The sequence below is a fragment of the Rhododendron vialii genome, chromosome 12a (genome assembly GCF_030253575.1).
Source record: "Rhododendron vialii isolate Sample 1 chromosome 12a, ASM3025357v1".
NCBI lineage: Eukaryota > Viridiplantae > Streptophyta > Magnoliopsida > Ericales > Ericaceae > Rhododendron > Rhododendron vialii.
This window is the reverse complement of record NC_080568.1, coordinates 12,854,535-12,926,623: the sequence shown is the minus strand read 5'-3', so window position 1 is coordinate 12,926,623 and position 72,089 is coordinate 12,854,535. Positions and strand designations below refer to the sequence as shown.

Below are 72,089 nucleotides of genomic sequence, written 5' to 3'. Positions count from 1 at the left end.
GAAAGGCATGACATTATAGCAGTACAACCTTCGTGGTGTAATGAATGAAGTCTTCTCCTGATCAGGCCCAAACATGGCAATTTGATGATATCCTCGATATGCGTCGAGAAAACTCATCCGTTCGTACCCAGCAGTTGCATCTACCAACTGGTCTATCCTTGGAAGAGGAAAGCTATCCTTTGGGCATGCTTTGTTCAAATCTGTGAAATCCACACAGACACGCCATTTCCCATTTTTCTTTTTCACAACCATGGTGTTGGATAGCCATTCTGGATAGTAAACTTCCCTTATTGCTTTGGCTTCCAACAAATGATCTACCTCCTCGATCACAGTATCAAGATGCTGTACGGCTGCCCTTCTCTTCTTCTGAATGACTGGCTTGTGTTGTGGATTAACGTTCAAGAGGTGGCAGATTATATTCACATCTACTCTAGGCATCTCTTCTGGTACCCATGCAAACATATCAACATGTTCCCTTAAAAAACTTACCAACTCCGCCTCTTCCTCTGCTGTTAACGACTTTCCAATCAGAAAATACCTATCGGGATCAGTCTCATTGATCCGTATTTTCTTTAGGCCTTCTACTACTTTCTCTATTGGATTTCTTCTGACATCCTCGATGGTCGGCTGATCTGGCACTTCTACTGTATGGACATCATGAGCCTTTGGAACTCGTTTGATGGTGGAAACCAAGCACTATTGTGCTATCTTCTGATTGCCTTTAATTTTTTCTACCCTGTTGGACCCGAGAAATTTTACCATCTGATGGTAAGTGGAAGAAACTGCCTTCATCTTGTGTAACCAAGTTCTTCCTATAATTGCGTTATAGGAAGACGGTACATCCACAACCAAGAAATCAGTCTTTAAGACTACTGATCCTACCCGAACATGAAGCTTTACTTTCCCAAGGGGCCGTACTGCTACTGCGCCGAACCCAACCAAGGGTGTTGTGGATTGCTCCAAATCTTTCTGGGCCAGACCCAACTTCTTGAACGCATCATAATACATCACCTCTGTGCAACTCCCTGAATCCACCAGGATTCTCTCAATATCATATTCCTTAATTCGTAGAGTTTTGACCAAAGCATCATTATGGGGCACTTGGACTTCCTCCAAGTCTTCATCTATAAAAACTATGCCCTCGCTGCTTTTGTCGTCTTCTCGTCCTCTTTTCTTTCCTAACTGCATAACATGCTGGTCATGTTTGATTTGCCTCTGAAGAAGCCTAACCTCATTTCTCGTATAAGGTGTGGCTAATCCATGTATCATATGGATTATCCCCTAAGGATTCTGTTCGTAATCCATCTCTAAGGCATTCCTTTTATCTTTTGGGTCCTCCTAGATAAATTCCTTAAGGTAGCCACGAGAAACTAAATCATCAAGATGCTTTTTATACATCTCACAGTCTTCAGTCATGTGGCCTCACTCCTTGTGATAGCTGCAGTGCTGATTCGTAGCACGTTTTGCATCTTTATTTCCACCTTGACTTGGAGGACACTTGAAGTAAGATTGATTCTTTATTCGATAAAGAATCCTATAGATGGATTCCTTTCAAATTGTATTTATTGAAAAGAAAGACTTCGGATTCGGAGCCTATTTGTCCTTGTACGGCTCTTTCTTTGCCTGCCCATAGTCCTTCCTCTCTCGGTAAGTTTTGGGTTCTAGCTTATCTGCTTTTTTCACAGGCCCCTTTACCTGCTCTGCCGCTACCTTACCATCCTCCCGGAGTATGTCATCCTCGTTTCTGGCGTGCTGCTCTATCCGCTCCATTAATTTTGCCAGTGTTTGTATTGGACTCATGTTCAGGGATTTACGCAGCTCCCCCCGAATAGGTAAACTGGTTTTGAACATTTTTATCGCATACTCCTCATTGCAACCTTCAATCCATTGAAAGTCTCCCAATACTTTTTTGCATAGCTCCTGATCGGCTCATCCTCTCCTTGATTCATAACAGAGAGGCTCTTAAAAGTCTTTGGGGCCCTTCTGCTAGTCAGGAACCGGGCAGTGAATTCTTCGGCCAACTGCACCCATCCTCGGATGGAGTGTGGACCCAACTTATGAAACCAAGATAAAGCCACCTTCCCCAAACTTGATGGGAACATCTTGCACATAATTTCATCATCCCTTTCATGCATAAACATTGCCTGCCTATAGTGCTGGATGTGTGCTGTAGGATCAGCATATGTCTCGTAGAGGACATATGTCCCGTGTTTTACCCTGCTCGGCAACCTAGCATCTTGTAGCTTCCTTGAAAAGGGGGAAGATGCAATATCGCTGAGTGCCTTCCATGCTGCCTCTCGTGCAGTCATGGTCTCGTCTTCTAGTCCCTTTGTTTTGTTGGGTCTATTCTTTTTCCAATCGGAATTAGGTCTCTCGTACCTGTCCTTGTGATGTTTTCTGGTCCCCTCCTCTTCAGGGATAGAACTTCGGCCCCTGCCCCTCCTTCTCCTTGAAGAAGCCCTTCGCCGTTCAGGTGTTCGGCTCCTCTCTTTTTGGGGAGAAACTCTATGTCGCCTTGGGGTGGGACTTCTGCTTCTGCTCTTTCTTCCTCGTGAAGGAGCCTTTCTGTATTTCACCATGGTATACTCATCTCCCCTGGAATTTCTCCATGAGAGTCCAGAGTCTTTTGGATGTTCTCGGATCCTTTCTAACTCCCGGATCTCGTGTTCTCGTTTTTTAATCAAACAAGCATAATCCTCGATTTCTTGCCTTTTTTTTATCGAGGACATCTTCGCCGCAACCTTTGGTGGGATTTACTCCTTCTCGTGGATCTTGAGGTTGTCCTTCCCTCTTTGCTCTTAGAATTGTCATGGACGGTAAGGGGGCGGCCCTTACTTGTGGTCCTTCTGTGTCCGCCTTCGGGTTTTCTCGGAGCCCCGGGTGGAGATTTATCTCCACCTCCATCTAATAGATTCTTTGGATTGTGTGGTGTTGCAAGATTTACTTCCACCATGGTCTTATTTAAAAGGGAACTCTCTCGTTTCCCACAGACAGCGCCAATTGTAAGGGGGTGAAAACAATTGGTACTTTAAAACAGCACTAGATTGCTATGGCTACTCGTGTCTCTTCACCGGAACCCTAGTACGTCGTCAGAACCCTAATCTGCAAAACAGACAAGGGATGAGCGCACCTTTGCCTCTTGTGGCAAAGGCCCTCCGATGCCTAAGTTAGTATCACGTACTAGCAGAAAAACCTAATTATCAGTAGGAAACTCGTATAATGTAAAGAATTGCGTATTGCGCACCTATTTCCCTCCAGGTTTACCTTGTATTTATAGATTCAGAGATGTTTGTTGCCCAAGCATCCATGTTGCCCTAGGATTCCTATCTCTTATAGGAAACCCATGATATATTGGATTATCGTTCCCTTATCAGTTCATTACCTTAGTCCTTTCAGGACTCTTTTTCGTAACTGGCCGAGCATCCCATTCCCGTTGGGTATCTTTCCCAGATCCTACATTCTCGGAATCTCATCTTTTAATGAAATACCACTGCTTTTGGACCCTTCCAGAGTGTTCCCTCTATTTCAGTACTTGATTGGAGTCATCTCTATTCTGCAACTTCATAGCTGAACAGATTTGTGTGGTTCGGTTACTTCACGTGCAACTGGTCCTCTATCTATTATTTGGGCTACTGTCTTCTCAGTCAGGAGCTCTCCCTCTGGTCGGCCCTTTTCTTTGCCAAATAAGGTTCTTTGGCCAACGACTTCGCACGCCACTGCTCTTATTATATTTATACCATGGTCCCTCGTACCACATTTCTGATTCTATCTGTTCGGGAATACCTCCCTACAAAATCCATAAGAAGATAGACGTTACCTCTAAGGACTTTGGAAATTTGGTACGGTCCTTCCCAAGTTGGAGACCACTTGCCATACCTTGAACTTTTTCCCCTAGAGGAAACATAGCCTTCCAAACCAAGTCACCTTCGAAAAAGCTCTTCTTTCTGACACGTTGTAGACACCCCATTCTGGACTGTCCAGATTATTTTGCTTACTGTTTTTGATTTCCCAATGATGATCACAGTCAAGAATGCTCCGAGGTCATTGGTGTGTTTGGGCTTTAAGTATCTCGAACCTCATTTAAACCTTTGTTAAGCCTTGCCCAGACCCTTCAAGCCAGAACCAAATGGCCTCAGTAAAACCATACTTGCTTACGCCAGTACCGTGCTAGCGTGCGCCGATCAACTGCCACGTGTCAGTCATCGACTATTGACTCAGTTATCACCAGCGCACGCAGGTATAATATCGGCGTACGCCAGTCAAAATTCGGTCAAATATCACTATTCAACCACGTGCTCGAGACTTTTGCGGCCACCCAGTACGATGAACAGCTCCCTGATGATTGCAAATCTGCAGAGTCGTTCCCCTTTCTCTCTTACAACACCCATCACCTAGTCCCATGCATTAAATGCATGAGGGACTCCCTCCTTAGCTCAACTAACCCTTAACCCCAACTGATCAGCCCCTCCTCAGTCCACTCTTAGGCTATATATACCCCCCTTGCATTCATGTGCAAGGGGTTAACCACCATTAAGGCTCTCCAAGTTTATTTCTCTCCTTTGGTTCTCTTGTTTTTCTCTTCCTACATCCATTGAAAGAGCAAGCAAGAGGCCTCACAATACACTTTTTATTCTCATACACCTTCATCCATCCATTAAACCTCAAGCTCAAAGCTCAAACCCATCATCAAACTCAATCCAAAAAAGGTATACCACCTTTTATTCTGCAACCAGTTCTGACCCCTGAGGGGTGTTAGCAGGGTCAGGGCTGGAAATCAATACCAGTCTTGACCCTAAAGCTGGCAGCATTTCAAAGATCGAGTGTGGTCATCAATGGCGCACGCCAGTAATAATCAGCCATACGCCAGTCATGGAGATACGTGCAGTACTAGCGTGGGGATCATTGATCGTCCATCTTTCTGCTTTCTTTTCACTTTATCACCTTTTAGCATGATAAGAACCAGTTTATTGCTTTCTGTATCTTAGAACTGTGTAGTTGCTTATCTGTTATTTCTATTTTAGAAGGCCTCTGGGATCCTTTTGGTCATGTTTCAGAGCCCAGATCATGCAAAGCCAAGCACTGACCCAGTAGTGTAACTGGCGTACGGGGTCTCTGGACTAGCGTACGACAATTTTAATGGGTCAGTGGCTAGCCCTTACATGGCAGTTAAGCCTTGACCTCTATTTATGTTCCCCACACTGTTTATGGGGCGTTCTGTTCATTTTATTGCTCTAAAAGCCATCTCTGCTGCTTGAAACTGTATATATCTTGCTGTATTAACTGCGTGGTTTGTCCTAGGTGTGCACTGGTCCTTCCAGAGCCCAGAGGGTTGAGAGCAAGGGTTGTAGTTTTAAGATTACTGGAGTACGCCGGTTTGGGTATGGCGTGCGCAGGTAAAGTCCGCATGCGGTGCCTAACCAGTGCAAGCAGATCTCCTCTTGCGCACGACACCCCAGGCCTGTGTGTTCCAGTCTGATCAAAACGCTTGCAAGCGCTTGTTCTCAATCTATTATACTTGTTTAGATCAATCATACACCACATTTTGTCTCATAAATGCAACTTGTTACAGTTTAATTCCCCTTTAACTGTTCCCCCGTCCTAATTGGCTAAAAAATGATTAATGAGAGAAAAATGCAAATGTTTTACAAAATGCCCGAGTAGAGATCGATCTCCGGATTGGGCGAGAGGGGTGCTATAAGACCCTTCCCCTCTCGTAACCTGGCTCCCGAACCTTAGATATCAAAGGTAATGACGGACCGGTCTACGCCTTTTCAAAATCAAACAACATAGCAAGCATTTCAAGTTCGGTTCCTTGGGTGTTTCACCGCAAAACTCGAGTGGCGACTCTGAATTGTAGGCATTTCGCTGCGCTTCCAGAAAAGGGCGCACCTGATTTTTATAGCAAAAATTGAAAATTTTGGGGCGTGTGCCCACACACATTTGTCATAAGATCTAGCAACTCTTATTTTCTGGACCAACATGTGGTCAAGGGTTGTGAGCCTGACTTCATCCAAGTCCTCAAGTTCAATAAGCATGGTTTGGGTATAATCAGCAGGAGTGAGGCCATGTTGATATGCTATCCTTGCTGACTTTACTGCTACCTCCATTGGTAGGACTGGATCGTGTCCATACACCAACATATAAGGAGTTATATTGGTAGCTTCCTTTTTTGAAGTTTTGTAGGCCCATAAGGCCTTGGAAACAATGATTGTTCTCCACCATTTTCTCTATAATATTGACCAAAGTCCTATTGGTGGACTCGGGCTGGCCATTCCCTTATGCATAATAAGGAGTAGAATTGGAAACAATGATGTTTTGCTGTGCAGGGAAATTAACCACTTGTTCTCCCATGAATATTGTACCCCTATCTGCAACTAAATGCTCAGGCAATCCAAACCTATGGATGATTCTTTCCTTGATCACCTTGATTACTTCTTGTTGATCTATAGACCTTAATGGCACAGCTTCTGCCCTTTTAGTAAAATAGTCCGTGGCTACCAAGATGTAAGTATGATTTCCAGAAGAAAGAGGATAAATTTTTCCAATTATGTCAAGGGCCCAGCCTCTAAATGGCCAAGGTTTGACCACGGCATGATAATCAGCTGCAGGAACATGCTGAATTGGGCCATGGGCTTGACAGGGCTGACATCCTTTGGAAAAATGAATACAATCCTCTAAAATGGTTGGCCAATAGTATCCATACCTTCTAATTAGCCATCTCATTTTTTTCCCCGATTGATGGGCTCCACAGACTCCTTCATGAACTTCACTCATGACCCTCATGGCCTCGGGGTGCCCTAAACACCTTAAAAGTAAGTCATCTTCAGGGCTTTTCTTGTATAATTCATCACCTACAAGAATATAACTCATGGCTCTTCTCCTTACCTTCCTAGAGGCCCTATGATGGGGTCTCTTTAGGAAGGAAATAATAGGTGTACGCCAATCGTTCTCAGGTTCGTCATCTGATTCTTCTCCTGTGAAGTCAGAGGTAAATACCTCCAGTCCTAGACCCCTTCTCCTAACATAAGGTAACAATCTCTTTTGGACTGTGATGATCTTGTGAATAGTTTCTAGAGCTAACTTCAGGCTTGTTGAGGCCTGAGCCAAGCTGTTGGCTTCAGTATTCATACTCCTTGAAACGTGTTTGACAGTGACATTGTCAAAATCCTTAATTAATTGCATGGCTACCATATAATAAGGGGCTAAGTCCTCACTATAGCATTTGAATGTCCCTGCTAAGTGGTTGATTACAAGGTTTGAATCCCCAATAACTTTTACTTCTTTGGCCTCTAGATCCCTAAGGATTTCAAGGCCTATAACAACTGCTTCATATTCAGCTTAATTGTTAGTACATGGGAAATCAAATTGAAAAGACAATTCAGTCCTCAGGCCTTGGGGAGAAATGGTAATTACTCCACAGCTTGAGACCTCTTGAGTCCTTGATCCATCAAAAAGCAGCGTCCAATGAGTGAGTGATATTTCAAGAGCGCTCAGTCCTATTTCAGACCCATCGCCGATATCCACACATGGATGATCCGCAAGAAAGTCTGCTAAGGCCTGGTCCTTCATAGCTTTTTGAGGAATGTATTGAAAACTGAATTCCATTAGAGCTAAAGACCAATTGCCAATTCAGCCTCTCATGATTGGCTGAGAAAGCAAGTATTTAACTAGGTCTGTTTTACTCATAATGTAAACAAAAACATGAAGCATGTGGTGCCTCAACTTTATTGTTGAAAAGTACAAGGCAAGATAGATATTTTCAATAGGAGTGTATCTCCTTTCACAAGGAGTCAATAACCTACTTAAATAATAAACCGCCTGTTTCTTTCCTTGAGCGTTGTCTTGAGCTAAAAGGACTCCAATAGAGCCTTTAGCTGCTGAGATGTAGAGTTTCAACGGCTGGTTCTTGATGGGAGGCATAAGGACTGGAGTCGTTGCTAAATAGCTTTTGATTTTATCCAAGGCCTTCTGATGGTTTGCCTCCCAAACAAAAGTATCATGATCTTTCAGCTTCAAGAGTTCGGAAAAAACCTGAACTCTCCCAGCTAGGTTTGAGATGAACCTTCTCAAGAAGTTAAATGAACCCAGGAGCTTCTGCAACTCTTTCTTGGTGGTAGGAGGCTTTACTTCCATAATTGCTTTGGCCTTGTTTTTGTCAACCTCAATTCCTTTCTTATGGACCAAAAATCCAAGGAACTTGCTTGCGGAAACTCCGAAGGCACACTTTAAGGGGTTTACTTTCAAATCAAACTATTGCATCCTCAAGAATGACCTCCTCAAGTGTTCCAAATGTTCATCATAGGACTGAGACTTGACCATGATATCATCGATGTAGATCTCCATAAAACGGCCAATGAAATCATGAAATATGGCGTTCATTGCTCGTTGAAATAAAGCACCTGCATTCTTTAGGCCAAAGGGCATTACGACCCACTCAAAGGTTCCTAGGGCTCCAGGACACCTAAAAGTAGTCTTAGCCGTATCGGCCTCGTCGATGAAGATCTGATTGTAGCCAGAATGTCCATCCATGAAGGACGAAATCTAGTGACCAGAAGCTCCATCTACTAACTGATCTACAACTGGCATTGGGTACTCGTCCTTTGGGTATGCCAAATTCAAGTTTCTGAAATCCACACATACTTTAACCTTGCCGTTCTTCTTAAGGATTGACACAATATTAGAGAGCCAAGTAACATACCTGGCTGTGCGTATGAACCCAGCATTGAAGAGTCCTTCGATCTCATCTTTGACCTACAAATAGACCTCATTGGACATCCTCCTTAGCGGTTGCTTTAAAGGTCTGAATTCTGGTTGAATGGGCAGCTTGTGCTCTACTAGATCTCTGGATAGACCTGGAAGCTCCTCATAAGTCCAAGCAAAATAGGACTTGAACTCCCTTAAGAGCTGGATGAACTTTTCTTTCACATCCTCTAGGAGAAGTTGGCTAATATATACAGGTCTGGGATTCTTTGAGTCTCCCAGATTAACCTCTTCTAAGGGATCTTGCACGCCAGTCTTTAGATCATCCAACTTGGCTGGGGCCACTTCAAGGTCTTCCAATCGGATTTCATCCAGATCTTCAATCAGGTTTTCATCCTCGTTGATTACTTCGACCGCACAGGCCGAATGATCTTCCTCTAACTCTTGATTTTCCATTAGCCTCCTTTCTAGTAAATAAGCTTCAAATTTTGATAATGTGGTTTGAAGGGCAACATGTTTCTCTGTTTCAGAAGGGCTTACTGACATTGAGAAGGGTGTTTGAATGAAGCTGTAATCGGCCTACTTGACTCCGTGATCATTGGACCGATTAACTCTTGAAAAAGTGTCTTCACTTCTTTTGCTAACTTGTTGTTATGAATAAGAGCTATTTTGTGGCAGCCATACTTATCAAGACCTGCCACTTTCATTGGACCAACCCCTTCATCATATAAATGGGCCTCAACATGATTAGTAGCGGCCTGGAAAGGTTTGCGGTCAGCCCATATCACCTTCACATCGTTTTGATTCTAGAAGATAAGACATTGGTGAAGGGTTGAGAGAACTGCTAAATAGGAGTGAATCCAATCTCTCCCCAATAGAACATTGAAGGAAGAGTGTGAATTAACAATAAAGAAAGGTGTTGTTAAGGTCTTGGATCCTTGTGGGCACACGCCCCGAAATTTTCAATTTCCGTCTAAGAAAATCGGGTGCGCCCTTTTTTGGGAAGCACGGCGAAACGCTTACAATTCAGAGTCGCCACTCGGGTTTTGCGGTGAAACACCCAAGGAACCGAACTTGAAACGCTTGCCACGTTGTTTGATTTTGAAAAGGCGTAGTTTGGTCCGTCGCCACCTTTGATATCTGAGGTTCGGGAGCCAGGTTACGAGAGAGGAAGGGTTTTATGGCACCCCTCTCGCCCAATCCGAGGATCGGTATCTACTCAGGCATTTTGTAAAACATTTGTGTTTTTCTCTCATTAATCATTTTCGGCCAATTAGGGCGGGGGAACAGTCAAAGGGGGATTAAAACTGTGACAAGTTACAGTTATGTGACAACATGTGATGGATGCTTGATCTAAACAGGTATAATAGATTGAGAACAAACACCTGTGAGCATTTTAAACAAACTAGAACACGCTGTCCCAGAACGAGGCACGCAAGAGGAAGCTGTATGCACTGGCCAGGCCACTGCATGCAGAGACGACTTGCATGCGCCACCGGTATACTGGCGTGCGCCGGTAAATCTAAACTCACAACTCCTGTTTCTTAACCCTCTGGGTTCTGAAAGGACCAGTGCACACCCAGGACTAACCACGCAGTCAATATAGCAGAATAAATACAGTTACAGACAGCAGAGATGACTTTAGAGCAGTAAAATAAGCAGAACGCCCCATAAACAGTGTGGGGAACATAAACGGAGGCCATGGCTCGAATGTCATGCAAGGGCTAGCCACTGGACCTATCAAAACTGTTGTACGTCGGTCAAAAGACCCTGTACGCTAGTTACACGACTTGGTCAGTGCTTGGCTTTGCATGATCTGGGTTCTGGAACACGACCAGAAGGATCCCAGAGGCCCTCTAAAATAGAAATAACAAATAAGCAACTACACAGTTCTAAGATACAGAAAAATAGTAAACTGGTTCTTAGCATGCATAAAGGTGATAAGATGGAAGAAAACGGAAAGATTGATGGTCAATTATCCCCACGCCAATGGTGCACATACAGCCATTACTGGCGTACGGCCTGTTAGTACTGGCGCGCGCCACTGCTCATCTCATACGGCAGTTAATATTTTGCCGGCTTGAGGCCAGGATTGGTATTGATTACCAACCTGGACCTCACTAGCTCCCATCAGGGCTCAGAACAGAAAGGATCACAAAGGTGGTATACCTTTGGTTTGAGTTAACAATGGGTTTGAGCTTGGAACTTGAGGCTTGATGGATGGATGGTGAATGTTTAAGAGTGAGGGATGAGGGAAGGACTTTCTTGCTTGCTCTTCCCAAAAAGGTGGAGAAAAGAAAGCAAGAAAGCCAAAAGGGATAGAAAGAAGTTTGGAGAGTCTTAATGTGTGTAACCCTTTGCAAATGAATGCAAAGGAGTGCATTTATAGCCAAAGGGGTGACTGAGAGAGGAGTAATCAGTTGGGTTAGGGGGCTGGTTGAGTTAGGAAGGGAGCCTCCCATGCATTAAATGCATGGGACTAGGTGATGGGAGATGTAGGAGAGAGAGGAGAACGCCTCTGCAGAGTATAATCATCAGGGGACTGTAGACTACGTTAGGGTGGCCACAAAAGTCCCGAGCATGTGGTTAAATAGTGATGTTTGACCAACTTTTGATTGGCGTGCGCCGATATTGTACATGCGTGCGCCGGTAACGGTTAAGTCAACGGCCGATGATTGACACGTGGCAGTTGACCGACGCATGCCAGCAGAATACTGGCGTAAGCAATTATGGTTTTGCTGAGGCCATTTGGTTCTGTCTTGAAGGGTCTTGGACAAGGCTCGACATAGGCTTGAATGAGGTTCAGGACGCTCAAAGCTCAAACACACCATTAGGCTCAGAGTGTTTTTGACCGTAATCATCATTGGGGAATCAAAATCCGTAAGTAAAACCGGTCTGGACAGTCCAAAATGGGGTGTCTACAATCCTACTATTAGGTTCATAATTAGAATACCTTGACAAGCTGTCTCCTTTCCAGTGAAATCAGTCAAGGTTGAAGTGCATGAGACTAGGTCTTGATCAGTTTTCTTAAGTTTCTGCATCATAAACCTAGGAATGAGATTGGTTGCTGATCCATTATCCACTAGGAGATTGTAGAGACCCGTATTTTCAACAAAAAAAAAATCGTTTAAAGGTTTTATTAATGTTAGACTATCGAGTAAATGTGAAATTTGTTGAATTTATTTGATTTGGGGTCAATGTGATAGGTTAAAAATGGAGGGAGTGCAAGTGTGGTTGGTGTGTGTGTCCTAGTATATATATGTGTGTGTGTGAGGGTGTAGAGGAAAAAAATCCCCAACTCTCTTTCTCTCCTCCCGATCTCTCTCTCTCGGCTTCTCTCGTTCTCTCTCTCTCTCACACTCGAACACCCCAAAATACCTCGAACCCACCTCAATCCGCCGCAAAGTTCTCGCATTCAAGTGTTCTAGAGCTTGGAAATTCGTGGGTTTGAGCTCGGAGAGGAGTATTCGGATGATTCGAAGTTTTCGGAGCTAGGGCTTGCTTGGTTGGGCTTGGATTTCGTTCTTCGACTTCGAGGTAGGGATTTCTCACAACTATTATATGTTTATGTGTTGATTTGGTGTTTGAATCGCACCCTAGATCATTGGTTTTGTTGTTGGAATTGTTCTGGTGAAATCTGAAAATCGTGCACTGAAAACCCAAGTCCTACCGGTAGGAGTTTTGGCCCTACCGGTAGAAACGCTGTCCAGCAGAGTCATTTTCGTGAAATTGTGGTCTCCTACCGGTAGGAAAATATATCCTACCGGTAGGAAATGAAAAATTCAGCATTTTGGCAAAACTTCGGAAGGGCATAACTTTTTCATCCGAACTTCGTTTTGGGTAAATTTTATACCGAAATTCATGTGCCGGAAGTCTACTTTCCAATGGTGGTGGTCTCACATCCTAATTCTTAACCAATAAGATTTGGTAGCCAAAATAAGATAGATATGTTCGTAGATGTTGGAAAATCCTTTTCCTTAGAATCGTTTGGGTGAGACATGGATATTCTTAGGTTCTCCTAAGTACTTAATTGAGTGTTTTGACGAGGCTAGTGGTATACTAGGCTTTATGGTGGTCGTTGGGTTCCGTATGAGTCTTATGACACCGAAACGAGGGTTTAGAGAATATAAGGAATATAGGTGGGCGAAGGTTATATGTGTTGACATACGATGTGAAAAACGAACACGTAGAACACTCTTTTGAGTTAAACAACGCTAGGCATGGACACGTGAGACATTTCTTTGTGTTTGATATGTGGTATACCTCTTGCGTAACTTATACGATTTTACGAGTTGCAAGGTGAAAATCTATGAATCGTTGTGAGAGAATATCCTTTGATATGTGAATGCTTATATGAAGAATGAATGGTGTAATGATTATGAGTTGAATGAAGTCGGATTATCCTTATTACTATTACAACTACTACCTCTTGTGAATAAGTCTTCGTTGTGAAATCATTACATGTGATTGAGATGAATGGTTGAGTGGTGAGGTGTGTTGGAGGAATTGTGGTACGGTGACTTATGCTACGTGATGTGATTTAGTTCCTTTAGTGAGGAAGGTATTTGTAGGGAGTAGCGGGACTCCATAAATAGCCCGGAAGGAGCACTTGTTTACGCCATGTGATGTGGGATTGCAACGGTGATATATATATGAGTAAACGTAAGGGTTTATTTGATGAATATACGAGAGAAGTGATTGGTTGCTGAGACAACACCATAGAGTCATGTATCAACAGGTCTTTTTCTTTAAACATGTGACGTTATGACTAAAGCGAAGTCGAGGAGCGGATAGAGTATTCGGAATAGGGTGTTATGGTTAGCCTATAGTCTTGATGTATAGTCACGGAACTTCATTTATGTCGTCGATATTGGGACAATCACTAATCATGTTTTGTTTCTACTTTGAGATACCTTACCTTGTCTCCGTTATTCATTCTACCTGTCATCCCATTTGCATATAATGGTTGTGTAGATTTCTCTGCTGGGCTAGTGTAGCTCAACCTATCATTTTTCAGGTATGAACCCGGAGCAGTAACATAGAGCGAAGTGCATGCATTCAAGTGATATTCTCGAAAGAGGTGGTAAAAGAGACCTATGGACATTTTGATAAAATGCATTTTTTTGGGAATGTAATGGAACCTTTTTTTTTTTTATGATGTAATATATTCAAACTCTTGGAGTTGGATCTGTAATTTAATGATTAGGACATGGTGAAATCTTTTGGTGTATTATGTAAGATATCGTGAGGAGTTTTATTTACAAAAAAACTATCTTTATTTATGTTAAAAATCGAGGGCATGACAACTTGGTATCAGAGCATAATTTTAGAATACCTTGAGACCGTGGGGAGACTTTGAGTCTCATGGGTTCAAAAAAAAAATTTATTGCATTTTGACATGACTTGTGTGCTACTGAGTGATTGACATGCATCCAAGTAGGTGGCATTGCAATTATATTACCGTATATTGGCATAGAGTTATTAGACTGGATTGGTGGAGTTTGAGATTCGAAGTTTATCCGTTTGTTGATGATCTTTTCATTATTTCTTTGTAGTGAGATGCCTCCGAGACCTGAGAATAGACGAGGTAGGATTGGGAATTCGAGAATGGGGGCAGGACAAAATCAACTTGCTAGGGATATTGTAGCGGCACTTGCGGCAGCTAATCTTTTGCAACCACCTCCTAGGGATAACGCGGACAGTCGGGCCATAGTAGCCATGAGAGAATTTAGCCGTAGAAATCCACCTCAGTTTGATGGGGAGAGTAGCGATCCCCTTGTGGCCGACCATTGGCTTTCACAAATTCGTAAGATCTTCAATGCCCTTAAGATTACGGAGGACGACCTACGGGTGAGTATAGTAGCTTGTCAACTTATCGGTGAGGCGAACGAGTGGTGGGAATCTGTTTTAGGAGTAAGGAGAGATGCTAGGAGGGCGGCTGGAGTTGCAAATCAGGAAATTGAGCCGGTTGAGGAAAGTTTGACATGGGCTAAATTTGAGACACTTTTTGAAAACCAATATTTTCCAGAGTCGTATCGCGAACAGCTTAGAAACCAATTCGAAAGGTTAGATCAAGGTGACATGACCGTTTCAGAATATGCCACTAGGTTCCAAAACTTGTCCCGTTTTGCGCCAGAGTTAGTTGCAACCGATGGTAGGAAATGTAGGCGTTTTGAGAAAGGGTTATGTCTGTCTATCAAGAAGTTTGTGGTAGGTCAACGAATTGAAAGGTTTTCTGACATTATCGAGTGTGCTAGAAGCATTGAGTATACGGAGGAAATACCAGAGGAGGCGAAAGTGCGGGAGTCGAGGAAACAAACCATTAGCAAGAACATATCTATAGAAACATCTGGGAGCCAAGGCAGGAAGAGACAAAGAGATCAATTTTGGTCCACCTCGGGCCAGCATAGTTCAGAACCACCTAATCTTTCCAGAACGTCAGGAGTTCCGTCGGGATCAACAATTGTGTGTTATCGATGCCGCCAGTCGGGCCATCGTGCAGTAGACTGTCCTCAGGAGAAGGAATATCATGGTCAGAGACCACCTCGGGTTTGCTATCGGTGTCGTCATCCGGGGCACTTAGAGGTAGATTGTCCACAATCGACAAGCAGAGGGAGCGTACAAAGACCCACGGGGTCGGGTCATGCGTTTTATACCGCGTTGCAAGGTAAAGTGAATTTATATGTTATGTTGAGATTACTTATGCATATACAAAGTGCTTATTTGCCAAATGATTGTTATTATGAAGTGTAAGGTCTATTCTAGTGTTGGATAGCATTGCGGAGTTGTCTCTATGAACTTGTCTGATAAAATCTAAGTGTTATGACAACTAGACTAGTGGGATGAAAATACTCAAGATTGATAAAATGAATAGAAATCGTGTAAGGTCTTGTGGGATTGAAATGAACTAAATTACTATTGGGCCTCGTAGAGCCACGAGTTATGAAGTATTGGGCACTATGTGAGCCCGTGGTTGTGTAGGGTACTATATGAACTCGTGGTGAGATAGGGCACTGTGTGAGCCTGTGGTATCTGGGCACTCTGTGAACTCGTAGTGTATAGGGCACTGTGTGAGCCCGTGGTTGTATTGGGTACTATGTGAACCCGTGATGGTATTGGGCACTGTGTGAGCCTGTGGTATTTTGGGCACTATGTGAGCCTATTGTCGTGTAGGGCACTGTGTGAGCCCGTAGTGTGTTGGGTACTATGTGAGCCCGTACTATATTGGGTACTGTGTGAACCCATTGTATTGGGCACTATGTGAGCCCGTGGTCGTATTGGGTACTGTGTGAGCCCGTTGATGCGTAGATGTGTTCGATGATGTGTAAACCATTAATTCGTACAGTGGGTTTGCAACTGGTTAGTCTATTATGGTAATTGTATATGAAATCGGTTGCTGTTTAGTTTTAATCTACATGCTTGACTTGTAATGTAAGCTTAGCGTGTGGAATTTGCTTTTGGAACACGATACTGGATAGATGATGATGTGCGTATAGGTACTTGCTACGTGTTAAATAGATGATCGATAGGAAGTGTTTGAATGGGGTGACCCAAAGCTCGTAGTTAGATGTAACGTTACGTGATGCTTGAAATCTCTAATCTTAACTCCTTATTTTGTTATACCTTATGATTTGATGATTTTTTTTGCATGCCTTTCACTTTATAGATTATGGTCTTATTGAGATTTTCAATAGCCTAATTAATCCTTCGTGAGATATTGAATAAGTAAGACTACATGGATGTTGTGGACATATGCCGAACATGAATTGAATTCTTTACTTGGAGCGCCGCGTAAATATAGTGAAATGTGTGGAGTGGTGGGTCTTGGTTTAGAAAGTTGTTACACTTACGGATGTACATATTTTGAACTCAAAAATTTTCGGAAAGGGATAATGCTTGGTGAAAATTGAATCTTTGCATAGTTCATTTTCAAAATTATAACGGTATAGATCATTTTCAAAAATGATAACGGTATAGACTTGGAGTCGGCTACATCATAGTCCATTTCCATGTTGACAAAATTGTCATTATTTTCAAATGACCAAGTGCGCTGTTCGTAATAAATTGTTGATAATGTCGTTCCGAAATGAACATTTCCTTTCAAATTCTATAGAATTTTGTCACACATGGGCATGTTTCAATGGTTTGGCAACTACTTGAACAAGAGTTTTCAAGGAGGGGGCAAAATTTTCATCAAAACTAACACTTCACCATGGCTTTGGAAAATATAAGTTGGAAATTCATGATCATTTTTAGTTTAGACTTCATCGTGTTGGACACTTTAACAACTACTCGGCATTTGTCTTTTGAGGGAATTTGTCTTGAGTTAGTATTAAGAACTATTAGAGTTCTACTTGTGCGAGTCTTAATAATTTGAGTAAGTCGGGGAGTAAAGAAATGAGGTGAAAGGAGAAATGTATGAAAGTTGATTTCCCTGTAAGCGTGCGCGAAGAATCTAGTAAATCTTGGGATGGATGAGTTAATCTTAGAACTTTTCGATTACGTATTGCTTGACAAGATTGTTGAATTACAACGTTATGAAATTCTCCTTTGTGTTTGGACACGGTCCATGGAACCAAAATTGGTTAGTCGGAAGTAATGAGAATGGATATGGTTTGTGAGACTGGAATTAGTTGGTAACATGACTATGATTTGTATGAATACGACAACTTCGTGATTTGACGTGTATGAACATCGGAACTTGGCAATTGTTTAGTAAGAAGCTAAGCTAGTTAGTTGTGGCATTATAGAGTTTTCTACTTTTCTTGCATTTTGGACACGGAAGTGGCGGATACGAAGCGTTGTGTGATGAACACGGCCCTTAGGACAAGAAATCCATTGATGGTGTGCTTTCATTTATTCTATGCAAATTTCGGGACGAAATTTCTTTAAGGAGGGTAGGATGTAGAGACCCGTATTTTCAACAAAAAAAAAATCGTTTAAAGGTTTTATTAATGTTAGACTATCGAGTAAATGTGAAATTTGTTGAATTTATTTGATTTGGGGTCAATGTGATAGGTTAAAAATGGAGGGAGTGCAAGTGTGGTTGGTGTGTGTGTCCTAGTATATATATGTGTGTGTGTGAGGGTGTAGAGGAAAAAAATCCCCAACTCTCTTTCTCTCCTCCCGATCTCTCTCTCTCGGCTTCTCTCGTTCTCTCTCTCTCTCACACTCGAACACCCCAAAATACCTCGAACCCACCTCAATCCGCCGCAAAGTTCTCGCATTCAAGTGTTCTAGAGCTTGGAAATTCGTGGGTTTGAGCTCGGAGAGGAGTATTCGGATGATTCGAAGTTTTCGGAGCTAGGGCTTGCTTGGTTGGGCTTGGATTTCGTTCTTCGACTTCGAGGTAGGGATTTCTCACAACTATTATATGTTTATGTGTTGATTTGGTGTTTGAATCGCACCCTAGATCATTGGTTTTGTTGTTGGAATTGTTCTGGTGAAATCTGAAAATCGTGCACTGAAAACCCAAGTCCTACCGGTAGGAGTTTTGGCCCTACCGGTAGAAACGCTGTCCAGCAGAGTCATTTTCGTGAAATTGTGGTCTCCTACCGGTAGGAAAATATATCCTACCGGTAGGAAATGAAAAATTCAGCATTTTGGCAAAACTTCGGAAGGGCATAACTTTTTCATCCGAACTTCGTTTTGGGTAAATTTTATACCGAAATTCATGTGCCGGAAGTCTACTTTCCAATGGTGGTGGTCTCACATCCTAATTCTTAACCAATAAGATTTGGTAGCCAAAATAAGATAGATATGTTCGTAGATGTTGGAAAATCCTTTTCCTTAGAATCGTTTGGGTGAGACATGGATATTCTTAGGTTCTCCTAAGTACTTAATTGAGTGTTTTGACGAGGCTAGTGGTATACTAGGCTTTATGGTGGTCGTTGGGTTCCGTATGAGTCTTATGACACCGAAACGAGGGTTTAGAGAATATAAGGAATATAGGTGGGCGAAGGTTATATGTGTTGACATACGATGTGAAAAACGAACACGTAGAACACTCTTTTGAGTTAAACAACGCTAGGCATGGACACGTGAGACATTTCTTTGTGTTTGATATGTGGTATACCTCTTGCGTAACTTATACGATTTTACGAGTTGCAAGGTGAAAATCTATGAATCGTTGTGAGAGAATATCCTTTGATATGTGAATGCTTATATGAAGAATGAATGGTGTAATGATTATGAGTTGAATGAAGTCGGATTATCCTTATTACTATTACAACTACTACCTCTTGTGAATAAGTCTTCGTTGTGAAATCATTACATGTGATTGAGATGAATGGTTGAGTGGTGAGGTGTGTTGGAGGAATTGTGGTACGGTGACTTATGCTACGTGATGTGATTTAGTTCCTTTAGTGAGGAAGGTATTTGTAGGGAGTAGCGGGACTCCATAAATAGCCCGGAAGGAGCACTTGTTTACGCCATGTGATGTGGGATTGCAACGGTGATATATATATGAGTAAACGTAAGGGTTTATTTGATGAATATACGAGAGAAGTGATTGGTTGCTGAGACAACACCATAGAGTCATGTATCAACAGGTCTTTTTCTTTAAACATGTGACGTTATGACTAAAGCGAAGTCGAGGAGCGGATAGAGTATTCGGAATAGGGTGTTATGGTTAGCCTATAGTCTTGATGTATAGTCACGGAACTTCATTTATGTCGTCGATATTGGGACAATCACTAATCATGTTTTGTTTCTACTTTGAGATACCTTACCTTGTCTCCGTTATTCATTCTACCTGTCATCCCATTTGCATATAATGGTTGTGTAGATTTCTCTGCTGGGCTAGTGTAGCTCAACCTATCATTTTTCAGGTATGAACCCGGAGCAGTAACATAGAGCGAAGTGCATGCATTCAAGTGATATTCTCGAAAGAGGTGGTAAAAGAGACCTATGGACATTTTGATAAAATGCATTTTTTTGGGAATGTAATGGAACCTTTTTTTTTTTTATGATGTAATATATTCAAACTCTTGGAGTTGGATCTGTAATTTAATGATTAGGACATGGTGAAATCTTTTGGTGTATTATGTAAGATATCGTGAGGAGTTTTATTTACAAAAAAACTATCTTTATTTATGTTAAAAATCGAGGGCATGACAGAGATGGTTGATTGGCATCCCATCAAGACAACCCATGATGTACAAGGGCTTGATGTGTTTATTCATCGTGGGACTTGGCCTCTCAAAGATCACGCTGGCTGTCCGATCCTCAGGCTTTCCTTCTGTCTCATCCTTTAGCACAATCACTGAAGGTCCATGCAGTCCTACAGCGAAGGACTCGTTTAGAATTTCAGCTGTCTACCTCATCTCCACAACATCCCCCTCCATGGCTGTTGGAGTGTTGTCTTTGGCTTCTAGATCTGCTGGTAAGATCACAACTACGTTGCATTGCATATTAGGACCATGTCCAGGCCTGAACTCCTTGGCCTGTGGATTCAGATTTGACTTGCCCCCTGAGTCTGGCTTTCTTGGTTCAAGGACTGTTCTCTGAAGCAAAGTGACTTGCCTTAGTGGAGGCTGAATTCTAGCCTCCTTAAGAGTTCTTTCCAAGAGAGGTTATTTCATGGGCACAACAGCTTGCTTTGGAGGTGGTAGGGTAACAGCTTTCTTGTATGTCTTCCCCAAAAGGACTTGCTTCTTAGGTAAAGTCCTTGGAGGAGGCTCAACGATAGCCTCTTCCACAGTACTTTCCAAGGGCTTGTATACTCTTTTAGCCTTAGGTTTTTTGACCATAGGCTTTTCAACTGGGACTTCCATTTTCATCTTCCCCTTGGGATCATCTTCAATCATTGGGTAGTCAAATAGATCTGCCTCTTCCTCAGCCCTTCTAGCTGCCTATTAAAAGTGTTCTGGAATGGCTGTTTTATGGGCTCCATCTTCACAAAGGCCTTGCAAATGTATGGCTTTTTGTTGATGATTTTAGCCACTGCCACGTCTGGGTCTGCCTCTGTTTCCACTGCATCAAGCTCGTAATTAGGGTCATGGTAATACGTTCCTTTGGATGCTGTCTTCCTGTCATGCTCCTTTGCCAAGAACTTTTCATAATGAGAGGCCTTAGAGGATAATTCAAACAAGTCTCTGAATTCTATCCCATAGAACTTCTTCTTTATTTCAAAGCCCAAGCCGTTTAATGCTATACGCACGTACTCGGCCTCTGGAAGGACTATCTTACATTTGAATCAAGTAGTCTTGAAACGTAAGAGATAAGGACTCCACAGATTCTAGATGGGTTTGACGATAGCATGACAGGTCTGCCAACGTCACTTCTGGTTCTACCCTGAAGAACTGCTGGTGGAACATCTCCTCCAACTGTGCTCAGGTCTGCACTGAATTAGGTGGCAAGTTAATGTACCAAGTAAAGGTTGTCCCAGTAAGAGAATTGGGAAAGAGCCTTAACTTTAGAGCATCAATGGTTCCAGCCTCTCCACATTGAACTTGAAACCTGGCAATGTGCTCCACTGTTGACACCGTGCTTTCACCATTGAAGGTCTGGAATTCTGGAACTCTATAGCCCTTCGGGAAAGGTGTATTGTCTACCTCCTCGGTATGAGGCTTCCTATACATTGGCCTTCCCAAAGGTCTGAAACCAGGCCCTAACTGCTTCTAGAGCAAGTTCAGGACTTGATCCCTTCGTATAGCTAGGTCTAGCACATGAGGCGACTGTGGGTGTGCCTCTTGTGCTTGTTGGTTTTGGGCTGGACTTGCCCCCTGAGTATCAGAGCTTTGAGGAGTATGAGCAACTCCTTTGTCCTTTCCAGAGCCCTGGCCTCCTTGTAAAGGCCTTTTGTCCGTCTTGTCAGATTTGTCAAGTTTGCTCAGGTCTTCAACCAAAATAAACCTTTGATCGTTATTTGCTGGAGGTGTCTGGGCTCCTCCAATTACAACTCCTTTCACTTTTTGCCCCTCGAGTGCAGGGCTGCTAGATGAGGTAGCGTGGTAAAATGTTTGAGGAGGGAGAGGTACCCTCAATAAGCCGGCTTGGTATTGCCCGTTGCCATAAACACCAAACTGTGGAAAGCCCTGCTGCTGAGGAGTGAGCAGTAGCCTCTCTGTAAGCGTAGCAACCATTTTATTGACTGCTATGGTCAAAGGTTCCAAGGACTGAGAGAACGATTGCGAGATTGACTGAGTAACGTTGTGAGAGAACTTACGTCCTGCTAAAAACATATAATTTTTGACACTGTCGGTAGCGTCGCTAAGATCTTGAGCACTGATCTGAGGACCAGCTTCCTCGAGTAATGGCACGTCGACTGCCACTCCCTCAGGACTCTATGGTGAATCCGGGATGGGTGGATCTGATTGTTGCTGCTGCTTTTGCTTCCTTGCCATAATAAAACCCTTAGACGATTAAGGTCCCATTGGGCGTGCCAAAAAGATGTTCGGCTCCGAAATGGCTCAAGGACTGAGCGGGCGTGCCAGAACTTATTGCATCAAACGTAAAGGACTGAGTGCCTCTTTTCTGACTTCTTAACCGCGAGGGCGAAAGTGCTACAAACCTAAGGGTCGGATTGCAGTGTTGGTTCGTGGTTTTGCCTCTACGAGCGAGGACTTAGTAATTTTCTAACCGTGTAGGAAAAGAAGAAACAACGTAGAATAACTTTTTTGTGTTGTAATAATAAAGTTGGAGATACAAGAGAGATGAAATAACTTTACTATATCATAATAATAAAGTTGGGGGGTACAAAAGAGATAGAAATGAGATAATTGCATTGCTCGGAAGGCTTTGGTTTAAGCGTTGAGCTTGATTGGTGTGTGAACCCTTTTTTCTTCTAGTGAACTAGTATTTATAGGCAAATACTGCACTGATCAAGATCTGAGCTAAGTTTTCCGCCTTCACCATGAGTTGACAAGTGTCCCATGTTTGCTCCAAATGTTGCCAAGTGTCCGAAATAACTACCCACTAACATATTTAGTGGGATCATGTGTGGTTATTGAAGGTAAATAACATTTACCCATATGCTAATTCTTGATCATGAGCAGTTAGAAAGATAATGGGTCTCCTCCATTTCCTATTTCCATGGGCAGTTGAAAAGTAATGGGCCACCTCATTCCCTTTTTTCGTGGGTTATAAAAAACTACAAGCCATTTGACTAGGTCAAATGGCTCTTTGCACAACAACAAGCATTTGCCCACCTTCCACTTTTCATGGGATTTACGGGCAATGGGCCATTTAATTAAATTAAATGGCCTACTTATATGTTTAACCCACAAAAATGCTTCCAAAGACATAATCAACTTCCATGGGCTATGGGCCTTTCTATTCTTTCTTTTATATACAGGCCCAGAAACACTAAGCCCTGGCCGAATTAAATTAAAATTAATCAGGCCCAATAAATATTGTCTTTGCCCATTAATTTTAACCTAATACATCTCTATTTTTGGCCCAATCTAATCAAATAATAATTAACTGGCCTTCCAGCGCTAGCCCAGGACTGAGTGCCAAAAACGGATATAAACACATGTGCTAGTGTACAATGTATATGGATGAAATAATGCAAGCTATTGAATGATGCATAAAAATGGAGATATGTTATTGAGGACACTTTCGAGCACTCAGGAGTTCTGCTATCTCATCCTGCAAATTTTAGTTAGACCAATATACTACATTGCTTGAAATAATTATACATTGATATTATACGTCCATGCTCAGCAAAGAGTTTAAACAACCAGGAATTGGTCCAAGTCATCTAAGCCCTGCTTCCTTGCATCTGAAATCCAAATTATTAGGCTTTGGAAGTGCTGAATTACTTTCAATACAGAAAATAACTTTTGAAAAGGATATTCAAGGAACAAAAATGATTTTTACCAGCTAGTATCACTTCAGAGCGCTTAGGAACTGAGCACTCGGGAGTGTCCTAAAACCTTTCCGGAAATTTTATCTTGCAGCTCTTTTACCCTTGCTTTTATGCCAAGGCCATTCAACCACACATCCAGAATGAAGGGCTAGAGTGGGCTGAATGACCTCCCTTAGAAGGATAACAACCTTTATGGTTCAAAAGATAGAAGAATTCTACCTTATTGGATGAATTCTTGCTCCTTGGATGGACTAGGAAGATAAAAAAGAATGGAAGAAGTTCTAGAAACTAGGACTAAGTATAACTCCCAATTTCTAGAATTTTTGTTGGAATGTTTGAAGATATTTTGATTTTTTGACAAAGCTTGAAAGGTGATTTCTCTTGCAAAGTGGATCTTTCTTTTGAAAGTGAGAGGGTCTGGTCATGATATTTCCTGCTTGTCAAAATGCAGCATAGGGGCTACTATTTATAGGGCAAGGAAAAAAGATTTTGAATTTTGAAAATTAATTTAAAAATAAAATAAATATATTTTAGGAGGGAATAAAACAACATGATATAGTCTTCTAATTACTCTGATGCAGAACACTGTAGCAAGACCGAATACTTTGAACAAACATTGCCATGTGCTCCTAAAAAAGCTAAAAATTCAGGGCAGTACTGTTGACTTGAGCACTCAGGAGTGGTTCTGAGCGCTCGGGACAATCACTCCTAAGTGCTCGGAAGTGAACAAAATCTGGGTTTTTGGAAACAAGTTCAGAGTGCTTTAGAATGGTCTTGAGCGCTTGGGACTCAATTTATCAAATTGATTTTGATTTTGAGAGTCCGAGAAGAAGGGTCCAATCATAACCGAGGCTTGCATTGATCATAATTCATCATTGTGGGGCCACGGAGCCACAAATTAAGAAATTTCAAGAGGTTCAAATTGGGGTGTCTACAGTTGCCCCTCTTGGGACAGTGCTCTGTATCATGTCTGGATATGAGTGACGCCCAAAGATTGAGACAGCCCAATTCAAGCCGTACTGAATCCTTAATTCAAAAATCAAATGCAAACAAAAAATGCATAAACATTGGAAACATAAGGTCGGGCCCTTTCGAGCTGCCTATGAACCCTTTTCTGCAGGGATCAGACTAGCGTAGTTCTTTGGGGCAAATGCAAACACGTGCAATACATGCATACCTGAAAAGTGATTGACAAGACTTTGATAAGACAAAATGTGCTGGGAACCCAACTGTTGCTTTGCTTAATGGTAAAATTCACGAAAAACACATCACTGTCTTGAATAAATAGAGAAATTCGGCTGTCCTTATCAATCACCGAATAAAGTGCCCGACCAATATTCCAAAATCATTTGATGAAAATGCATTGACAGCTACAAATCATTATCGATCACACTACTCTAGTACAAACTTATCAAGACTAAGATTGATTTTGTAACATAATTTTAGAGAATTGAGAAAATGTCAATGAAAAGCAATGCACAGGTAATCGAAAATTTTGGCGTGAGAACCAAAAATAATGCTGGGGACTCGAGACCACTCCTGAGCGCTTGGGACCATTGCTGGGGCCTAGGGCTCTTCGTCTTCCTTTTTAAAAAATAAGGGTTTCAAACCTCATTCTCGAGCGCTTGAGAACCAGAGCGACCGACCCACGATCTCTTTGTCTCTGCTCCACGATCTCTGTGGGCAGCATGCCCTGAGAAAAGACAGATCAATGAGCGCACTTTTTGGCATACGAGCGCTCAATTCAGAGTCGCCACTTGGGTTTGAAGGTCTGACACCTAAGAAACCGAACTTGAAATGCTTGCTGCGCTATTTGATTTGAAGAAGGTGAAGGAACCAGTCTGTCATAACTATATCTGGGTTCGGGAGCCAGGTTACGAGAGGGGAAGGGTTTTAAGGCACCCTTCTCGCCCAATCCGAAGATCGGTCTTTACTTAGGCATTTGCGCAAACGTTTGCGATTCTGTTTGATTAATCAATTCTTTAGCCAATTAGGGGTGGGGAACAGTTTAATGGGAATTAAAGCTGTAACATGTTTGTAGGATGTGAATAATAGCAAGGATGAGAAGTTAGTATAGGATGAGAATAGACTGCTGTGGGAGTTTAAACAAACTGGGAAGCCCCTGTTTTGGAATGACGTGCGCAGGAAGAAACCAGCATGCACCGAACAAGTTACTGTATGTTGTTCACTCCTGCGTGCGAGACTCCAAGACACGCACGCGACAGTGAGCTCAAACCCACAGCTCTTATTCTCAAACCCTTTGGGCTCTGGAAGGACCAGTGCACACCCAAGACAAACCAAGCAGTTATAAGCAGTTAATATACAATTTAAAGGCTGAATAAGCCCTACAAACTAACAAAACTCCCCATAAACAGTGTGGGGACAAAATAATGGCCTAATGCTAAGTTACCCGTGCAAGTGTGGCACTCCGACGCTCGAGTGTGGTGCTCTGGCACGCGACGGTTGAGCCCTGGCGCGCGCTTGTCTGAACCATTTAACCAGTGTTTGGTTTACATATTTCTTGGTTCTGGGACAGGTTCAGAATGATCCCAGGGGTACTCCATAACAACAGAAATGCAAATTAAGTATAAACTAGCAGTTTGATCTAAGGAAAGCAGTAAACTGGTTTTTATCATGCTTGTAGAGTGATCTATATAAACAAAAAGACATAAAATAGTAGGAAACCAATCCCCACGCGGTCCTGCGTGCGCGGCCACGGAGTGTTGCGCGCAAGACTGGGACCATCGCGTGCTAGTTCCTACCACAACGGTTTTTGAAACACTGTCAGCTTTAGGACCAGGACTAGTATTGATTACCAGCCTTGGCCCTGCCAGCCCCCCTCAGGGATCAGAATAGAAAATAGTAGGTATGCTATACCTAGATTGAGTTTGAAGCGTGTTTGAGCTTTGATGTTTGAAGGTTTGATTGAGGTGTTTGAAAAGGTAGAAGCAAAGAACAAGCTATGTTTACTTGGTTGAGGTGTGAAAATGGAGGATGGTGTGTGTAATCCTTTTTAAAAATTTTGAAACCTTTCAAAACCTTTGAATTTGTTAACCCCTTGAATGAAAGAACCATGGGGGTATTTATAAGGAGAAATGGAGGTAGGTTGGAGCTGCAAAGAGAGGAGTTCAGCCAGTCCACGAGGCTGACTGAGGTTGCATTGGTGGCCAAGTTTCCTCCTCAAGAAAAGTTGGTGGGGACTGGCATTGCGCTCTGGCCCGCGAGGGTTGCGCCCTGGCGTGCGAGGGTCAACGGACAATCTTTGACTATTGATCACCACCTGGCAGTTTGACCAGCGTGTTCCGGTAGGGTTTTTGGCTAAGGTTAAGGGTTCAAGGGTTTTTCAAACACTCAAAGCTCAAATACTTATTATCCCCGGGGAGTTCTTGATCCGTTTCATCATTGGGAAATCAAAAACCAAAAGTAAACTACTATGGAAGCCCAGATTGGGGTGTCTACAATCTGTCTCTCCTATTCGACCTTTCTCCTTCCATTGATCCCTTTATCTTTTTCAATCGACCTCCTTTTCTTTCAATTGATCTTTCTCTCTTCCGAAACGGACCAAATCCGAGACCTTGAAATTTCTATGGTGTTTCGATGGGCGGTGGTGTGTTAAGAGGTTCGTCGGAGATGAAAAATGGACACAGGGGGGGAAGAAGAACAGGTGGCCAAACGGTGGCGGGAGCGGGTGGAGTCCGGCAACGCGGCGACTGCCGAAGGCGACGCGACGGCGATGGGTGGAGTCAGTGGGGGCGCATAGACGTTCGGAGGCAGAGCTATGAGTGAGGAGACCCACCCTCACACCCCCACAGCGGAGGATTTGCTCTCAAGGCTGCGGAAGAGGGGGGAACCAGCGGCCAGGAGGTCGCGACGGAGAGCGAGGCTACTACAGGAGGCCACTTTACTGTCACGCCCATTCTTAGATCGTCCGTGGTGGCGTCGAGAGAAGGAGATAATGGGATCGAAGCTTCACAGCCAGTTCCCCTAGTCGAGGGTGATTTCTTGGAGAGAGCTGATCCATTGGATATTTTTGGAGCCCTCGGAGTCGATCCTAGAGCTGCAAATGTACTGATGGGTGCTGATTCACCAGATGCGATGGTTGCGGCTACATTGTTGGGAGTTTAACTGAGCCAAGGCGATGAGGAGATACGGGTGCCTGGGGGAGGACCCGAGCCGGAGGAGGCGGGAATGCCTGGAGGAGGACTCGAGCTAGAGGACGTGGTAGAGGAGTGGGTTACAGCAATTCAAGAGGTGCAAGCCTTCCTGAAGGTTACACGCCCCGCTTTTTCTCTCGCAACTTACGCTCCACAGTTGCACTTCTTCGAGCCAGTGGGGATGACTAGCTATGTTCCGGCTAGTGCTGACTATCCGAGGGACTTGCTCTTAAGAGATCGCAATCATCACATCTCGTCGGAGTGGACCACGGTAAACTTTTAATAATGCTTTTAATTACAATTTATGCCTATTGCTATGATAATATTATTCTGAAATTATTCTATTACTCTGTTTGAAACAATGTACAATCAACGTGTATGGTCATGGAGGCTCAGCTAGCTCACTGGCGCACTTCAAAGCGCTACCCTAGAGCGTACGAGCACTGGTGGAGGAAGCAGGCTTTGGACCCTTCATACAGCTGTTGACGGTGGTTCGGGTCGATCACGCGGTGCTGACATCGTTGACGGAGAGGTGGTGGGATACCACCAATACATTCCACTTCCGGTTTGGGGAGATGACAGTGACACCTCTCGATTTTGCAGCAATCACAAGACTTAGGGTTGAAGGAGACCCATTCCATACAACTCAGGTTTAGTGCAGGACGACGCAACTTTGAGATGGTTTCTTGGGCGAGTTCTACATCACAGCGGAGGGATGGCGATGTATGGCCAATTCACGACGTACTGGGACCATGAGCCAGCAAGTGAAGAGGAGGTGGCCCAGATGGCCAGAGCTTACTTGTTATACCTGTTCGGGGCTTCTCTATTTCCAAACAGACAGACACGAGTACATCTTAGCTATCTGGCAGGCCTAGTAGACCTGAGGCAGGCGGGGAGGTACGACTGGGGAGGTGTTGCACTGTGCACACTCTACTGCTTTCTTGGAGCCTCCTCACGTGGAGTAGGCAATACCGTTGGCGGGTACTAGAGGTATAATTTAAATTATTGCTTAAAATTGCCCCTTTATTACTCATGCATTTATTGGAAACAACTGAATTGATTTGAATCTAAAATGTGCAACTCTGGGCTTATAAGGTGCTAGGGATGTTCCCTCCCAAGAATACCTGCACAAATCCACATTTACTCCCTCACGGCTTAGCCTGGAGCAAAGAATATAGGATGACCAAGGAGAGGAGAGGAGAGGTGATGACTTTCTGACGTTGGTTGGATAACTTGAGAGGAGTTTCGGTATGAATTTTCCTTTCCCTCTAAGTAAGTGTGTGTGTGTGTGTATAGCTAGAACATGTTTAATATTATTTTAGGTTTTCTAGGTCTAAACTACTAGGTCTAATTAACAAAATAAATTAATCAAAAAAAATATTTCAATAAAATATTCAGTTTTATTCAAAAGAAATTTGGCTAAAAAATTCGAGCAGTAATTAGTAGTAATTCAGTTTTATTCAAAAGAAATTTGTATTTCTGACGAAATCTGTTCCAATCAACCCAACTTCTCAAACATCAGTCCAATAAACCGGTGAACGTCAAGGTTGTTCGTATAAAGCTTCGTAGGGGGCCATTTCAATGCTAGACTGATAGCTGTTGTTGTAAGCGCACTCGACTAGGACAAGTGTCGATCCCAATTCCCCGAAAGGTCAAGTGCACAGGCTCTCAACAAATCTTCTAGCGCCTGAACCGTCCTCTCCGACTGTCCATCTGTCTGAGGATGAAAAGAGGTGCTGAGCCGAATGTTTGTTCCTAAGGTTTTTTGCAGTTGTGGGCTCCCCGCCCCGCGCGCCCTCAAAGAGTCGCCACCTGGATTTTTGAGATGGATGATCCAAGAAATCGAGAACTGTTGGAAAAAGGCATTTGATCTAGCGAAAAAGTCGAGACTTTGGGTTCGGGAGCCACGTTACAAATGGGGAAGGTTTTGTTAAAAGCACCCCATTTACCCGTCAAAACCGGTCTCTACTAAATATTTTCAAAAGGGGAAAAATTTCGTATATCTTTCGGGGAATAAAACTCTTTAATAAACAAGCAAATGGGGGAAGGGTCATGGGGGAATATATCACATTGGCATGCACGTGGTGTTGCCTGTACAAAAATGATAAGAATATGATGTTATGAGACGAAATAACTATCCAATAAACTATCTAGATCAGAATCATCCTCACACGGCTTACCATAATATCGCGCACGGTATTTTAGTATGTCGTGCGGTCTACCTGCTTCGCTGTTAGACTATCATCAATACCTAGAACAACGCGCGGTGTGTTACATATTCTGTGTGTTATTCCCTAAAGATATCAGGAGACGCACAACCGGTGATCCGTCTTGAAACAGTACCATTTCTTCAAGTCATGAACATAAAAATGATTTTCAGTGTATTTGATCACCTGGGATGATCAAGAAAACATCTTTTGGACATAAAACATGGCTTATAGATATGGTCTCGTTCTGATAAGTACCATTTCTTCACTTTTTTATTGAATGCACGCGCAATCCTTCGTTGGTACCCGTGGATCTGGTAAAGAGCCTTCAACCTTCGTTCATCAAATTACATGAGTTCTTCGAACCTATTGCTTTACCATTTTGCTTCTTGCACTTCGCACTCAATCATAGTCTGAAGAGATGGAACTTCCAACTCAATCGGAAGTACTGCCTCCATACCATAGACCAAAGAGTAAGGGGTTGCCCCTGTTGGTGTACGTACGGATGTGCGATATCCCCACAAAGCTAGCGGTAATTGCTCATGCCAATTTCTTGCGGATTGAATGGTCTTTTCTAGAATGGCTTTGATTGTTTTGTTAGCTGCTTCCACAGCTCCGTTGGTCTATGGCCGGTAGGTTGTTGACTTATGTACTTGGATCTGGAACTCGTCCAAGACTTCCCTGGCTCTTCCCTTGAAATGAACCCCATTGTCAGATATGAACGCCTGAGGGACTCCATACCAGCAAATGACATTTTGCTTAATAAAGTGTGCTACTTGAACTGCGGTTAGAGTGGCGTAAGAAACTGCTTCTACCCGTTTCGTGAAGTAATCAATGGCCACCAAAATGAATTTATGACCATTAGACACCGCTGGCACGATTCTTCCGATGACGTCAATTCCCCATACTGAGAAAGGCCATGGTGAGGTCATTTGATGCAGTTTGGTAGGTGGGACATGTGTGAGGTTGGCATGGATCGGCCATTTATGACATCGCCACGCGTATTCCACACATTCTGTCTCCATGGTGGACTAGAAATATCCCTGCCTGAGGATTTTCTTGGCGAGTATCATACCGTTCATGTGAGGACCACACACACCTTCACGAATCTCCTCCATTACCCTTCTTATCTCTGCACCATGGATGCATAACTTGTGCATGCCGCAGTGCGATCTTCGATATAGATTTCCTCCACAAATGATGTATTGAGCCACCATCCTTTGGAGAGCGATTTTGTCTTTCCTGCTCGCTCGAATGGGGTATTCTCCTTTTTCCACGAATCTCCAAATGTCATAATACCAAGGGCGACCATCATCAGGTTCATCAACGACCATGACATGCTGGTATATCGGTGTATCCCTTTGTTCGATCACAATTTGCCTTAGCTTCACACCGATGGGAATCTCGACCATGGATGCTAGCGTTGCCAAGGCATCCGCAAACGGATTCTTGAGCTTCGGTATATGAGTAAAAGTTTCCTTGTTGAAATGAGGGATGAGATCCTCAAGATCTTGATGGTATGGCTTTAACTTCTCTTCTTTGACTTTCCAATCTCCATTGGCCTGCGACACTACCAGGTTAGAATCTCCCACCACTTCCAATTTCTCTATTCCAATTTCGATTGCTACTTCCATACCTGCAATGCAAGCCTCATACTCTGCTTCATTGTTCGTGACCTCAAAATTTAGCTTGAACGCGAGTGGAATGTGGGACCCATCAGGCGCTATTAGTAACATGCAGCAGCCCCGTCAAATTACAACTTCCAAACATCTTCAGCTAGAGCCATTATATCTTCGTCGGAGAACTTAAACTCGGCATCTTCACTTCCTTCAACTGGATAGTCAGCTAAGAATTCAGCAACAGCTCTTCCTTTTACAGACTTCCTAGTGACATATTTTAATTCAAATTCTGACAACATCAATAGCCACCGTGCCATCCTTCCCGTAAGAGCCGATTTCTCAAATAAGTACTTGAGGGGATTCATTCGAGAGATTAGCCTTACTGGATAGGCTAGCATATAGTGTCTCAATTTCTTGGAAGACCAGATAAGCGCCCAGTATGTTTTCTCCAACGGAGTATAACGCTCCTCACATTCAACCATCTTTTTTACTTAGATAGTAGACAGCCCTTTCAACCCCATCGTCTCCTTCCTGTGCCAACATACACCCCATAGAAGATGGAGTAACTAACAAGTATAGGATCAAAGATTTTCCCGATACGGGGGGCGTTAATATCGGTGGATTTTGCAGATAAGTTCGAATCGCCTCAATTGGCACCTGTCATCCCATTTGAATGGCACACCTTTCTTAAGAAAGCAGAAGATTGGTTCACAGATTGAAGTCAATTTGGCAATAAATCGACTGATAAATTGCACCTTGCCAAGGAAGCTCCTTACATCCTTTTTGGACCGCGGCCGTTCCATTTCTAGAATAGCCTTGATTTTTGATGGTTCGACCTCGATACCTTGAGTGGTAATCATGAATCCAAGCATCTTTCCAGCTGTGACCCTGAATGTGCACTTGGCCGGGTTAAGTTGCATCCTATATTTTCTGATTCTCTCAAAGAACTTCCTGAGTGCAGGTAAGTATCCTTCTCGCTCCTTCGCCTTAACAATCATGTCATCAATGTAAACCTCTACCTCCTTGTGGATCATGTCATGCAACAAGGTCGTAGCGGCTAGCTGATAAATAGATCCTGCATTCTTTAACCCAAAATGCATCACCCGGTAGCAATGAGTTCTCCATTCAGTGATAAATGTGGTTTTTTCCCGATCCTCTGGAGCCATGAGGATTTGGTTGTATCCTTAAAAACCATCCATGAAAGAAAGTAGAGCATGCCCAACAGTGTTGTCAACCAGCACATGAATGTGCGGTAACTGGAAGTCATCCTTCGGGCTTGCTTTGTTTGGGTCCCTGAAATCAACGCAGACCTTAATTTTACCATCCTTTTTAGGGACGGGAACGATGTTTGCAACCCATTGAGGGTATTCAATTACCATTAGAAATCCTGCATTGATCTGTTTAGTGACCTCTTCTTTTATCTTAAGCACCCAATCAGGTCTCATACGCCTCAATTTTTGATTTATAGGTTTTGCATTGGGATAAAGGGGAATCTGATGTTCCACGATTTCGGGATCGATTCTGAGCATATCAGCATGTGACCACGCGAAAACATCCTCAAATTCTTTTAGCAAACTTATAAGAGCTTGACGCTCTTCTACGGATAGCGCGAAACAGATCTGAATCATTCGGGGATTCCCTTAGTCTCTCAAACTTATTAAAACAACTTATTCTTTTACAGGCTGAGCATGCCTTTCGTCTTCCCTTTCGACTAGAGATCGGATTTCTTTAGGGATGTCCCCATCGAAATTGATCTCTTCATCATCGGGGTTGACATAATTTATTTCAAAATCAGGGAAGTAAGTGGAATCAGGTTCATTTATTTCATCATCATCAAAGGCCTCGGGGGCACCATACATGCGGGTAGACTCGAATTCAAAGTACAGGCCATGGAGAGTTGGGCCAAAAGGCACCAACTCAGACTCGACAGACTCAGGTAATTCGGACTCAAAATCAGATCCATGACACATTGCACTCGGTAGGAAAGTCTAATTCTTATAATCTTCGGCAGCATCCATGATGAGTGAAGTTGGGTCTTCGAGGATTTCTGGTCCCAACACCAGCACTTCAGCTTTCATGACTGCGCCCATTGGTTCGTCTTCTCTAAACAGGATCGCTAGACTCCCCATGTTAAAGACCTCAATCCAATTAGTTGGCTTCCCTGGCTCTTTTGCAACCTCAAATTCTTCCTCATTCTCTGGCCAGACATCATTGGCGAATATCTCAAAACCTGGCAGCAAAGTATTGGTTTCCTTATCCCAAAACAGTTTTGTCTATCCCTGGTAGACTTGCTTTGCCTTCTCTTTAACAAAATAGTCTTCCAATTTGTCTACCTTCTTCACCTTACTGTCACCTGAATACAGGTAGCCGAGACCGATTGTGCGCATCAGAGTTCCGCGGGCCTCAAACTTTACAGGTCCTTACAAGTTCTTTCCTAGTCCCAAACCTGGCATGTAGGACATTTTCTTCATTATCTTTATGGCAACATTACTAATGACAAAGTCATTATCAATTCTAACCAAGAAGACCGAATTGGATGTATCCAGCGAGAAGCCTCCTAGAGCAATGTCTTCTTCCCCATGTTGAATTTCTAAAAGCGGGGCATTGTCTTCAGAAGGCGCACGAATTCTAGAGCCTCTGTGAATAGTGAGCATTCCTGTCTCAAGTCCTAAACGAATCTTCTGATGGAGAGTAGAGGGGACAACCATGATATTCAGTCGATGAAGTCAAGGTCTTCCTAACAGCAAGTAGAAAGAAGCAGGTATGCTTACTACATGAAATTCCACCTCAGTTTGGTAAGATCCGAAGGTCATAGGAAGCATAAGGGTCCTGACTATGTCTCGACGGGTGTTATCATATGCTCGGACTTTGACTTCTGATGGAGAGAAGTCCTTATTTTTGTACCCCAAGCAGTAAGCAACACGGAGTGGGCAAACATTGATTGCTGACCCATTGTCAATTAGGATTACCAGGACCCATTTATCACGACATTTCAGAGTGACATGGAATGGTCTGTTATGATCAGTTCCCTCAGCGGGTAGGTCTTGATCGGTGAAGGTTATGGCATGCTTAATGGGTATCGTTTTGATGACTGCCACGAGCTCCTCGAGGGTTATAGCGGAAGGAGCTTTTAGATGAGAAAGTGCTTGAATGAGTCTTTCGAGATGGCGAGTGGAGTGAACAAGCACATCCCAAACAGACATTTTAGCCTGAGTCTGCTCGAGTTGTTGCTTAACCATTCCTTCGGAGTTTTTCTCAAGACGGAAGGGCTCTTTGGATGGTGGAACAAAAGGTTCAAAAATGTTTTTGGTCGGGGTAACGAAAGGGTTTGAGGGCTCTTTGGCTGGTGGAGCTATAGGGTTAGAGGATTCTCCAGTTTGGAGGCTGGGAGGTTGGTAGACACTGCCACTCCTAGTCAGGTGATCAATCTGGCGGTATTTTGATTTCTCACTCCATAAGTCAATGGGAGCCTTGCGCTTGGTTCCAATGGTGGTATCCTGAAGGCTGGATGCTAGATCGGCAATAATCAGATCTTCCCAAAGATTCTCTGGCTTCCATTGCTCAGCTTCCATTACTGCCTTGTTCACAGTCCATTCCTCGTTTCCCACTTTTATATTGATGACTTCGGAGTTGGCCCACGGACTTGCCTTGGCCCCCGGTTCATCTTCCCACAAGTTCATCATGGCGACATCAACGTCCTCCGGGAAGGTGACCGATGGTTCTGATTCAATTTCTTCCACAATGTAATCCATGCGGTTGAACTCGCTACTAGCTACCTCTTTCAGGTTCTAGGAATCCTGGATTCAGATGCCATGGGGCATGGCCGACATTGTTGTCAAAATCATTGAAATGGTAGAGGTCTGGGTGAAATGGAGCAAGTTCTGGCCAACCGCAGGCCGCTATCTCAGGTTGGTATTCTTCAACAAACATTGCAGGTAGAGAAAACATATCCAGCGGGTCATCTCTGGCTAAAAGCTGATACTCATCTGGGGTTGGGTCCCATTTCCATTCAAGAGCTTCTTGAGGGATCTGATAATTCTCATTCTGGCCTTCGAACATCATGTATAGAGAAAGTCCATCGAGAGGGTCAGCATGAACATTCTGCCAATCAACTTCCCATCCAGGCTCGAATGGTGGTTCAGCATCCCTCTGAAGGTTGGCTGCTTCAAAATTTACCCGATCAGAAACGAGGTCTCCCCATGTATTTTCCCATTCCCACAAAAAGCAAAGAGTCGTTTCTTCAGGAATTTCCACAATTGGTTTAGGTTCAGTATCAGGGGTAATGAAGAGGGTTGGATTAAAATCTCGGGTAGCTTGGTCTGGGGTTAGGGCAATTTGGTTGATACGAAAAGGGGTGTTATGTTGTGGTAAAGGATTTGAGATGGTATTTGGTTTATTTGGAGGAGGGGTGTCAATAACCTTATTGTCAATGAGATTTTAGATCTCATGACAAAGGCAAATGTAGTTGTCGGTGGTACGACCGGGCATCTGGTGGAATTCACAGTAAACGCTTTGGTTTAGGTTTGGTGGAATGGTTTGTGGTGGTTGAAGAGGTTTCAACACCACAATTTCTGTGAGCTTCTTAAGTAATGTAGATCTAGGGGTGCTGAATTGGGTGAAGGCTCGATTTTGGGATTTTAGCTTTTCGGAGATTTGGTTAACTTCTACTTGGCGGATGAGATTTCGGCCTGATTGGTGTTTCTGAAAAGAACGTTGTTGTTTCCAGAGTATGCTCTTTTGGACTTTGATCCCGTTTCCTTTTTCTCCAAGGTATCGTCCCACAAAGCTTCCTCTACAGCCAATCTAGAGTCATAGAAAGTTTCAAAATTTGGGGCGGCTTGGGAAGAACCATGTATGGGGCAAAGGAGCTTGGCAGGTTTTTTGTTATGATTCGTATCTGTTCCTTGAGATCCGGCTTGTTGTGCATTTGGGCAGCTTTGGCTCTCCAATGTTTTACGAAATCTGCAAAGCTTTCTTTCTCACTCATCTTAGTACTTTTCAGTTATCTTGAAGTCATATTGGGCTACGAATGCTGTCCCGATGTCTTCCTAAGTCCTTTTCTTGGATGGCTTGAGAGTAAGGAACCATTGTAAGGCGGGACCGGACAAAGACTCATTGAATAGTTGCGCTATAGCTTCCTTTTCAATCCCTCGCATGGTGAGAGAGCCAACATACCCCTGAAGGTGCGCATTTGGATCACCAGTGCCGTCAAACTTTGCAAAATCCACACCTTTGAATTTTTCCGGTAGCTTGGCGTTCGGGAACAAGCACAGCTTGTTCATGTCGACCTCTCCTTTCCCAAGCTGCCTTGTTTCTTGAACAGACTCCTCTAGCTTGTTGATTTTGGCAATAAGAGTAGCCAGCTTAGGATCCGTAGCTGGCACTTCTTCTTTGGGCTGCTCAGTCTATGGAAGAGGTTTGGTTTGAAGCTTCTTACTAATTTCTTGCATGGTTTCCATTACTAAGATCATGTCATTCTTCATGGACGTGACGGAAGCCTTGAGTTGTGCGTCGACGTTGGCAAGAGACTGTTTGAATTGAGTATCTAAAGCAGCCATATTTTGCTTGAGCTTCTCTACCCCATTTCCTTGGTCAGCCATTGGTAAGGGATTTTCAAGCGGCATTTCTGTTAATAGTTCTCGCGGTGTTTTTGCTGACGGTTGCCCTTCTTGTACTACCTGGACCTCAACTAGCTAAGAGCCTTCCAGGGTGTCTACGCGAACCAATCTTTGAAGTGGACGAAACCAATTGGGTGCAGTTCCTTTTCTCAGGCGACCAATGTTTTCAGAGCTGACAATAAAGAAAAAAGAATCAACTCACAACTAATCTCAGATGCTCACCATGCCTTCTACGTGCCTTCTAGAGACTAAACCTAAGACCTACTGTGACCTTGTCCCCACTTAAGGTGTTCGTACAGAAGATTTCCAATAATCCGGGTAGGTGCTGTTAGACAGGTTAAATTCTAAATGCTTCGAAACCAGAGCCAATCTCCTTACCTTGACCATCCGAGGCAAAGCAATATGACTATCGTAATCCAGATACGCACACACTTAAGGTTGGTCCTAGATCAAGGGAGCCGTTCGGGCACAACAAACACCAGAGGTATTCCAAACTCCATGGATTTAAAGTCTCCTGGACTAACCGGGAGGAGACGAAGAATCCTAAGGGAACCTTATCCTCTAGCCTGCAGGATGTAATGATGCATGAATGATATGAATGTACAGAAAAGAGATGCACATAAATAGGATATATCACATAAGTCCTAACCGCGGGTTCCTATCTTAATTGGGAAGGTTCTATGGCTATGTACGAGTGCAAAGGCCGGTTTGGGTCTCAGCAGGGTTCCCCGGACTAGAGCCAAGATGTACTTCCCAGTGTCAAGTGTATTGCAAGACAATGGTCAAGCAGTACGTTGGCTTATCATGGTCGAGGGTTACTAGGCATCCCGGGAGAGCTTGTCACTGGTAAATCGGGCAAGATTGCCAAAACGCAGTAGCGAGGCTTGTGCGATGCAAAGTTTACAGGATAAAAGAGTTTTATTTTCCAAAAGATATCGAAAATCTCCCCTTTTGAAAATGTCTTTCAAGCTTGGCCCTCTTGACTATTCAATACTTTTGTATTATTCCCTTTTTTTTTGAAAGTACAAGTAAAGTATTGAATAAAGAAGGTCCCCAGTAGAGTCGCCACTGTGGGCTCCCCGCCCGGCGCGCCCTCGAAGAGTCGCCACCCAGATTTTTGAGATGGATGATCCGAGAAACCGAAAACTCGTTGGAAAAAGGCATTTGATCTAGCAAAAATGTCGAGACTTTGGGTTTGGGAGCCACATTACAAACGGGGAAGGTTTTGCTAAAAGCACCCCATTTGCCCGGCAAAATCGGTCTCTACTAAATATTTTCAAAAGGGGAAAAATTTCGTATATCTTTCGAGGAATAAAACTCTTTAATAAACAAGCAAAGGGGGGAAGGGTCATGGAAAAATATATCACATTGGCGTGCACATGGTGTTGCCTGTACAGAAATGATAAGAATATGATGTTATGAGACGAAATAACTATCCAATAAACTGTCGAGATCAGAACCATCCTCACACGGCTTACCATAATACCGCGCACGGTCTTATAGTATGCCGTGCGGTCTACCTGCTTTGCTGTTAGACTATCATCAATACCCAGAACCGCGCACGGTGTGTTATATATTCCGTGCGTTATTCCCTAAAGATATCAAGAGACGCACAACCGCTGATCCGTCTTGAACACAGTACCATTTCTTCAAGCCATGAACATAAAAATGATTTTCATTGTATTTGATCACCTGGGATGATCAAGAAAACCTCTTTTGGACATAAAACATGACTTGTATATATGGTCTCATTCTGATAAATATTGATGACAATATTTCAACAATATAAACAGGCTTGATGAAGGATGACGATGATATAGACTGTTTAAACAAACGAACAACAACTAATAACAGACCATGCGCATGAACATACTACGCCGTGCGACGCATCAGAATGCCGCACGGCGTGGTATGTCCAGCACAGTGACTGTTTTTATTTTTGAAAATAGTTTTTAAGTTAGTCTTTAACCAAAAGGGGTTAAACCTGACTACAGGAAAGTTCCCTCAGGGATCAGGACAGAGCTTATCCTAAGGAAACTTGATTTTTACCTTTGATCTTGAACTTGAATGAGGGCGGATGATGATGAATGAGTGTGGACAAGATCGGATGAGAAAAGATGAGCGTGAGTATGAATGGTTGTTGGGTGTTTTGGTAGGTAAGATCTCAAAGTGAGTAAAAGACTCACTTTAATGGTGAGGAGAAAAATGGGGCATTTTGAGAAAGAAAGTGCCTAGAGAATATCTTTAGAGTAACTTTCTTAAGACTTGGAAGTAAGGATTGGATGTGAAAGCATGACGAGAGAGAAAGAAAATTCAAGAAGGGGGGGAGGATCCCTTCTCTTGAGTGGAGAGGTGTATTTATAGGCAAAAGGCCAAGGATTTTGAATTCAAATGAGGGAGGTGTTTTCTGGGCGGGCTAGAAGTGTTTTTTCAGCTAAGCCATTTTGTAGCTGTGGCTCAAACAGGCGTGGCAGACAACTTACTGAGCTAGTCAGAACTTTTCCACAAAATGACGTGCGGTTAACCTCATGACCACGTGCGGAGTAATAAATTTTATTACGCCGCGCGGTGTAGAAGTATTCCATGCCGTGTTTTGGGTTCAATCCAGGGCTTTTTGGGCTTATATGGGTTTTTGGATCGTCTGGGCTTTTTGGGCTAAGGAAGTCCTTTATTCAAGCTCTCAAAGGTATTGTTTCATTTATTTCATCATTGGGATGTTCAAAGAGTCTCCGAGGTCTGGATTGGGGTGTCTACAGCAGTCCCTTCCAAAAATTTGACAAGAACCTCGAGTCCCAGTCATATATTATGGATAGGGGTACTCCGTGTAACCGAACAATCTCTTGAAGCCAACTCAAGGTCTCCATGTTCTCCTTCATTTTTTACCAGTAAAAAAAAAATGTGCAGACTTAGTGAGGCGGTCAACTATTACCCAGATAGCGGTGTTTGACTTCGGTGACCTGGGTAGACCAGTCAAGAAATCCATGGAAATATGCTTCCACTTCCAGGTTAATTGGAATTGGTAAGGGTTGCGGTCTCCTCCGGGCTTTTGGTGCTCGGCCTTAACTTGTTGACAAACCAAACAGATTGACACAAAGTTTGTCACATCTCTCTTCATTCCTTCCCACCAGTACGTCCTCCGTAGATCATGGTACATTTTAGTACCCCCAGGATGAACAGCGAAGTTCGAGTGATGAAATTCCCGGAGTACGGCTTCTTGGAGGGTGCCAATACTTAGTACAAAGATTGAACCTTTGAATCTGAGGCTGTTGTCGGTGTGAATAGCCCATCCTGTAAGTGCTTTACCAGCGGTTATTTGAGATCGTATAAACTCACAGTCTTGTTAGAAGCTTTGAGCTAGTAAGATTTCTCGATGTAGCGCAGGTACAATAATGATAGCACACAGGAGTGCTTGACCATTACTTGATGACGGCTGTAGTTCAAACTCGTTTAGCTTCTCTATCATCTCCCATTCTTTCATAACTACTTTAGCTTTCTACTCTTGATTCTGCTAACTCAGAGCATCAGCCACAACATTAGCTTTGCCTGGGTGATAAGACATGATAAATTTGTAGTCCTCGAGGTACTCCATCTACCTTCTCTGTCTCATGTTCAACTCCTTTTGAGTAAACAAGTACTTGAGACTCTTGTGATCGAGAAAAACCTCGAATTACTCTCCGTATAGATAATAGCGCCAAGACTTGAGCGTGAAACCCGCTGCTGCTAATTCCAGATCGTGCGTAGCGTAATTTCTCTCATGTGATCGAAGTTGGAGAGATTCTTAAGAAACAACTTTTTCATCTGGCATCAAAACACAGTCCAAGCCATCTTTAGAAGCACCACAATAGACGGTGTAACCTATATTTTGCTTCGAAATGATAAGTATCGGCGCACTTGTTAGCCTCTTCTTCAACTCTTGGAACGTATTTTCAAAAGCCTTGCTCCACTCAAATTTAACTCCCTTTTGTGTCAGTCTTGTCATCGGTTTGGCAAGAATCGAAAAGTCTTGAATGAACCGTTGGTAGTAGCCGGGCGATCCCAGGAAGCTTCGAATTTCAAATACTATCGTAGGTTGCTTCCAATCCAATACAGCTTCTACCTTGCTATTGTCCACAACAATTCCGTCTTTAGACACGTGTCCTAGGAATTTGACAACTTCGAGCCAAAACTCGCACATACTAGCCTTGGTGTAAAGTTGGTTATCTCTAAGCACTCGTAGTACAATCCTGAGAGATGCTCCTCATGTTCCTTCTTCGATGTAGAGTATATCAACATATCGTCAATGAGCACTACCACGAATTTTTCTAAGTAGGGTTGAAAATTTTTATTCATTAGACACATAAATAGCACCGAGGCATTAGTGAGTCCAAACGGCATCACTACAAACTTGTAGTGTCGTATCTTGTTCTAGAAGTAGTCTTGGAGATTTTGTCGTCTCGGATCCTCAGCTGGTAGTATCTTGATCGCAGGTCAATTTTTAAGAAACAAGTTGCTCCTCTCAATTGATCGAACAAGTCATTTATTCTGGGCAGCGGTTAACAATTTTTGATCGTGACTCGGTTCAAATGCCTATATTCAATGCAGAGACGGAGTGTTCCTTATTCCTTCTTCACAAACAAAGCCAGTGCTCCCCTGGGTGATGTGCTTGGTCAAATAAAACCCTTCTCCTACAGGTCTTCCAATTGGGTCTTGAGTTCCCTCAGTTCCATAGGTACCATCTGGTATGGGGCTATGGAGATTAGGGCGGTTCCAGGTTGAAGTTCTATAGTGAAATCTAATTCTCGGTGGGGCGGTAGTCCAGGGAGTTCTTTGGGAAAAACGTTAGTGTACTCGCAGACGATTTGGGGTAGCCCTAATTCCATACAGCCGGCTTCTTCCAACTTGAGGCTAGCCAACCATAAAAAAATTGGTCTTGCCATTTGATTCGTCGTGTTGTAGAAGTCGAAGTCTATCTATCCCCCTTAAACTTGGAACATGTCCCATTCAAAATATAATCCGTCATCTCCTTCCAATATCAATCACAGTCCACGTAGCGGATGGTCAGTCGGTTACTAAAATGGTATCAAGGCCTATGACTCAAAAGTTGCTAGCTAACCAATGTCAAAGAACTAAGTAAAAGCGAATAGGTTTTTTTTTAATTAAATATTTTGTAAACGTCTTATTCGATTTATAGTACAAGTAATCAATTACCTAGGATCCTACTAATATTTAACTATACAAGTAATACCACATAAGAAGATAACGTGCCACATACAAGTCAAACATGTAAGACCTATATTTTCTCACTGTACATTTTCGAAGCCTAAGTCGGATGACGACTAAATAATACTTATTTGTTAGGGAAAAAAAATATTTTTTTTAGAGTAACATAAGTAATAATTATAATAATTCTGGTTTACACTCTCGGAAAGTGATTTACCCCATCTACCCAAGGTCGAGGTTTTGAACCTAAAACTCTGATACTAAGTTGTAACGCCCCGATTTTTGGAAAAGTTAATTTAAATACAGTAAAACCAAGTGTAGTATTTATTTAAATAAAATTATAATTTAGTCTTACAAACAAATAAATCTTGAATTGAATTACATTTATACAAAAAAAGAAAAAGAAAAAGAAAAAGGGAGGGATACTATGGTAAATTCTACTCTTCAGGGCGTCTGTCTTCCTCTGCAACAACCTGCTCCGCATAAAATTCTCCCTATTTGTCACCTAGACCTGACATAATATGTCAGGGTCACAAAAGTAACACCGTGAGCTTTTAAGCTCAGTAGCTAACTCCTACCCTTATGTCCCTTACACAAGCAAAAATATCATATAATTTTGTAAAGTAAATTACAAAAAATAGTTCGTCACATAAAATCAAATTAACAAATGAAGTGTCAGTGTCTTATCAGAATTTATCATCATCGCAGCGTATCGTAATTCATGTCCTTATTTTTCAAGTATCGATTCGACTTTCCATCTTATTTTTTTCTTGAGCACTAGTTCCTCTGACCATCTTTCAGGACCTACCGGGCTCCCAGGCTAAATTCAAATTTTGCCACCCAAAAGCACTGATTCTGCTGACCGTCTCTTTCAGAACCTACCGGACTCTCAGTCTTTTGATCATTTCACATTTCACAGCGCACACATAGCATTAGTTCCACTGACCATTCTTTCAGGACCTACCGGGCTCCCATGCTCACACACGCACACCCGAGCCATGATTCCGTTGACCATCTTCAATGGACCTACCGGGTTCTCATGCTCACACAATCATCAACCTTTTTCACATTTTATTTTCTCATTTCTTTTCGTATTTCATTTCTTGTGTCTCGTAAACATATAACATTTTGTCACGTTCACTTCAGCATAAACATGCAGTATCAAATAAATTTTAATTTTCCATGCCTTCCTACGTGAGCAATCAAAAATCATAACGGCACACAATCTAAGAGCAACATTTCTATCATGTAATCGATAATCACTAACCAACTATAATAACTAAATACAATTTCTAATAATTAACTCAAAATCATGTTTTTCAAAATCAAGGGGAAAAAATGACTGTACACTTAGCCTATTAAGATCATTTCCTCTAATTAACGATTTTGTCATCTTCCAATTCTGTAGGAGGTTACACCTCCACTGTTTTTTTTTTTTTTTAACAAGCATTTATCATTAAGCATAATTTCAATACTTTTTAAAATCAACGAACACATATATAGCACTACTATATTTAGGTGAGTAGATAGGAGGTTTCTATCTTGCTTCTAGGTGGTAGTGGGTTGAGTTACGTCGGGTCGGGTTGGAATGCAGCAACACATCTTCGTTCGATCTCGGATTGATCGGGCAAAAAAATCCTAACTTCCCTCGAAATATAAAAAATATGGTGTTTGGTGATGTGTCGAAGAAAGTGGTGATGTGGGTGTACAAAATTAATTCTCCTCTCTCTCCATCTCGACCCACTTTCTTTCTGGAACTAGTGTGTGTGAGAATAAAATTGGAGAGATTTTTGGTGTCCAGAAAAAGTGTAGGAGGGTTTTCTATTTATAGGCAATTCCTCTTCTCTCTCTCTCCTTTCCCATTTATTTCTATCTTATCTCCTCTCTTATTCTTTCTTTCTCCCTACGGCACTCACTCTCTCTCTCTCTCTCTCTCTCTCTCTCTCTCTCTCTCTCATTTATTTCCTTTCTATCCTCTTTTTCCTTTCCCTCCAAGTGTGTGTATATATATATAGTTAGGTTCCGGTGAGGGATCCCTCATTTTACTAAAATGCGGGACTTCCCTTCCCAATTGAATTTTGATGATCCGAGCCGCTCAAAGTGATCAGAACTTGATTTTAAGGGTCCCCGTGAGAAATCAGCAAAAAAAATGACCGGGAAGGGCTTCATCCGAGCAGTTTTCATTGAACGGTTCAAAAAAAACTGCTTGGATGACGCCCTTCCCGGTCATTTTTTTTGCTGATTTCTCACGGGGACCCTTAAAATTACGTTCTGCACACATTGAACGGTTCGGATTTTCAAAATTTGATCGGAAAATGAAAGTCCCTCATTTTAACAAAATGAGGGATCCCTCACTTGAAAATTCCTCTATATGAGTTAAGTTCCGGTAAGGGATCCCTCATTTTATTAAAATGCGGGACTTTCCTTTCCAATTGAATTTCGATGATCCGAGCCGCTCAAAGTGATCAGAACTTGATTTTAAGGGTCCCCGTGAGAAATCAGCAAAAAAAATGACCGGGAAGGGCTTCATCCGAGCAGTTTTCATTGAACGGTTCAAAAAAAAACTGCTCGGATGACGCCCTTCCCGGTCATTTTTTTTGCTGATTTCTCACGAGGACCCTTAAAATTACGTTCTGCACACATTGAACGGTTCGGATTTTCAAAATTTGATCGGAAAATAAAAGTCCCTCATTTTAACAAAATGAGGGATCCCTCACCTGAAAATTCCTCTATATATATATATATATATATATATATCGGAACGGTTCAAGGGACACCCTAAAAAAACCCCCATAATCTCAATTTCATAGTTCTCGATATAATTTTTATGATCCAAACCGTTCAATGTGTGCAAAATGTGATTTTAAGGGTGCCCGCAAGAAATTAGCAAAAAAAATGACCGGGAAATGTTTGATTTGAACAGTTTTTATTTGAACCGTTCAATAAAAAACTGTTCGAAACTGTTCGGATCAAGTCCTTCCCGGTCATTTTATTTGCTGATTTCTCATGGGTACTCTTAAAATCAGCGCTTGAGCTGCCTTAAGTCTTAAGTTCAATTAGCAAAGTACACCATATGTTGTGGTTGTAAGCACTTAATTGTTTAAATTGATTCATCCCAAGGTGAAGTGCTTGGTACCTGTATGTAGAAAACAAGAGGGTGAACTACTTAGTTCTTAATAGGATTTTTTGTGTTGTAGTTACAGGAACACCGACAAAATCCTACCTATATGAGTATGGAGGTGGTTCTGCTTCCTATAGGTCTTAGGGATTTTGACTTTAGAGCACTCATGAAACTAAGATATAGACCCAAGGCCAATCCATGGGCCGGCTTTTATGAATTACCTAAGGAGAAGAAAATTTGTGTGTAAGACGTATTTGGTTAGTCAACAAGAATTGCTAGTTCAAAGACAAGTTTACTGTGTTACTTCCGACTAACATTGATGTGTCTTCACTAAGGGAATAATTCAAATCGCAAGGTACCTTCATTTATGCACAAATTTTCCGAGCTTAAACAAGTTATATTTTCAATATTTGAAAATGGTGGGGGATTGTTGGAACATTTACAAAATATTTAATAATATTAATATAATTGTTGGTGAATGGTTTTAATTCAAGAGGCATGTCTATTCAAGTAAAATGAATGTTGTGAACGTTGGATTTAAGCACAAAAGGTGTGTCTATTCAGGTTAACCTGAATAGAGGTGATCAAACAAAAAGGTATGACTATTGGGATTAATCAAAGAGAGCGATTTTTGGCTAACAATCATGATCCATGCCTATATAAAGGCTTGGGGTTCTACCTATTCAGAGTTCGATAATCAGAACAATTATGATTGTTCTTTCTCTCTAGAATTATCTCCTACATTTATTTTTGGCGGGCTTGCAAAATCCGAAGGTATTCGGCTCTCTCTTCGTTAGTGCATGAAGCAATTAGATAACAGTCTTAAGATTGGGCTTCCTTTTTTCTTGGAGATGACTTCGTTGTAACCCGGAGCACACTAAATTCTCTTGAATTGGTGGAGGCGAATATCGTCTCAAGGACAACGACAATGTAACACGACTTGAAGCATCTCTTCACTTCACTCCGCGTTTATCCTCTTTCATCAGCTTCGACGAATTTGCACCAACACCGATTAGCATACTAACATGGGGATGAAAGCATTCACATGGATTTCTGGGGTTGTTAGCAAGAAAATGTGACTGTTGCTCAAGTAGGGGCAGAGCTAGTATTGAGGAGGTGGCACGTGCCACCCCGTTCCAAAAATACAAAAATTAAAAAAAAATTTACCGTGAAACAGTTAAATATAAAAGTACGTAGAATGTGCTCAATGTTTACTTTGGCAAAGTGGTTCAGTCACATACCTTTGGCATTGAGTGTTATTATTGCATACAGTTCAAAACTTGGTGTCTCCATTTTAAATTTTTCCTCCTCTTTTCAACCCTCTCTCTCTCTCTCTCTCTCTCTCTCTCATATTTGAAGTTTTTACATAAATAGTTTGTACTTTTTTTTCACTAATTGAAGAGGAATTTAACACATTTGGACATCAATTTTTTTCCCACGAGTATAGTATTTTTACTAAATATTTCTTTTTGCATAAATTCCCACATTGTTTGCATTTTTTTCCACTAATTGGAGAGGAACGTAACACATTTGGACATTAATTTTTTCCGCAAGTTTAGTATTTTTATTGCATGTTCCTTTACTGGTTATAGTGAGTGTTTATTGACATAAAAATTGAATTAAAAAACATGTTAATTTATATACTTGTATGAATAAATTACGGTGCCACCCGCTCCGCCCCTGTGCTCAAGTATAAAGAATATAAATGCTTTCATTTTACACCAGCAAAAGATTTTTCTACAATGATTCTACAAAGATTTGAGAATGACAATGCACGTATTTTGTTTCTACAATTCGTTTGATTCCAGACAGGGTTACTAGTTCAGTACATACCCCAGGGATCCCTGTAACTACGTATGCTATGAAAAGTCTGTGACGCAGCAGATCCCATACATTCACACAGCAGAGATCAATTATCGGCCTATGAGCTTGACCACCCAAGCACCACCCAAGTAGAGACCCAGAAGGGGTCCAGCCAGAAGCACCTGAGTGAGAGGATCGGTGGATGGTGTGAGTACAGCAGCTGCGACTACAGCTCCCACCACAACATATCTCCAAATTGATAGCATTTGGTCACCCGAAACCAAACCAACTTGTCCCAACAGAAGTTGAATAACTGGAACCTGCACGCAAGTACAAGGGTAAGAAATCGTAGGCACTTTGTAAAGAAGACTAGTTCTACTTATGGACTTGTGACGCCTAACAGTCTGGGCATTTTCCCTAGTTTGTTGGGCATTCACAACATCACTAGAATCCTTTTTCTGCTTCCGTTCTGTGTTCATCTTCTCTTCACCACTTAAAATTGCCAAAGCTAAAAAAAAACACACAAATATGGGGGCACCGCTTAAACTTGAGTTTTGGCCTTCTGCAGAGCAACTTGGACCACTATTTCCCAGTAAAAAAATTAAAAAAAGAAGAAGCGGACACAGTACACAATACACGAGAAATATGTAACTGCCAGATGCAAAAAACTTTTACCTGAAAGGAGAGCCCAGTACTGAACATGAGCACCAGAACAAACTCAAAGTATTGATCAATGGACCACAGTGACTCCACAGCCCCTTCTGCATAGCTAACGAAGAAATTCAAGGCTGCTGGAGTGAGAACCAAGTATGAGAAACTTATACCAGCGTAGAATAGTACTGAGGAGCCTAAAACAATTGGACCCAAGAATCCTCTCTCTGCCTTTGTTAGACCTGGGAGAACAAAGGCTATGATCTCATAGAGGATTATGGGGCTCCCTAAAAGAAGACCACAGTAACCTGATACCTGCAACATGACCAAAGAGAATTATTCTACATTCTACTGAAGGTCAATTTGAACAATCACAAAAGTGGCTAAGGAGAACTAACAACGTTTCTTTTAATTTCAGATAAGTGTAAGAAAGAAAAATAATGATGAAGACACTAGAGACAATAGAATTTCCCAAAGGTGAGTAGTCCTAGCTCTGGGTCAAAATCTACTGCCAATCGTGCTGACGAAGCTACTTGAATCTATGAAGGTCGTCATAATATATCTCACTTAGGATACAAGAAGAAGTCCTCTAGATCTGAAATCGTAAAATAATCAACAAAAGGTAATCCTCTACAGTCTATCAACCAACACATACAGAAAGTAACATGGTGCCACTGCCTCAACAAGAACGGTAACTTCCATAGTTAGTTGATTCGTTCTACTCCCGAAGAAGTCAAATTCAAATCTCAAGGTCTTCAGACCTATTCAAATTCTAACCTTCAAAGTACGGTTTCATGGACTTTCATAAAGCATTTCCACTGCCATCCACACTAACATGGCTGGTTGCCATCCAGAGAAAAATGAAGACGAATATGGAAAATCAATTCATAACAAAGTTATTAGATCAGTCTTAAACAAAATGACAAGAGTAATTAACAACTATACTTGCCTATAAGGATTTACAAAACATATTAATCAATTTTCAAAGATGTAGTTCATAATAAGAATTGATGTAGAGCCGTATGCAACAAATTGGTCTTATGAGAAATTTTTTAGTGAATATAAACACGAAATCTGAAAATTTATTGATAAGATACTTATTCGATTCACAACAGACAAATATGACTTTTCATATTTGGAAAAAGCAATTCATGTTAATATGATAGCAAGTGAGAACACCCTTCCCTGTTGTTGTTGGGAGGTGAGAGATTGAGAGCAAGGAAGCACAAGGGTGTAAGTCCAGGAAAATAAGAGGGGGTAAAAGCACGGGAATTAGCAACAGGCACAAGTATGTATCATAGGGGTAAAACTAAAACTTTTGGGATTTCAGCTTGGGCAATTACAAAATTTCAGGGCACCTTTGGAAGAAAAAATGTGGACACAGATGCTAATGCCACCCATACGATGGTAGATAGCCTCCATGCATGTCTCAAAAACACATAAAAGTTTGTGAAAGGTGGAAAGAGCTATAGCAACATGTACAATCTAGTGGGGGAACATCTGAAATGTGCGTCTGAGTTCTAAATGGTCTGATTTATTGTACATTAACCACTACCCTATGGGCAGTCGTAAGTATGACCGATTTGTCGAAACTAGAGCAGCAAGCGAAATCTTCCAAAAGCTAGAGGGGTCAACTGACCCCACATGCGCTGATGTCCCTCCACACTTGGGTAGAGGGGATGGATGTCCAGAAATTACCATACAAATGTACTAGTGAATTATTCCATACAACAAATTTAACATTCGAAGAGGTTTAGAGAAAAGTCAAATGTCATAGACAACTCAAAATTATCAACGGCCTACAAATAGTGCAGGTGCAGGATATATAAATGTCCCTTAACAGGAGAGGTTAGCTGCATCTCCATTCCAGTCCAAAAACGAAAAATCAAAGAAACTGAGAAACTTTGTTCAGTAAAAATGCCAAGATAGCAGGTGCAATTTCAGTTAAAAGTACGAGCAAAATGAGTAGGTTTCTACATAAGTACAACATGTAATAGTAACATACTTGTACCAAGGAAACTAATATAGATACGATGTATATTAATTCATTCTAACCTTCAAAGTTGTAAAGAAAAACTCGCCCGGACCTAGTTGCAGAAACCTAACACCCTGTTCTTTTACAGGAGCTTCCAGAACCAATACCAGTTCCTTTGAAAATGCAAAGCATCCAAGAATAGCCGCTCCAACTGCCAAAACCGACACAAAGATCCTCTCCCGCAGCTCCTCTAGGTGATCAAATATACTCATTTCCTTGTCATCAGGAAGCAGCTCTTTACTTGGATAAAGGAACTCATAAAGCGCACTTCCTTTAGTTGGGTCATCAGTTTGTAACATAGCTTCTGTTGAACCATCATCCCCATCTGTCATTTTCAATGAAACATCATCCACATGAGGTTATTGATCGAATAGAAAGACCATGTCAGTACGAGGAACCAGATAAAAAGGGGAACAATAAAACCATCACCTACGACAAATTAATAAACTAGTATACAGATGAGGAACTTAAGTATCTCCAGCATATGTATCAAATGAAAATTAAACCTCATCTCTTTAGTGAAATTTCAACATTACCTCTATGCCTTCCACTAGTTGTGTAACATGTAGCCGACATAATGAGGTGGCAGTGAGAGTCTTTCCACTTGACACGATACTATTTCTTTTTCAAGTGGTTCGTCCTTCTGTTGCTATTAACTCCATTCCTATCCTTCACAGTTCATACATACATCACAGTTTCTCTGCATGGACCCACGGCCATTCTGCTCCTAATGAATTTTATGTCTATTGTCCTTTTGATGCCAACTTAAATGACACAGGCCTTACCATGCTGGCTTTATTGGAAAAATACAGCACTTATATGTGAGTGCGAAAGTTTATATATTATCTGTATGTACTATTTTGACTGACATGATAGAGTAACTATGCTTAAATGAAAAGAAGTGTCTATGATTTTCCTTCTAAATTGCAAATAAAAAGAAGTTCATTGGTGTAGCAGGCAGCGATAACAAAGTATTGAGTGAAAATGGAGAAGAACGACACTAATAACTTGACATTAAACAAATCTATCAAACTAAAGTCGGTAAGTATGACAAAGATGATCAATAAACATAAATGGTGGTGGTAAGAAACTTTTATGCAACGAGGATGGAGCAAACAACTCAGTTTTGATGAAAGCATTGTTCGACACAACTGCAAAAATAGAGGGGACACCTGAAGCAAATTGTAATAGCAGAAAAGAAAAGAGCTAGAAACATGATTAATTTAGCAGGAAAGAACCATCATAACAATCTTTCATATGTACTTCAGTAATCCTAGTTGTTGCATTGTGATCAATTTCAACACAAGGAAGTTTCTCAAATAGTTGCCATGAACAGAATCATGAATCAAAATTGGCCTTTTTCCCGAATGGTGAATCAAATCAAATCTTAAATCTGCAAAGATTCAATGATAACTTCTCAAACATATATGTAAAATACATCTAGGCATTTCCATACTTAAACATACATTGTACATATGAAAAGTTTGAGGCATAAAACCATGAAGAGTTTGTTTTGAATGATGATAATGCTGTCCAAAATGTATGGCACTCGCTTGTAGAGCAAAAGATGTGGTTCCATGGCTCAATGCCCCACTGGGATGTGTGAGTAGATATAATGTAATTATGCTTCGAGAAAATATAAATTTATAAAATAGGCATTCATAAAAGATATTACATTAAAACACCACAAGATCGTAGAACTATCACAATGAAAAGCAGAAGAAAACCATTCTAAACCACTAAAGTTCGGGGAAAAAATAGTTCAACATATGATTTTTCTTCTTTTTGATCGGCGCCAAGAGGCCTTTAGCCCAACGGCATTAAGGAGTGCACTTAAGTGCTAGGAGAAAGGAGGTCAGGAGTTCAACTCCTCCAAGGTGATAATCTAACTATTCTAACCATACTGACTTTTGCCGATCAAATTTTTTTCCAGTATTGTAGGAATAGTTAGACTAGCACGAGGAGCAGTTGAACTCCTCTCCTCGTTTCTCCTAGCACCTAAGTGCACTCCTTGTGCCATTGGGCCAAAGGCCTCTTGGCCATAGGAACTTAACAATATAGGCCTTCGGAGTTATAGTAAAGCAAGATTGTATAGTTAGTAGTAGGAGAAAGTACAAGAAAATCATTTTAAAACCGTCAAGTCCCTTTGATTGGACTCATGTGCATAAATTATGTTTCCATTTGGTTGGAGATGATGCCAAGATTCCCCATGTCAATGGTTGCAACTTCTGCTCAGTATTTATCTCCAATTCCCAGTAATTTCTAACTGAAGTGTGACAACTTCTGCTCACTGCTCACTGAATAACCCAGAAAAGAAAAGCCCACTAACGGAAAACCTTATAAATTACTTGTGAATTTATCCTCTAATGAGTTTGATCATTGTTCCTTGCCCCTTGGTTATTCTAGCAAAAAATCATCTGGATCTTCTGCAGTTTACATATGAAATTAACCAGCTTATTGATGCCTCTATAATCATCAAACATAACAGACAGAACCAAAATTTTCATTTTCGTGAAACAAAATGATGACAGAAATACTGAAACAAAGCAAAGAAAAACACATAACCGGTAAACCTAACAGAAAGAACCAAAATTTTCGTTTTCGAGAAACAAAAATGATGACAGAAATACTGAAACAAAGCGAAGAAAAACACATAACCGGTACGCTAGACACATCGTTTAGAGTTCAATTAAAGTAGCACAGAGCGCCCCTATAGTAAATTGGTAAGCCCATTCTATCAAATCCAATCAAAAGCCACTCATACCAAGAAATCCACGGAACCATCAAAACATATTTCCCAATTAAAGCACATAAAGCTCATGTCTCTGACTCTCTGTACAGTGTACATACAAAACGGCTCCATGAAAACTAGTTTATCAAACCATTACCAGAAAACCCAAGCAAAAGCCACACACATCAATAAATCCATAAAATGTTCAACAAAAATTAATACCCAACTAAAGCACACAGTCATGCCCAACTAAAGCACACAAGTGTATATATATGTATATAGAAATTACTTACAGGGCTCTTTGATACCAGGATTTTCTTCAACGGCTGAGCCAACGCCACCACCCCCAAGTAGTTCTTGCTGCTTAATCAATTCGTCGTCAACAGTAAAGCAAGCAAATTTATTGAACCTTTCGGGCTCTCTTTTGCGTGAGGCGCCGAATTTGGATTTTCGCCGGTTGAATAGAAGTGAAGTTCGTTGATTTCTGCTTGAATTGAGACTTTTGAACAGACAGTAGGCGTTGTTGAGGTGAAGATGAGAGGAGAGAGCACTCGTGCTTCCCATCGCTAATCTGTTCTATGACTCCAAAGGCTTTGGCTTTCCAGCAACGTAACCAAAATCTCTCTCTCTCTCTCTCTCTCTCTCTCTCTCACTTCACAAGCAGGGGTGCACAAAAAGTCCAGTGAACCCATATAACCGGTCCGGATCAAACCGATTCGTACCTTTATTATCTGTGGATTAATGGCTCAGACAGGAATTCGGAAATTAAAAAACCACAAGATACAGATTATGATTGAATTTTCATTTGAAAACCGTAGATTATTCGAATTAGACCATGAAATTTTTAAAAAAATAAAAATATATGTAACACTTAGTAAATACTATTTACACCTATTTTTATAAATTGTTTTTGGTTATTTCTATTGAACTGTAATCATCTTTATGCTATTGAATTGTAATCATCTTTATGCTATTGAACTAAAACTTGATGTAATGACGGAGAACTATTGAATTACAAGAACTTTTTTTTGAAAATTCAGGTTTTTTTCTTCTATGGAAAATATGGTAGATTGAAATGTTTGAGGAACTTGCAAAGAATGAATCGGATTAGTGATTATAATTATGTACTTGGTTGTTGGTTGATGCAATCCGTGGACAAAATCATAAACGAATCATGACTCACGGTTTGGATTGGAACCAAACCATGAGACTTTTGGTCCGGACACAGATTTTATTTTCAAAAATACCATGAATTGTGGATTAAGATTGAATTCGTAGGAATCGGATCTGATCCGGACCATGTGCAGCCTTACTCACAAGGCTTGAAACTAATACAAAATTTTCGAGAAAATTCCAAAAAGGTATAAACAAATTACTTGATATACTTACCACAGAAACAGACAACACTTACCATTGATTAAGATAACATTTACCATCGTACAAGGCAAAACTCATCACACAAACAGGCAACACTTATGACAACCCGGTTGGTTAGGTGACAAATTACCATTAATTAAAAAAAAACAAAAGAGTACCCTATTTTTTGGCTGAAAATTTTAGAGATTTTGGAGATTTATATATTCACACCACTTTAACCTATATAAACCATATATTTTTCCTATTTGCTATAAATTAGGTTGTGAAAAACCTAAAAAATGGTGTTCAATTACAAATCTAATTTAAAATTTTTAATTTGTTATGAAGATATAATTAGAAGATTTATCTAAAAACAAAAAATTTGACAAATATTTTCCATAATTTTCAAATAACATTATATATATATATATATATTTATTTTATTTATTTTTAAATAACCATTTATTAAAAGTATATCTTTGCTTAATATCTATTAAATAATTTTGTAGGAATCTCAATTGAATTTATGGTAGTATTTAATGAAATTAGGCTATTCAGTTTTATTAATATAGTTTATAGTGATCAATATGATATAATTTGTTATTAAATTGAAATATCTCATTTATTTGATCCTTTTTTAAAAGTAATTTTATTAGTATAAATGCTTTTGTTTAATTTATCATAAAAGTAATACAAGTAGATCCAAATAAAATTTAATGTGATATGTACTATGACATTAATGATGATACATAAATGTATACCTTTCCGTCATTAATGTCATACTTACTATGGAATAAGACTTACTTACCAAAACATAAGGCTAAAGATACCACAAAAGCTAAATTTTTATGATGGACAAATATTTGTTGATAACACTTACCACATGGTTGACAATACTTAGCATGAAATAAGAGAAAAATGACGATATGCTTAAACCAGTCTTACCACACAAATTGATTACGTTTTGTCAATTGCCTTATTTAACTACCACCAATTGTTTATCTTAAACCCTGCAAACTTATCCACTCTAACTCCTCAAGGTAAACAAGGCAATTGGCAAAACGTGATCAGTTTGCGTGGTAAGATTGGTTTAAGCATATAGTCATTTTTCTCTTATTTTATGATAAGTATTGTCAATCACGTGGTAGGTGTTATCAACGAATATTAGTCTATCGTAAAAATTCAGTTTTTGTGGTATCTCTAGCCTTATACTTTGGTAAGTAAGCCTTACTCTATTGTAAGTATGACATTAATGATGGGTATGTATACATTTATGTATCATCATTAATGTCATAGTACATACCACATTAAATTTTATTTGAATCTACTTGTATTACTTTTATGATTAATTTAAATAAAAGCATTTTATATTAATAAAATTACTTTTAAAAAGGATCAAATAAATGAGATATTTCAATTTACTGGTTCATTAGTGGTTACTCCTACATTGGCCAAGTGATCAATGTTAATCACAAAGACTGTTACTCCTACATTTGCCAAGTGATCAATGTTAACCATTTTTGAAATTTGCTAATTGTGTAATTTGAAGGATTGAAATAGATAAGTCTGTGATTAAGCAATTAAACAAATTAGTCAACCTACGTTACCCAATTGTATTAATCTTCACTAATCACTATCAATCAACATCATTGTTAACTACCATATCTGTTAAATATGATTTTAATCGATTCAAATCGTATGATCGATTGGTTGAACATATAACCAGATTAATCAATTACAAATGAATCAATCATCGTTGATTGATCACTGCCAAGTATATTAGTATAAAAAATATTAGTTGTTAGATTTGCAAATTATATCATAATGATCATTATAAACTATATTATTGAAATTGAATATCCTAATTTTATTAAATACTACCATAAAATCAATTGAGAATCCTACAAAATTATTCAATAGCTATTAAGCAAAGATACACTTATTGTTCAATTTTGTTGTAACAATCAACTTATAACGTTATTTTATTTTATATATATATATATATATATATATATATATATAAAAACTAAATTTGTAAGCTATCAAACTATTAAATGAATATCTTGTTTTATCCATAATATTTAAAAGTAAGTTACTTAAATATATCTATAATAAATGGTTATTTAAAATAAATAAATTAAATATTTTTATAATATTATTTAGAAATTATGGAAAATATTTGTCAAATTTTTTGTTTTTAGATAATTCTTCTAATTATATCTTCATAACAAATTAAAATTTTAAACTAGATTTCTAATCGAACACCATTTTTTAGGTTTTTCCAATATCCAATTCTTAGCAAAATGCAAAATATATGGTGTATATAGCTTAAAGTGGTGTGAATATATAAATTCCCAAAATCTCCAAATTTTTCTGCCAAAAAATAGGGTACTTTTTTTTTAATTAATGGTAATTTGTTACCTGACCAACCGGTTGTCGTAAGTGTTACCTGTTTATGTAGTAAGTTTTGCCTTATACGATGGTAAATATTGTCTATTTCTGTGGAAAGTAATTCTTCATTTTTTTGTCAAAAGTTCACAAAACCATCTCGTTTTTAACAAAACCACCCTACTTTTGGTTTTTAATTTTAATCCAAGGGCTGTAATTTATCTATTTTCAATCCAATGATCCATATTCATTGGGAGTATAGTGCTCTCATAATACTTGGAGCACCATAGAAATTTTGCTTTGGGTGGGACAATCGACGTCCCGAGATCACATCTTTTTCGTCTCTCTCTAGCTATCGCCATATGTATTCTGCTTTTTTTTTTGGTACGACAAGAATTCATATGATTATGTTTCGTTACCTCCATCTTTCTAAACCTTGACCTCTTTACGATAGGAGGAGTCTTTAGAACTTGTTCCTCCCCACCATTTGTCTTTTCTATAACTAGAGTTTGTACATGTTTGATGCATGTAATTAAAAAAAAATACATTAATTTTTTTCAGGCCTGTGAAGCGAACGACCACAATGCTAGTTGATAAAAATATAGTTTAATATTTTTTTCGATCCCATGTTTAATGCACGATAACATTGGTCTCATTTTATGAACTAAAAGACACGTGTGTGAAAAATGAGTTTGGAGTATCATGTGACGGTGCCCTAGAAGCATGGAATAATTTTTCCTCCATATTCAACCCCCACATCTCTCTCCCTCCCTCCCTCCCTCCCTCCCCCATGTTTCCCTCCCTCAACTACTCTCGCTCTCTTTTTATTTACCGTCTCCCTCTCTCAACTACTCTCTCTCTCTTTTTTATACTAAATTTAAAAAATTAGAAAGGAGAGTTTGGATAGTTTTGAAAGCAAAATGCATTTGCTTAGTATGTAGTACAGATAGTGTTGTGCGGCATACCCCTGAAAGACCCAACCGCAACTTGACAATCATTGATGGTCATGATATTGAAAAAATAATCAAAACAAACTTATGCGAAATACTAACGAAGAAAAACCAAACCAAACAAAAAAAACGAATAAGAGAGATGAATGAGAGACGATTCCACTACGTGGTTCGGCTTACGGGCAAGTGAACGAGAGATGATTTCACTATGTGAAGAGAATGATGCTCCGAAGAGCTACAATGGTAATGAACAAACAAAGCCCTCACAAAGAGACTCTCACCAATCTCAAAATACAAGTTCTCTCACCAAATAAAAAACCCGAAAGGAATCTCTCACCGAATACAGATTCTCTCACATCAAGTCTCACAAAACCCCTAGGGTTTTTAACCAAGAGACACAGACAGAATGGAGTTCCACAAACATGACCAGATGTCACACATAAATAAATAATTCTCACAAAACCCTACGGTTTCAACCAGAAAGAATCGCAGAAATAAATGATCTTCCAGATGGCCGGAGGCCTACAGAACCCACCATAGAAAGGGCAACCAGATGCGGATAAAGATCGTACAGACGAACCCTAAGGTTCTACAGATGTCCTCTAATGGCCTTTTGGAGGGATTCACTCAAGAATTCCAAACCCAAATGAGAGAGTAAGACTATATTTATAGCCACAGATTGCTTCCTAAAGTCAGAATCCTTGCCAGATAATGTTTCCTTTGCATGTAGAGTTCAAAACCAAAAAGGAAACTCCACAATCAAACTTTAGGAAGTCCAGAATATAACCAAAATCAGTTGAAACACAGACGCTGGTTAGACCACCGCATAACGTGGTCCAGATGAAGATTCCAAAATGCACTACCCCATCGCTATGGTCTGGACCACGATATGCGCTGGTCCGGACAGAAAAAACAGATCGCTCCAGAAAACATAAACAAGCGCTGGTCCGAACCAGCAAGGCCTTGGTCCGGACCATGGAGACCGAGAAGTCCAAAACGAGCCCAAAAACTACAAATCTCCACCTTGGCGAGGTATCCAAGAACCGTACCAACAATGGCACACCAATCGAAATCCCACAAATCTCCACCTTGTCGAGATGTCCAACTCCCATGCGAATCCAAAATGATACCAACGAATTATACGCGAAACAAATGCTCGATAATTAAACTCTAAACTCCAACAGAGTTCCACAAACATGACCGGATGTCACACAGAAATAGATGATTCTCACAAAACCCTAGGGTTTCAACCGGAAAGAATTGCTGAAATAAATGATCATCCAGATGGCCGGAGGCCTATAGAACCCACCATAGAAAGGGCAACCAGATGCGGATGAAGATCGAATAGACAAACCATAAGGTTCTACAGATGTCCCCTAAGGGCCTCTCAGAGGGATTCATTCAAAAAGTCCAAGCCCTAATGAGAGAGTAAGACTATATTTAAGGCTACAGATTGTTTTCTAAAGTGAGAATCCTTGCCAGATAATATTTCCTTTGCATGTAGAGTTCAAAACCCAAAAGGAAACTCCAAAACCAATCTTTAGGAAGTTCAGAATATAACCAAAATCAGCAGAAACGGGGACGCTAGTTCGGACCACCGCATAACGTGGTCCAGACGGAGATTTTGAAATGCACTACCCCGTCGCTGTGATTCGGACCACGGAATGCGCTGGTCCGGACAGAAAAAACAGATCGCTCCAGAAAACACATACAAGCGCTGATCCGGACCAGCAAGGCCTTGGTCCAGACCATGGAGGCCGAGAAGTCCAAAACGACCTAAAAAACTACAAATCTCCACCTTTGCGAGATATCCAAGTACCGTACCAACAATGGCACACCAATCGAAATCCCAAAAATCTCCACCTTGGCGAGATGTTCAATTCCCATGCGAATCCAAAATGATACCAACGAATTACACGCGAAACAAATGCTCAATAATCAAACTCTAAGCTCCAACAAAGTTCCACAAACATGACCGGACGTCACACAGAAATAGATGATTCTCACAAAACCCTACGGTTTCAACCAGAAAGAATCGCAGAAATAAATGATCTTACAGATGGCCGGAAGCCTACAAAACCCACCATTGAAATGGCAACCAGATGCGGATGGAGATCGAACAGACAAACCCTAAGGTTCTACAGATTTCCCCTAAAGGCCTCTCAGAGGGATTCACTCAAGAAGTCCAAACCCTATTGAGAGAGTGAGACTATATTTATAGCCACACATTGCTTCCTAAAGTCAGAATCCTTGCCAGATAATGTTTCCTTTGAACGTAGAGTTTAAAACCAAAAAGGAAACTCCAAAACCAATCTTTAGGAAGTCCAGAATATAACCAAAATTAGCTGAAACGCGAACGCTGGTCCAGACCACCGCATAACGTGGTCCAGACAGAGATTCCAAAATGCACTACCCCGTCGCTGTGGTCCGGACCACGGTATGCACTGGTCCGGACAGAAAAAAGAGATCGTTCTAGAAAACACATACAAGCGCTGGTCCGAACCAGCAAGGCCTTGGTCCAGACCATGGAGGCCGAGAAGTCCAAAACGAGCCAAAAAACTACATATCTCCACCTTGGTGAGATATCAAAGTACCGTACCAACAATGGCACGCCAATAAAAATCCAACAAATCTCCACCTTGACGAGATGTCCAATTCCTATGCGAATCCAAAATGATACCAACGAATCACACGCGAAACAAATGCTAGATAATAAAACTCTAAGCTCCAACAAAGTTCCACAAACATGGCCGGATGTTACATAGAAATAGAAGATTCTCACAAAACCCTACGATTTCAACCAGAAAGAATCGCAGAAATAAATAATCTTCCAGATGGCTGGAGGCCTACAGAACCCACCATAGAAAAGGCAACCAGATGCAGATGAAGATCGAACAGACGAACCCTAAGGTTCTACAGCGGTCCACTAAGGGCTTCTCAAAGGGATTCACTCAAGAAGTCCAAACCCTAATGAGAGAGTAAGGCTATATTTATAGCCACAGATTGCTTCCTAAAGTCAGAATCCTTGCCAGATATTGTTTCCTTTGCATGTAGAGTTCAAAACCAAAAAAGAAACTCCAAAATCAATCTTTAGGAAGTCCAGAATATAACCAAAATTAGCTGAAACGCAAACGCTGGTCCGGACCACCGCATAACGTAGTCCAGATGGAGATTCCAAAATGCACTACCCCGTCGCTGTGGTCTGGACCACGGTATGCGCTGGTTCGAATAGAAAAAACAGATCGCTCCAGAAAACACATACAAGCGCTGGTCCGGACCAGCAAGGCCTTGGTCCAGACCATGGAGGCCGAGAAGTCCAAAACGAGCCCAAAAACTACAAATCTCCACCTTGGCGAGATATCTAAGTATCGTACCAACAATGGCACACCTATCGAAATCCCACAAATCTCCACCTTGGCGAGATGTCCAATTCCCATGCGAATCCAAAATGATACCAACTAATTATACACGAAACAAATGCTCGATAATCAAACTCTAAACTCCAACAGAGTTCCACAAACATGACCAGATGTCACACAGAAATAGATGATTCTCACAAAACCCTACGGTTTCAACCGAAAAGAATTGCTGAAATAAATGATCTTCCAGATGGCCGGAGGCCTATAGAACCCACCATAGAAAGGGCAACCAGATGAGGATGAAGATCGAACAGACGAACCCTAAGGTTCTACCAATATCCCCTAAGGGCCACTCAGAGGGATTTACTCAATAAGTCCAAACCATAATGAGAGAGTAAGGCTATATTTATAGCTTCAGATTGCATCCTAAAGTCAGAATCCTTGCTAGATAATGTTTCCTTTGCATGTAGAGTTCAAAACCAAAAAGGAAACTCCAAAATCAATCTTTAAGAAGTCGAGAATATAACCAAAATCAGCTGAAACGCGAACGCTGGTCCGGACCACCGCATAACGTGGTCCAGATGGAGATTCCAAAATGCACTACCCTGTCGCTGTGGTTTGGACCACGGTATGCGCTGGTTCGAATAGAAAAAATAGATCGCTCCAGAAAACACATACAAGCGCTGGTCCGGACCAACAAGGCCTTGGTCCAGACCATGGAGGCCGAGAAGTCCAAAACGAGCCAAAAAACTACAAATCTCCACCTTGGCGAGATATCCAAGTATCGTACCAACAATGGCACACCAATCGAAATCCCACAAATCTCCACCTTGGCAAGATGTCCAATTCCCATGCGAATCCAAAATGATACCAACTAATTATACACGAAATAAATGCTTGATAATCAAACTCTAAGCTCCAACAGAGTTCCACAAACATGACCGGATGTCACACAAAAATAGATGATTCTCACAAAACCCTACGGTTTCAACCGGAAAGAATTGCTGAAATAAATGATCTTCTAGATGGCCGGAGGCCTATAGAACCCACCATAGAAAGGGCAACCAGATGCGGATGAAGATCGAACAGACGAACCCTAAGGTTCTACCAATATCCCCTAAGGGCCACTCAGAGGGATTCACTCAATAAGTCCAAACCATAATGAGAGAGTAAGGCTATATTTATAGCTTCAGATTGCATCCTAAAGTCAGAATCCTTGCTAGATAATGTTTCCTTTGCATGTAGAGTTCAAAACCAAAAAGGAAACTCCAAACCAATCTTTAGGAAGTCTAGAATATAACCAAAATCAGCTGAAACGTGGACGCTAGTCCGGACCACCGCATAACGTGGTCCAAATGGAGATTCTGAAATGCACTACCCCGTCGCTGTCATCCGGACCACGGTACGCGCTGGTCCGAATAGAAAAAACTGATTGCTCCAGAAAACACATACAAGCGCTGATCCGGACCAGGAAGCCTTGGTCCAGACCATGGAGGCCCAGAAGTCCATAACGAGCCAAAAAACTACATATCTCCACCTTGGCAAGAAATCCAAGTACCGTACCAACAATGGCACACCAATCGTAATCCCACAAATCTCCACCTTGGCAAGATGTCCAATTTCCATGCGAATCCAAAATGATACCAACGAATCACACGCAAAACAAATGATAGATAATAAAACTTTAAGCTCCAACAGAGTTCCACAAACATGACCGGATGTTACACAGAAATAGATGATTCTCACAAAACTCTACGGTTTCAACCAGAAAGAATCGCAGAAATAAATAATCTTCCAAATGGCCGGAGGCCTACAGAACCCACCATAGAAAGGGCAACCATATGTGGATGAAGATCGAACAGACGAACCCTAAGGTTCTACAGATGTCCCCTAAGGGCCTCTCAGAGGGATTCACTCAAGAAGTCCAAACCCAAATGAGAGAGTAAGGCTATATTTATAGCCACAAATTGCTTCCTAAAGTGAGAATCCTTGCCAGATAATGTTTCCTTTGCATGTAGAGTTCAAAACCAAAAAAGAAACTCCAAAATCAATCTTTAGGAAGTCCAGAATATAACCAAAATGAGCTGAAACGCGAACGTTGGTCCGGACCACCGCATAACGTTGTCCAGACGGAGATTCCAAAATGCACTACCCCGTTGCTGTGGTCTGAACCACGGTATGCGCTGGTCCGGACAGAAAAACAAATCGCTCCAGAAGACACATACAAGCGCTAGTCCGGACCAGCAAGGCCTTAGTCCAAACCATGGAGGCCGAGAAGTCCAAAATGAGCCAAAAAACGACAAATCTCCACCTTGGCGAGATATCCAAGTACCGTACCAACAATGGCACACCAATCGAAATCCCACAAATCTCCACCTTGGTGAGATGTCCAATTCCCATGCGAATTCAAAATGATACCAACGAATCACACGCGAAACAAATGCTCAATAATCAAACTCTAAGCTCCAACAGAGTCGATTAACTGAATACAAATGAATTGCAAAGCAACCAAGTCACACGAATGAGGAGTCAATTTGACATACATAAATCAAATGACCAAGTTAACAAATTAGTGGGGTCTGCTCCTTGGTCAGTTATTGATGAATGGATATCGAATGAGGAGTCTCTTCAACTTTCTTCATCAGCATCGCCCTCATGTCTTTTTGAGTCACTTGATTGTGAATTGAAACCTCCACCACCCAATCCGAGAGTTGAGTTTTAGTGTCGGTAGGGGTCAATCCCAACGTCTTTCCATCACAGGGTGATCAAAGTAAAGAGTGTGGGCAGCGTGCCCTGAAAAAGGCAGATCGATGAGTGCGCTTTTGGTAGACGAGCGCTCAATACAGCGCCATCACTTGGGTTTGAAGGTCCGACACCCAAGGAACCGAACTTGAAATGCTCGCTACGCTGTTTGATTTGAAAAAGGTAAAAGTACTAGTCCGTCATAACCATATCTGGGTTCGGGAGCTAGGTTACGAGAGGGGAAGGGTTTTCAGGCACCCCTCTCGCCCAATCCGGAGATCGATCTCTACTTAGGCATTTGCGAAAACGTTTGCGATTCCGTTTGATTAATCAAAATTTTAGCCATTCAGGGCGGGGGAACAGTTTAATGGGGATTAAAGCTGTAACACGATTTGTAGGATGCGATTGATAGCATGGAACAATTAGTATAGGATGAAAACAGACTCCTGTGGGAGTTTAAACAGACTGGAAGGCTGCTGTTTTGGAGTGACGACGTGTGCAGATGGAAACCAGTATGCACTAATCAAGTCACTGCATGCTAATCAGACCTGCGAGCGCTACTACAAGACATGCGCACGCCAGTAAGCCTAAGCCCGCAGCTCTTATTTTCAAACCCTCTGGGCTCTGGAAGGATCAATGCACACCCAGGACAAACCAAACTGTTATAATATACAATTTAAAGGCGAAAAAACCCTACAAATTAACAAAACACCCCATAAACAGTGTGGGGATAAAATAATGGCCTAAGGCCAAGTTACCCATGCAAGGTCACTCACTAGTCAGAGACAGACTGGCGCGCGCGTGTTGCGCCCTGGCGCACGTGTGTCTAAGCCATTTAACCAGTGTTTGGTTTACATGTTTCTGGGTTTTGGAATATATCCAGAATGATCCCAGAGGTACTCCACAGCAACATATATGCATATCGAAATATAGCTAACAGTTCTAACAAAGGAAAGCAGTAAACTGGTTATTAGCATGCGTAACAGTGATATATATACAAAGAAATGCATAAAACAACAAGAAACCAATCCCCACGCGGACCTGCGCGCGCAGCCATAGAGTGGTGCGCGCTGGTTCCTACTAGGGCAGTTTTTTAAACCCTGCTAGCTTTAGGGTCAGGACTGGTATTGATTACCAGCCTTGGCCGTGTCAACCCCCCTCAAGGATCAGAATAGGAAAACAGTAGATATGCTATACCTTTGGCTTTGGGTTTGAAAGAGTATTTGAGCTTTGATATTTGAAGGCTAGATTGAGGGGTTGGATGTTTGATAATTGAAGGAGGAAGAACAAATTGTGTTTTTGGATACGTTTGTATCTCTTTAGTTGGCTTAAAAGAGTACAAAGTGGTAACCTTTTGAAAATAAATTTTTGTAAGCCTTTGAATTTTTTGACCCTAGGTGTATGGATTTTTCTAACCCTTTGAATGGAAGCATATAGGGGGTATAGATAGGAGAGAAGTGGTAGGTATGGAGCTGCAAAGAGAAGAGCTCAGCCAGTCCACGAGGCTGGCTGAGGTCCACGAGGCTGGCTAAGGATGCTTGGTGGTTAAGCTTACCAACCCATGTGGACTGGCTGAGGTCCACGAGGCTAGCTGAGGTTGCTTGGTGGTTAAGCTTACCAACCCATAAAGGTGATGGAGACAAGCTTAATCGGCGCGCGCGTGTTGCGCACTGGCGCGCGTGGGTAAACAGTCAAGTTTTGACTGTTGACCACACGTGGTAGCTTGACCCGCGCATGCGGGTTTAGGAGCAGCCCGCGCGTGTACCACCTACTCACGCATTGGTCAACGGTCAAGCTTGACCATTGACCAACACTTGTCAAGTTGATCTACGCGCGCAGGTTCTCAACGAACGCGTGCCAGTAGGGTTTTTGGCTTTTGAAGTGGCTTCGGCTAGATTAGGTTCAAGGATTTTGCAAACACTCAAAGCTCAAACATTTATCATTCTCAAGGTGTTCTTGATCCGTTTCATCATTGGAGAATCAAAAATCGAAAGTAAACTAATCTAGAAGCCCAGATTGGGGTGTCTACAAAGAGGAAATTATAATTGACGCTTATTGCCACTATGAATTTGAGTGGGATCTTATCTTTGGAGTTGATCTTTTACTTCACACATAAGTTTTATTTAGAGTCGTCGTTGTTCAAGCACATATTCCCAGGATACTCTGATCTATTCTTGACACACATGAATGAACAATTCGCTAACTTAATTTTGATTTTGTCTAATGATTTTTGCTTGGAAGATCCGTATATTATTAATTATAAGAAGCGAATATAAAAACATGAATTGTTTGTTTTGTTTTGTTATTGCTATCAGCGTTTTAAATTTCTTTTTTCTTTTTCTTTCTTTTGTGTCACTAACCAATTGCAGACAATACTAGTAACAATTGTTCTTCATGTGAGGTAACTCCCTAAAATTTGTATGTTTTTATCTCTCTTGCTACATTGAGGACAATGCATCATTTAGGTTTGGAGAGACTATTATTTTTGAAAAATGTGTTTGAACTGCAATTGTGGTTTTATTATTTTCTTCACTACATTTTTTTTTTTGTTGTTTCAAACTTAAAAAAATTTTAAAGTTGTGGATGGTTGATTTGGACTTCCAACGTGGTTGTTGGTTTTTGATTAGTGCTAGTTTGATTGTTGCCCAAGTTGGAGACTTGATATGAATTCATTGGTTTAGTTAAACTTGTGAACATATGGATTGATGAGAGGCACTAATTAGTTGGTTCATATCACCTATGCTTGGATAGCGATTAATCACTTATGTACATGCCTTTGCACGAGCACTATAACACTTAGAGTTGGATTTGACCTCGAGTACCGTACATATATTTTTGATGCCTCAGTATGAGTCAGATGTCTTAATAGAATGCCTAATGCCCTTTTCCCCATCAAGAAAAAAGAAAACAAAAAAATGATTAAAAAAAATGCATGTAATTTCGGACTTTTCACGTAGTAACCGGGTCTCTTGCCTCAATAAGTAGTGAGTATTCACGTCAAACGGTAGAGAGTTCTGCGATTGTCATGTGTGGTTAGCTTGGGTTCGTAGCATTTTTGACTCCAGTGATTAAGTCTGTTAGAGTGTTCTCTACATATAGTGCCCTAAAACCGTCTGGTTTGGATGTCACTGGCCTAAAGCTCGCTACAAGGGTTAATTAGAAAGTTTAAGGGACCAAGGCATTGCACGACCACAAGGAAAAAAATAGCAAGAAAAAAAAAAAGAAAAAAATTGTGAATTGAAAGGGGAAGGGCTATAATAACTTGATGTGAGCATTTTGATGAGTATTGAGGCATTGAAAGTGCATGTATTGTTTTCGAGGTTAATGAACATCTTTTTGTGATTTTTCACTTACACGCATGCCTTGTGATTTCTTTCTATCTAAATATGAGAGGAACCATTTTTGTGCTAAATCTGATTAGAATGTTCACTTATTTAACTTTGTTAATGAATGAAGTATATTGCCTCTAACTTGCATTACACTCACACTAGTTACTTTGAGAGGCCATTAAGTACGTTCGAGATTCTAATCAAGTGTCATATCTTTCTTGAGAATTTTGTGGGTATATTAACGGCAAACCCTCACGAGACTATAACTCGTCCACTAAGGCAACATAGGGGTTCAAAGGCTTGTTGCATACCCTAATGCAATCGGACTCCTCTGAAAAAGGATTAGTTAGCGTTTTTCTTTTTCTTTGTTTTATTTTATTTCTTTTGTTCGAGGACTAGCAAAATATACGTTTGGGGGTATTTGATGAGCATAAAATATAGAAACATAGAAGTCCCATATCATATGTTGTTAGTTCTTAATTATGCTCAATTGGTTAATATTATTCTCTTTTCGGTAACTTTTAAAGATTTTTCAGGAATATTATGCAAGGTACGTAGAAAACAAATATTCTTTAGACGCAAGTCTGGTGGGCCAAAAAGGAATTGGATTTTAGTAGTTCATTCCTAATGGATTGTTTCGGGGCCTATAAGGACTGGACTAGACTAGGGTTCTGCTTAAAGAAAAAGACTTCTCCACACACACAAAAACAGAAGCACCGCTAAGGCTGGAATTTGACAATCACGACGGCAATTCAAAGATCAGATGTCTCGATCGGCTGGAGGAATTTATAAGTGTTGAACATCTTTTCTTACTATTTTCTTCCGTGGAGTTGATCTATTATTATTTGAATATATTTTTGTACTCCATGAGCCGGCTAAACTCTTAAACTAGGATTGAGGATGAAACTCAATTAATGACTATTATTTATATATTTATGAGATTCGATTTTATCCGCGTATGTGGTTTGATTTTGATTAAAATTTTCTTACTCCAAATCAATTGTTAGGGATAAATTCTGGATATGAGTTCAATCATGTTTTTCTCATGATTTTGGAATTGTCTGTAGAGTTGAATGCTGGTTTTTCTTTGTTAAAACTTGTAAAATTGGATATTTATTGTGATTTGTTAAAAACGGATACAATGAATGATTTGGTTTTATACATGCGAGCGGAGAGGAGCAAACATTAGACTTTTTAATGACCTTTTACGATGATATTTTCCATGATAACAGAATCAGCTTTCAAATTATCAAGAAGAAATTTTGGGTAGTGATCATGAATATATAGTTATACCTTGTAAAAGAAAAAAATAGTTGTACGAGTAATAGGTATGGATTCCGAAACCTTAGTTATTTTTCTCAACCGGTAATTTTCGCTACTTTCTCGTGATAGTATAATTTTCTATTATTAATTGTTTTTTTTCCACTGTTAGTTTAATTTTTAGATGAAGAACAAAATCACCACTTTTGTTAACTAGGTTAGGATTTAATTAGTTTAAGTTTATTTCACTACAAGAAATTACACCATTACCGACTAAAATTCCCGACTAATTAAAATTTAGTCGCCAAATTTCTAACCATTACCGACTAATTATTATTTAGTCGACAATTTAAATTCTAACCCCCACTAAACAAATTTTAGTCGGTATATGCACATAAATTCCGACTAAATATAGATTTAGTCGGTAAATATATATTTTTTCACGAGTTTTATATACCAATAAATCAAATAAATATACCGACTAAACTATTTAATCGGGAAATGTTAATAAGTGCCGACTAAATATTTATTTAGTCGGGAAATATATTTTTTCCTGAGTTTAATAAATCAATAAATATGCCGACTAAATTATTTAATCGGTAAATGTTAATAAGTGCCGACTAAATATTTATTTAGTCGGGACATATATTTTTTCCTGAGTTTAATAAATCAATAAATATGCCGACTAAATTATTTAATCGGTAAATGTTAATAAGTGCCGACTAAATGTTTATTTAGTCGGGAAATATATTTTTTCCCGAGTTTAGTGAATCAATAAATATGCCGACTAAACCATTTAATCGGTAAATCTTAATAATTTCCGACTAAATGTAGATTTTGTCGAGAAATATTGTTGTCCCTGAATATAAAAAACGAAGAAAATAAAAAAACGATGCCGACTAAAATCATTTGGTCGGAAATTATTATTTATTGCCGACTAAGGTGATAATTTAGTCGGAAAATATATTATTTTTTGCCCTTTGGAAAAAATTTCAAGAAAGACGGTATTTGATTGACCACACTAATCACGATGCAACCTTTCCGATCACTACCACTCATGTTTTTTTCCTTCTTAATCATAAGATTATCATAAAATTTTGGCTCAATCAGGCCAAGAAAGCCCCTTTATGGGCGCATAGATTCTTAAATGTAAACAATTTTGTTGTCCGATTAAGTGTCTATCCATATGCGGTTAACTTCATTCTTGGTACAAATGTTCAAATTCATATAACGTCAAAGATAGATGATTTCGATCGGGAAAAAATACCTCAAGTGGGGCTCGGTTAGTTCACTATAACACTTAAATGTCTCCGAACACATTAAATGTATTTCGATAATGTGGTCGCTAATATCAAATGATATCCGATTTTAGTGACAATGCTATAATAAGTAAGACGTGAAATCCTATCGGTTCAGATTGATCATTATAAAAAATAACTCGGTAGTTACCTTAACTATATATATGTTTGATGTATTTGATAGTCAACTAAGTCTTATGTTATATTTGTTGTTGCAGTAGCCATAAGATCGCGATACAATCTTGACGATCAAGATCATTGATTTTGTTGTACTTGTTGAATTATACATTCTTGTAAATTTGCGGCTCGATCAGATTTAAAATATCCCTTTATCGAGATGTGAATTCATTAGCAAAATAGTATTTTTTGTTCGATCAATTGTCTAACGGAAAACGATCAACTGTAATCTCCATAAAAATGGTCTAACCAATAATATTAGAGAAGATAAATGGTTTTGATCATGCAAAAAAACTCAAGTGGAGCTCGGGTGGTGTGTTATAAGACTTTAATGTTTTTGGACTTAATAAAAATCTTTCCGAGTAAAAGATTTATTCCCAACTAAATATTTAGTTGGCCAAGACAACAAATCACCGACTAATTAATTTTTAGTCTGGAATGGTACAATTTTTTGCGCCAATTGAAAATTTTCGCGGAAAATAAAGGCGGGATTTGGGTAATTTCCGACTAACTATTTAGTCGGTAATCTCTAATATGATACTAAACGGTGCCGTTACACCTTATCCAAAGCCATCCAGTTATACGTACACACCTCCCCAATCCCCTCACATCGTCATTCAGTCCCTCCCAGTCGACCCTCTCGCTCAACCCCTCTCTTCAGCCGTGGTCTTCACCGTGCTTCAACACTGCCGCCGCTGCCACACCCCTGACGAAAACCTCTCTCTCCTCCGACTGCATGTGGTCTCAGATCCTTCTGCTCCTCTCAATCAAACCCTCCGACGAAAACCCCTCTCCTCCGACTTTGCATCTCTTGTCTCTCTCTCGCTCGCTCTGGTAGGTACTCTCTCTCTCTCTCTCTCTCTCTCTCTCTCTCTCTCGTACTTGTTTGGTCTCGGATAAGATCTCTAGACGCTGCATTACCGTGTGCATCCACGGCAAGTTCAGTCCCTTTTCTTTTCAAAGGTTGTGTTCTGTTTTGTAAGGCATGTTTGGAGAAGGATTTGTAAAATTGGTCATGTAATTAGTGTTTGGAGTTTCGTGATTTTGCCTAATTTCTGAGCACGAGGAGTAATAAAGGTGAGAAAGATCTGTTCTATGATTTTCTAGGCGGTCAGGTCAGGGATACAGTCAAGATTCTCGAAGAGTAGATGCATGAAATAGGTGTGTTTTTTTTGTAGGTGTTTTTTTTATAGCTGCCAATTTATAGGTGTGTTATTTTTAGATTTTTTGGAGTTTTAAGATTATAAAATAGCAATAATGCTAGGATAATCTCGTACTGAGATTTGGATTTTGAGTGCTAACTTGATTAGTTCTAGGAATTACATTTGCATTGCTACTTTTATGTTTTGCTTACAATCTACATGCAACTAATTTTTTTTGGCAAACTAGTAATCCTTGTGAGAAGAACTTGGGAGTGGATTTGTCAAATACAAGCAGCAAGAACCATTATGATTTATGCAATAATAATCAAAAAGAAGAATCAGATGGCCAGAGCTCTGAGAGTGAAATACCTTGAATGCAATGATCTCGTATGGTTCAGCCACAAACAAAAGATACTGGTATCTTTTATCAAAGGATTGGACTCTTTGCCCATGAAAGGAAAAAAAAACATTAGCATTGATAGTTGATACAGTTGTAGAAAATTTCAAGTCGCAAGACAAACTGAAGCTCTCCCACAAAGTTTTCAAAGTTAAATTTGCGTAAATACTGTACCTGTTCAAAGGATGACATAAACCGGTGCCTTGGCTTTGCATTATCTTCTATCTCACGATATTCAATCTATATGCCAAATAACAAAGTCAGCAAAGCATTAACAGATGAAGTAGTAAACCTGTGCACCAATTACGTTTTATAATCACGTATTGCTACCTTAGTAACTAAAGAAACTGGATTCTTTTCAACTTCTGTTTAAAATGTTCATGTTCGTCTACCCCATTTTTTACTACCGTATCTCACTTCAAATATAAATACCCTCTTCTTTATGTCGTGGGATTGGATGATGGTGAGTGATCTTCTTTATTAATGCTAAGGATTGTATTGCTTCTCAAGTTTTGGAGAGTTCGCAAATGTAGATGAATTCAGCCTTGGTGATGATGTCAAGAATTGCTCTTGCTTCCGTTGTTAGGCCATCCTTGTATGCTACTGGTAGCGATCATGCAGGCTTAGGCCATCCTCTTAGCTAGCTGCTGCTATTACTTATGCTTTTGTATCTCAGTGTTGACTCTGGCCTGTTTCTAGGATTGTAAGTTTTTATGTTTTGGACAAGAATGTTTTTCCTCCTCTTTAGGTTTTAGGTTGGTATCTTGCTGTCCTTCTTCCTTTGAGATTATAAGAGTCTTCTGAATGTCCTTGACATATGTGCTAACATAGTCCTCCGCTCTCATGGTCCTTTTAATCATTTTACTTGACTCATTTGCTTTGGTTAATAAAATATTTTGTTGATAAAAAAGAAGAAAGTATTTGAAATTACCAAGTGAGAGAGATGTTTTAATAAGGGTGGCGATTTGAGTGTTGAAGGTCTTATGAGGCGAGTATTTGGAGTATTAATTGCTTAATTCAAGCTATGTTAGCTGTTATACA

General features: G+C 40.8%; 2 protein-coding genes across 2 annotated transcripts; both read right to left on the bottom strand.

The window, feature by feature from the left end:
- Nucleotides 1-40,888: 40,888 nt before the first annotated feature.
- LOC131309452 (uncharacterized mitochondrial protein AtMg00860-like) lies at nucleotides 40,889-41,284 on the bottom strand. The gene has a single exon (XM_058336085.1). The coding sequence runs from the start codon at nucleotides 41,282-41,284 to the stop codon at nucleotides 40,889-40,891; it is 396 nt and encodes a 131-aa protein (XP_058192068.1).
- Nucleotides 41,285-47,123: 5,839 nt separating this feature from the next.
- On the bottom strand, nucleotides 47,124-53,333 carry LOC131311120 (sec-independent protein translocase protein TATC, chloroplastic). Its single transcript, XM_058338449.1, has 4 exons — nucleotides 52,944-53,333; nucleotides 49,940-50,244; nucleotides 47,909-48,199; nucleotides 47,124-47,553 (listed from the first exon to the last, which is right to left on the bottom strand). Exons 1-4 carry the CDS (start codon nucleotides 53,212-53,214, stop codon nucleotides 47,344-47,346), a joined length of 1,077 nt encoding a protein of 358 aa, XP_058194432.1. The 5' UTR covers nucleotides 53,215-53,333; the 3' UTR covers nucleotides 47,124-47,343.
- Nucleotides 53,334-72,089: the final 18,756 nt, after the last annotated feature.

What these genes read in the sequence shown, in the direction of transcription:
- LOC131309452 (XM_058336085.1), bottom strand. Translation starts at nt 41,284, where the DNA reads ATGTGCGAGTTTTGGCTCGAAGTTGTCAAATTCCTAGGACACGTGTCT.
- LOC131311120 (XM_058338449.1), bottom strand. Translation starts at nt 53,214, where the DNA reads ATGGGAAGCACGAGTGCTCTCTCCTCTCATCTTCACCTCAACAACGCC. An exon ending in TTTTCTTTACAACTTTGAAG is followed by an intron (nt 48,200 to 49,939) that starts GTTAGAATGAAT and finishes GTCATGTTGCAG; the next exon opens with GTATCAGGTTACTGTGGTCT. An exon ending in GTACTGGGCTCTCCTTTCAG is followed by an intron (nt 47,554 to 47,908) that starts GTAAAAGTTTTT and finishes ACTTGCGTGCAG; the next exon opens with GTTCCAGTTATTCAACTTCT.